Below are 70,656 nucleotides of genomic sequence, written 5' to 3'. Positions count from 1 at the left end.
TCCCCCGGCTCCCGGGTCCTGGTTCCTGATATCACACTCATAAAAGGAACCGGGGCTCCCTGCAGAAACGGCGAATTCTAGGGCCCGGACTTGGAAGACACAGGGGATGGCTAGAGTACCTCGTAGTTCCAGAAAGTAAGGGAATGTTCAGAACACACAGTGAGCCTTCCTGCACTGTTGCCGGGAATGGAGTTTGCTGCAGCCACTGTGAAAAACAGTATGGAGAGTCCTCAAAAAACTAAAAATAGACTTACCATGTGACCCAGCTCCTGGACATATATCTGGAGGGAACTCTAATTCAAAAAGACACCTGCACCCCAGTGCTCACAGCAGCACTGTTTACAGTAGCCAAGACATGGAAGCAACCTAAATGTCCATCGACAGATGACTGAAGCTGTGGTATATTTATGCAATGGAATACTACTCAGTCATGAAAAATGATGAAACAATGCCATTTGCAGCAACATGGATGGACCTGGAGAATGTCATTCTAAGTGAAGTAAGCCAGAAAGAGAAAGAAAAATGCCATATGATATCACTCTTATGTGGAATCTAAAAAAAATTGGTACACATGAACTTATTTACAAAACAGACACAGAGTCACAGGTATAGAAAACACACTTATGGTTACCGAAGGGGAGAGGAGGGGAGGGATAAATTAGGAGTTTGGGATTAGCAGATACAAACCACTGTATATAAAATAGATAAACAACAAGGACATACTGTAGAGCACAGGGAACTATATTCAATAGCTTGTAATAACCTATCAATCATAGAAAAGAATCTGATAAAGAACAGATTTACGTGGGGGGGAGGGTATAGCTCAGGGGTACAGCGTTTGCTTAGCATGCACGAGGTCCTGGGCTCAATCCCCAGTATCTCCATTAAAACAAACAAACAAACAAACAAACAAACAAACAAACCTAATTACTTCCACGTCAAACAAATTTAAAAAATAAAAAAAAGATAAAGCAAAAATACAAAATAAAATACTAAAGAAAAAAGGATAGATTTATATGTATGTCTGTTTAACTGAGTCCCTTTGCTGTACACCGGGTGGGCGTCTAGGGCAGAAAAAGGACATCAGGGAAGAAGTAGTGAAATCCGAATAAAACTGGGGGTCCAGCTTTAAAAAAAAAAGGGAGAAGGAGGGTCTGGACTCATGTGCCTACTTCACTACCGTGTTCCACTCATGGCTCGTTTTTCTTCGGCGTACGTACGTGTGGCTGGACCAAACACAACACAAGAGCCGGCCATCCGGGATGTCTGAGGGCTGAGGAGGTGCTCGGTGCAGCACAGCAGGGGCATTCTCGGTCCCCAAGGCTGTCAGGTCACCCCCAAGGCAACGCTTCGTCAGAGAAAGGGACCCTTCTGGTGTGTGGAGTGGGGTGGCTGTGTCCCCCATCAGGGATCGTTCTGGCTGAATAATCCTACATGTGCACAACTGGATGGTGGGCAACGCGGATGGGAGAAAGGAGAGGAGGAAGAGGGGGGTTTCTCTGGGGCCAAGGGACGGGGACCCCACTAGGAACAGGGTGGGCGAGCAGAAGACACTGGAACGTCCACCACTGGGGCCGCCAGCCACCAGCAGCTACCAAGCTGTTGCAAAGGACTTGTCTCAACTGACAGGGGCTGCAGGTGTGCAACACACATGGGGCTGGCACTCAGCTCGTTTTTTACATTGAGGTACAGTCAGTGACAATGTGTCAGTTTCTGGTGCACAGCATTGTGTTTCAGTCATACAGATACATCCGCAGATTTCTTTTCAAATGCTTTTTCATGATAGGTGACTGCAAGATACTGAATATAGCTCCCTGTGCTGTAAGGAAGAAACCTGTTGTTTATTCATCTTTATATATAGTAGTTAATATTTGCCCGTCTCAACCTCCCAATGTACCCCTTTCCACCCCGTTTCCATCCTGGTAACTTAATAAGTTTGTTTACCAAGCCTGAGAGTCTGTTTCCATTTTGCAGAAAATGCTACTTTCTTTGGATGCAGTGATTAAATTAAAAATATTCCTTAAATGGACTGTATCTTTTTCATGGGGCTGCCACCAAAAAATTGCTTTTTTTTCCCAGCTTCATTGAGATACAGTCCACATAACAGCATTCTATCAATTTAAGGTAGCCAGCGTGAGGATCGGACCCACATCCATCATGAAATAATGACCGTGGTTAAGTTCAGGGACCATCCGTCATCTCATTTAGATACCAAATCAAAGCATTTAAAAAATCAGATCAAACATTTTTTGTGATAAGAACTCAGGATTTAGTCTCTTCGCAACCTTCCTATAAATACACTGCAGCGTTAACAACATCGTATGGTTCATTACATCCCTCGTATTACTCACAATGGGAAGTTTGTAAACTTGGGGGCCACCAGAAAATTTTTAATTACTTTTTTGGTTTGTAGTGTCTTGGATGGTGCTGTTCTAGACCCTGGGAAAGTGGGGTTTCCAAGGAAACTGCAGACAGGGGACCCCAGGCGCCCCAGTGCCGTGCTAGGCAGGGCTGCGTCCACGTGACCACGCCCCGCAGAGGACCCCGGGAGCCCCGTGCCCGCTGAGGACGGCGCACCAGCCCACCCGTTGCCCCCACGAGCACCCACTCCACCTCTGACAGAGAGTGCCAGAGTCTTTCCCAGGTACGATGGTCTGGAACTATTTAATTTAGCTTTTCCAAGGAGTCTAACCCATCAGCCCAAACCAGACGGTCCACGTTTACATTCCTGCGGTCCCTAAGTCTGATCCTTCGGGACGGGGGGTCTCCGCCCATGACTGTGTCTTCCCGGGAGATGGCTGCTCCCAACGGAGCTCAGTCAGGCGGAGAGCCCATTGGGGGGGGGGGTCATTGGAGGATCACAAACGGTGTTCTCCCCGACCAGCCTTGGAGCCCGGATTTCCACCCCTGCACGGTCATCGCAGGCTTTCCGACACAGTGATTACAGGAGGTCCCAAGAAAACATGTCGGTGTCCCCCCGGGGGCACGGGGTAACCAGGCCGACCCACTCTGTGTCTCTGCCCCCAGCACAGCCGCCTGCAGGGGTGGGGAGAAGGGCCCCCCGGGAACAGGAGCCGGGACCACAGGGCGGCCGGCTTCCCATCCCGGGTGAAGCACGTGCCCGGCGTGGTTTTCCGAGTCTGCGGGAAACCTTCATCAACCCCCTCTTTTCCTTTTTCTTTGGTAAATAAATCCTCAAGGCAGAAGCCAGACAGGGGAGACCGTGAGGCACCTGTATCGGCTTCAGACCTTGGTGGAGGGGGGCGGATTTCAGCATCGCTGAGACGGGTACCCCCCGGGCGTGGATGAGAGGTGGGGTCCCTAGAAGACGACTGTGAGGCTGGGATTCAGGGCCACAGCGTTGAGGGAGAGAGGGAGGAAGGGGAGGGAGGAGCTGAGCAATGACGGGTCTCAGGCCACACGGGGACACGATGAACGGGGTGGAGGCTCCTGAGTACAAACCACACTGCAGCGTCCGGCACCGGGGCACGGAATTGTGTGCGTCTGTGTGCTCTGTCCACCCGGAGGGCACTTTCTCCCCAGCTTCCTCCGGAGAACCCTCCTTTGTCCTTCAGAGCTCCGTCAAGGGTTACAGCCCCCGGGAAGCCTCCCGACCCCCTGACGCCAGTCCCACGTGCGTCCCCACCCCCGCGTGTCCGTGGCACAGAGGGGACGCAGCGCGGCCACCAGGTGTTCCCTGGCACCCGGCCCAGACGTCTGCTCCGGCACGGAGCACAGTGTACCGTTATGATCCAATAACCTTGCCGCGTCCCCAGCCGGGAATTCACACGCTGAGCAAGGACGCGCCACATCTGGTAAATGCTCCAGCTCCTGGGGCACGGCAGGCGCTCGGGAAGGGTCTGCGAGTCGAGTGTTCCAGGCTGGTTTGTATCCCACCCAGCACTCACATGCTGAAGCTCTCATCCCAGGACCTCAGGATGTGGCCATGTTTGCAGACGGGGTGTTTAAAGAGGGGAGGGAGGTAAATAAAATGAGGTCAGGTCCCACAGGACTGGGGTCCTTGTAAGAAGAGAAGATGAGGACCCAGACACACACAGAGGGCCGCCCACGGGAGGGCACAGGGAGGAGCCGGCCGTCCACACACCAAGGGGAGAGGGCTCAGGAGACCCCAGCCCTGCTGACACCCTGACCTCAGATCCCAGCCTCCCGGCCTGGGAGACATAAATGTGTGCTGTGCAAGCCGCCCCTCCCCAGCCTGGGGTTACTTTGTTACAGCAGCACGAACAGACTCATACAATGGATGAACCAAACAGCATATAAATCAGATACACAGCAAGGACCTAACTGTACAGCACAGGGAACTATATTCAATAGCTTGTCATAACCTACAATGAAAAAGAATCTGAAAAACCACATATATATATATATATATGCACATAACCGAATCACTGTGCTGTACACCTGAAACTAACACAACACTGTAAATCAACTAGACTTCAATTAAAAAAAGAAACGAAATAGCACATAAATAGAAATCTTAGCTGCGCTGTCCAAGAGGGTAGCCACGAGCCAGGTGGCTGTTTGTTTAAATGAGGTACAATTCAATTACCATTAAAAAACCCAGGCCCTTAGTGAAGCCACGTGTGTCTAAGTGTGTGGTGGCCACACGTGGCTGGTGGCACCCGTGGGGCACAGGCCATGTGTGGAGGGGTCTGTCTGTCCATCCGTCTTGCTCTTGGTGAGGCTGCTTTCTCTGACCCTGGAGGAAGGGAGCCCTGCTTGTCTTGTCTGCACACGTGCTCCGCTCCCTGATCAGCTGTCCCCAGACGGAGGCCCTTGGGTGGTGCAGCCATCGTGAAATGTTTGTCTTGTCCCCGCTGGGACCGTGGACAGCCCCTTTTGCTGTGCCAGGGGGAGCGAGTGTTTCAGGCCCAGGGTCAGGCTGGGCTGGGCTGGAATCCCACCTGGGTTCATCTTAGCTGTGTGGCTATGAGCCCATTGCTAAACATCTCTGGGCGTCTGACATCCTGGGGGAAAATGAGACTCTGGGGATCCGACGATGGCCCCAAAGTTGTGGTCCTAATTCCTGGCGCCTATGGATGGTCCCTCTTGGGTCAAAAAGGATTCTGACGATGTGATTAAGGGTCTGGAGTCGGTGAGATGAGCCTGCATTATTGCGTTGGCCTGATGTCATCGCAAAGGTCCTGATAAGAAGGAGGCGGGGTGAGGGGGGACGGGTCCGCGATGATGTGACTGTGGAAACCGAGGTCAGAGAGCTGAGTGGCCACCAGCCCATGGATGTGGCTGCCTGTAAAAGCAGAAAGAGGCCAGGAAGTCGCCTTCCTTAGAACTTCTGTCAACACCTCGACTTTATTCCCAGAAGGTTCACTTCTGGAACGCTCCGGCGTCCAGAACGGTAAGAGGATAAATGTGTGACGTTTCACGCATCTGTTTGCATCACGGCACCCACGGGAGCAGAGTGTGCTCCAGCAAAGGATGCAGCATCAGGACCCCACCTGGAGACCGGCACCCGGGACCCTCTGGAACACGGCATCATGGTGAGCAATGGCAGTGACTAAATTTGGGTTCATGCGTCTTTTTTCATAGTTCACTTGTGGCTTTGTAACAGCACAGCATCTGTGACCACGTTGTCTCCACTGTCCTGGCTGAGAACTGGACCAGCCTTTCAAACTATGGGGCAAAGAGCTTCCTCTGGAGAAGCTGAAGGTGGGAAGGAGGGGGGTCCCTCAGGGCTGTGGGGATCCAGCCTTGAACCCCCAGACCCCAGGGATAAGATGAGATGACGTCCCACTGACCCAAACACCAGAGCGCTCAGCCCTCCTCCCTAAGTACCAGGAATTCCCTCCAAAATGTGTATGTGTTTTTCTTTTTGATAAAATAACCCCACACGTTTTTGCATGGAATCGTTGCTTGAACAACTCTGCAACAACACCGGAGGCGAACATCCAACATCTCCCCTTTTCCTAACACCGGGGTGTTCATGTTGCTTTGTTTTCCCTTAGAAATGAATATCTCCCTAAAGCTGCAAGCCCAGAGGTCCTCTGGGTAAAAGGCATGTGTGTTCCTCCAGATAACTGCACTGTCATGGAGGATGGGGCGGGTCCACACCCTTGAGTGCACTGCATCACGAGTCAAAAAATACACCCTCATATATACAATAGCCAAGACATGGAAGCAACCTAAATGTCCATTGACAGATGACTGGATAAAGAAGCTGTGGCATATTTATACAATGGAATACTACTCAGCCATGAAAAATGATTAAAAATGCCATTTGCAGCAACACGGATGGACTTGGAGAATGTCATTCTAAGTGGAGTAAGCAAGAAAGAGAAAGAAAAATATGGTATGATATAACTTATATGTGGAATCTAAAAAAGAAAATAAAAAAGAGGACACCAATGAACTCACCTACAGAAGAAACAGACTCACAGACATACTAAACAGTCTTACGGTTACCAGGGAGAAGGGGGTGGGGAAGGATAAATTTGGGAGTTTGAGATTTGAAAATGTTATCCACTATACATAAAGATAGATAAAAAGTGAATTTCTTCTGTAGAGCACAGAGAACTATATTCAATACCTTGGTATAACCTTTAATGAAAAAGAATATGAAAATGAATACATGCATGTATGTGCATGACTGGACAGTGTGCTGTGCACCAGAAACTGGCACGTTGTAACTAACTGTACTTCAGTAAAAAAAAATTTTTTTTAATTTTTTTATATATATACACCCTCGGAACCAGTCAGTGGGACCAGAAGTCGTCATTCTGTGGCTTCCACTAGTGACAAAAGTTGACATCCCAGGTGACTTTGAGGCTGCCGCGGGACCTCCCGTGGTTGCACCGCATTCGCACCCAGGGACGTGGCGCGCTGCAAAAGTGCGGGGCGAAGTTCCCTCCCCTGGGGATGCCGCAGAGAACCGGGGAAATGTAGGCCCCGAGAAACAGGTCACCCGGCTCTGGCAGGAAGTGTCCTCTCTTTATAGCTCCGTGGACTAAATAAAACCGTCAGCGCTGAACGAACAGGCCGAGGGGACTTCTCTATTCCTTGAGAAGAATAATTATTTCCTAAATATAATGCTTGCAGTTAAAAAAAAAAAAAAAACAGCTCTGCAGCCTAGAAACACTTGAAGGGGAAAAAAAGAAAAAGGAATAGATGTCAAAGAAAAACGTAAACCCCCAGACAGATCCTCAAGACCCTCATTCCTTTATTTCACAGTGAGATTTTCGTTTCCCGAGGCCCTCGCCAACCTGCCTGAAGGGAACGCGGGACGCTTACAAGTCAGTCCGTAAAAGCAAGGACAGGGCTTAAGCGCGGTCAGTTCTGCAACACGGCCGCACGCGTGGTTCTCAAAATCCCGGGGCAGTGCACACCCACAACAGACATCCGAGGGTTTAAGGGAAAAACGAAATGAGATTAGGGTCCTAACACCTGAGGACGCGGCCACTGACACATCAAAGACAACAAACAAAGAGGGACGGGAACCTAGAAAAATGCTAGCGCAGGTTTCCAAGTGTTAATGGATAAGGCAAACAGAAGGGCTACGATGAATATGCGCTATTTATTGTTTACGTGTTATGTTGCTGCCTGTGGAGTTACGCACTGCGAAGGTCTCAGCGTGCGGGTGACTGTGAGCGGGGAAGTCATTCCGAAAGTTCTTTTTTTTTTTTTTAAATTGAAGTATAGTCAGTTTACAACGTTGTGACTCTGAAAGTCCTAGTGACAGATGTGGGTGTGTGTGACTCAGATCCACACCTGTGACCGGCGGAGCTGGCGGGGCGGGTGTATCTGGCGTGTGCATGTGTGTGTGCGCGCGCGTGTGTGTGTGTAGTGGGGTGTAATTTTCTGGGTTCACGTAGTATTTCTCGCAGATGAAACCACACACAAGCAAACACATACACCGAAGGATGTGCAAACAGTTCTCTCCCTCAGTCGAGTTGGGAGAAAGTCATGTTTTCAAAGCAAGCGACAGAGGAATGCTGCTTGCAGAAGGGCCCCCAGTTCAACGTACTGACCCTCTCACTGCTTTTGTGATTGTTCATCACAAGCTTCTGTGTTTATTGTTTAACCTTTTCCTCCCAGAAGAGTTTATGCTACACACGCTGTTTTAAGTACCTGCTTTAGGAACCATTCTATTTCGAACCCTCTCTTTCGACTCCTCTCTACTATCTCATTCAGGGGTTTTTTTTTGTTTTTGTTTTTGTATTTTGGGTTTTTTTTTTTTTTGTATCTCATTGTCTTGGAATTTTTTGCTGACAGTCAACAATGTCCAACATCCATGCTGAGTTCATCCCCATGAGACTTGCTCCATTGCTATCAAAACAGTAGAAGATGAGATACTGGGGAAAAGTAACTTAGTTTCTGTCATAATAACATCCATATTTCACAAACATGGTGCTAACATAGTAATGGAGAGTCATGTACCAAAGAAGAAACTAGTAATGAGAGACAGAGAGACACAGTCCTGATGACATCAGTTGAGGTCCTGGATCAAGCCATACCTGAAGCCTGTGCAGGACATTTCATCTACATAAATTTAAGGAAAAGGGTAATGTGATGCTGCACGGTGGTCGGACTGTTGTGAATTGGGAGACTCAAGCATGCATTTCAACTTTTATGAGCGGGGCCAACCCATTCCCCCATCTCCATCCTCCCATGATCATCCCGGGTGACTGGTCAACCTATGGCTTCAAGTGCTGGACTCATGCCCACACCAGCTCTGACTGGGTGTGCTTAGACGTCTAAGGAACCACAGGGAGGTGAATGCGGTTGGAACAGAAGGTTTCGTCTGGTCCAAGACAGAGGGAGAGGAATGTGACCTACATCCAGCCACATCTGGAGGCCCTGGCAGCCTGGCATCCAGATCCCAGCTGGCCACGTAGCTGGATCTACGATGCAGGGAAAAACCCAGCAGCACCTCCCAGGGTTTTGCAAGTATCACATGAAACCATCTAAAACCTACAGGATGTGCTTAGTAAATGCATGGTCCTTGCTCCTAGGCCCTAAAAACAGTCTAACCTAAAAGGTTCACAAAGCCAGTGGAGCCCGGGCTGATCCACACACACGTGTGTCTGCCCCTTCGGCCCGGAAGGCCGCCCGCTGACGCGAAGGATCCTGTGAGCTCCGAGCGCTTGCTGGAGCCCTCGTGGCACCGCCTCCCGGCCCCCGTGTCCCTCTCACCTTACGCTCACACTACTTCGAGCTAAAAGACGCATTTGCGAAATTGGCTTCCACAGCCGTTCCCCAGACTTGGCTCCGGCAGGAAGCTGAGGCTTTTCCAAAAGCCCTGGCCCGAGCCGGGAAGGCGCCCGGCGTGGGGACTCAGGGGCAGGCGGCCGTTGCTTGGAAGGCGGTGCGCGTCCACGTCGGCCACGCGTGCGCCGGCCGGTCCCCGGGGGCACGGGGGGCAGACGCCCCTCTCTGGAAGTCCCCTCTGGGAGAGACTGGGAGCTGGGCATTGACCGCGCGTGGCCCGAAGGTCACGGCTCGCATTTCCTTTTCAGTGACATGTTTGCACGGGGCCACACACAATCTGTGTTGGGTGGGGTGGGGATGCGGGATACAGGCTTCTGGAAACATGGCTTTTCAGCAATGGAGTGACTCAGAAGTCATGGAAAGTATTGAGCGCGTTCCTCCGGACTGCTTTCCTCTGTGCAAGAGCTGTTTCATTCCCGTTTGACCAGCCCAGCGTCGCAGCCTGGCGTCCCCCCTCCATCCACATGCCCGGCAGCCTCCTGCTCCGACCCGCCCCCATCCAGGGTCACATCCACGTCTGTCTCCCATCTCACTCTGCAAACGTGGTCGAGCTGGACACTCGAGAGAGAACAGGGCGTCTTGAGACGGAGAGGTGGGGCTCTCGCTCCTCCTGACCGGCCGACACCTTCGGTCCCGGGGACCCGCCTGCGTGCCCACGTGCTTCAGAAGCAGCTGCAGTGCAGACCCGTGTAAGTCGGCACATCTGTGCAGCGGGGCTCGGAGAAACAGTAGGAACAAAACGCATTGTACGAGGTGGCAGCGTGCTGGCTTGACAAACATTCTCTGCCTCCTTTTTCTCTTTTCTTTTCTTCCTTTTTTTTTTTTTTTTAGGCTGAAAATAGCTTTAGAAGCAAGAATAACATTCCATACCCTATGTTTTTCTTCCAAAGTCACTTATCTTGAATTGTAACGTGTTTACTTCTTCTGCCAAGGAACCGATCTCGTGTTTCAGGGGTACGGGGTTGGGGGGACGTGTCGATCAGCTCACAGAGGGTGAAACCCGGGGACCATACTGTCTGCTCCAACCCAGCCCACGGCTCACACATCTCACCTGAGCAAAAACTAATTGCCCAGCAATCTACTGTCCTTGGCCACCTCTGGGGCAGCCTGTTCCCTTCCTGCTTAAGCGTAAGTTTTAGAAAGTTCTTATCTGATTGACAGTCGGTCTCCTGATAAGTGTCGACGACTTTCTCTCGTTCTAGGTCCCCGACGCTCAGCCTCCGGTCCTCGGATGCTTCTCCACAGACTCAAGGTGCTCCCTTACACCAGCTAACTGTTCTTTGAGAGAAGCCGAGGTTCCCAACACCCCCCCACCTTTGCCCCTTTGGAGAACCCTCCAGTTTGGGAAGGATGCGGGAGCTGCAGAGGGGAGCTTTGCCGGATGATGGTTTACACAATGCAGGATGCAAAGTGCAGTCCACTCACGACACAAAAATGTCCTCAAAGACACAGCACGTTAGGACACTTGGACAAAATAAAGGTTCTCCTTGCTTCAGGAACTGAGAACTTCCAAAATACAGACACCCTCTGGAATTGACTCCCCCCCTTTATGGCTGAATATCAATACTTACAGAGGAATAACTCAAGTTTTTTTTTTTTTTAATTGAAATCTCTGTGGGCAGTGCCTAGAAATATATATTAAGCAGTTAATTTGTAATTTTTCCCCTCCCCCAAAACTTAAAAGAGCAATATTATTCGTAACTCCTAAGGGAGAGGTGAAGACAGACATATAATTTCAAACTTTTGGGGGATGGAAATGCCACGGATGTAGACTTTAGTTCCAGACACGTATGAGCGTGTGTGCAGGTCCGGGGGTAAGAGCTCGGAGATTCTAAGTGATTGATTTTTTTCCTTGTGATCTTAGGAAAGTTACATAACCTTTCACTTTTAGCCTCTTTTTTTTTTCCCCCTCCTGTTCCGTGTAATTGGAATAACAACTATATTATGTTGCTGTCAGGAAGACAAAATGAGATGTAAAGAAGATTGTTTTAATGCTCTGTCTGGTCCTCAGTAACACAGTCTGCAAATATTCGATGTGAGGGTTATTTATAGGAAACCACGGTTCTGTTTTTGTTGTGTTTTTTGGCAGCAGTCCGACGCACTCTGGATTTGTGGCTCGCCTGTGGCAAACGAGGAAGGTGACAGGAGAGATATTTCTACCTCGTCATACTCGTCCCAGCTCTTTGGGATCAGCTTTCTACCTGGATCCGACATCCATCTCCCCGTGGACCCTGGAGAACGGTTCTCAGTGGACGGTGCTGTTCTGAGACACATGAAACGTCCCTTGGTCTCTGTGTGGGGGGCGCCACGATCTGGTGGTTCCCTGGGAGATCTGGTGGATGGACATAAAGAGGGAGAAGGAACTCGTTTCACAGAAAGGAATGGTGTCACGAGTGGCCCGTCTCCAGCCAGAAGCTCCCCGAGTGTCCGTGTGTCCTTCACCACTGACCAGTCGGCACTTCCCAGCTCGGTGACCTTGGGCAAAAAAGCCACCTTGGTTTCTGTACCTGACATGGGGATGCTGGCCCCCGTCCAGAACACCATTTGGGAAAGCCTTTTGTAGATCTCAGAGGTGACTGCGCACGGGAGGGGCTGTGGTTTCATTTTGTCTAAAGGTCTGTGGTTCTACCCTGGCCTTTTTTTTTTTTTTTAATTTGGAGGGAGGGGTGGTGGGGTCGACCTACTGAAAGGGTTACTGATTCACAGCAAGGGCATGAATTCGTGTATTAAGAGGCGTCGACTTCGTACACGCCTGGCAAGGTGAATTCCGGGACCCTGTGTCTCGGTTCTGAGTCTGCGCTCACCCTCTCTGCAGCCTCGGCCGTGACAAGGAAGGCCAGACATTTCACTGGGTCGGTCGCAGGACAAATAATATGCAGAGAGAGAGCTTCCTTCTAATTGATGGGAAGGCTTGCTCTGAGAAACGCCATCCACGCTGATCTGTTGCCACTGAAATGGCGTGTGAGGGAAATAACCCAAAGGGAGGCCAGGGAGGCACCAGTCCTGAGACACCACCAGATGTGAGTGGGGCCTCCCATCCTGAGTGTGTGGCCAGCACAACCAGTGGTGGGGACCGACCCTCCGGCCACATGAAAAAAAAATCCCCTAGATGGTGTCAGTTATGTAATTTCGTAATTTCGGACTCTGCCTTGTAACTGCATTTTCCTGTCCCTCCTGGACAGGCCTCCCTGGTGACCAGTCCTCGCTCACAGCATCCTCCCCACCACGGGCTCACCGGAGATCCAGGCACCTCTTGTCCCTGTACCTAACCCGCTCTCCCTGCGGGGTATGTGTTGGTTACAGTTTCGGACCCTCATTCACCTGCCGCGTGTGGGATGCGTGCGAGGCAGACAAGCAAGTCCCTTTCTCGGACTGGGAGGCGAGAGGGATAGCTTTGGGAGTGTGACTGTGAAGCCCTTTATCGTGTTTCTGCTTAGCCAGTGTCCCTGACACCTGGAGCTCGGTGCTTCTGAAATGTACCAGAAGTGGGTGCCCAGTCTGCTTAGAACTGAGTCGACCAAATCCTAGGCTTTGGTTCTTGAGCCGGTGGGGGAGGGACAGGGGCTGGGGGGCTGGGCTGGGGAGATGGGGGGCTGGGGCGATGCGGGGGCCGGGGCAGGCCCTCTGGAGACAGGCGTGACATCTCCAGGAGTCTTTACCGAGCCAGCTCCACAGAATGCCTTGAGAATGCATTTCCAACGGGGTGGCTGTGGGGGGGGTGCATCCTGGATTCTGTCTTTATTTCCTCAAATTAGTATTTGTTCTCTTCAAAGTGGGTCTCCCTCCTCTTCCTCCTCGTGGTCACATGCTGGACCCCAGAGGCCGCAGGACCACTCACTGCCTCAGCACCGGTTTTCACCACATGGGAAAACCCACACAGGCACACCAACCCCAATCACCCCAAATCAGACAGCCTCCTGGGTCCCCTTGGGTTTTCCGAAGATTCCTGGGGACTCGAGAAGTCCTCCTTTTCTGTTGCCTTAACCCTCGAGTGGCTGGAAACGGTTGCTGGGAGAGGAACAAGCGGACACGGTTGGCACTCAGCAGGGCCGGGGAGAGCTGAGGTCAGCTCGCACGCGAGGGCCGGGACCCGAGCCTCCCCTGACTGCCCTGATTGCCCCAGGAAGCCGGCCCGGCTCTCTGCAGACGCATAAATTGGCAGCCTATTTAAGCTCGGTGTTTTTCCTCACGGGTTCCTTCTGCACAGGAACGTTCAGAGGGAGGCGGTTTTCTCGCTAACAAGACATTTATTTAAGTCACAAACTTGCTGGGCACACCGGGGGGAGGGCACGAATTTCCCACTTTCCCTGTTCTCCGAGGTAGGGGCTAGGGGACCAGGCAGCAACGCCCCTCCCCCAGTGTCTGCACCCCTTGGGGTGGGGGTGCCTGGAACGCGAAGAGGGCGCACCAGTCTTTCGACCTGTTTTCCGCTGTTGCTCAGAGGTGTCCCTCTGCGGTGGATGGCGCTCGGCACCCCCCCCCCCCCAAAACCCGCGCCGCGCTCTCCCCTGCACAGGGCGGTGCAGGTCCGCCCGGGGACCTCGGCGTAGGGTCCCCGCGCCCGCGGGCAAAGGGCCGGAGACCTGCAGCGCGCGGCACGCACCGGGTCCCCGGGAGCTCGGTCCCACTCGGCCCCCGGGGCCGCTGCGCAGGTGACAGCCGAAGGCGGGAGAGCCTCGTGTCCTCGGACCCGAGGCGCCGGGCGGGACCGGCCAGGAGGGGCCCGCAGGCCGGCGCCCGGCCCCCCTGCACGCCCACCCGCCGCCGCCCGCCGCCGCCCGCGAGCGGGGTGGCGAGTCCAGGGAGCAGCGCCCACCCGGGGACGGTCCCGCGCCCGGATCCCGCGCCCTCCGCGAAGTTGTGGCTCCCCTGCCCGCCCCGCAGGGCGGCAGCCGGAGTGCACTTACCCGCTCGCCCCGCTCCGTCCCTGAAGGTCAAGGCCGGGTGGCGGCGGCGGGCGCGCTGCGGGGCCCGGGGCGGGGGGCGCCGCCGGGCCGCCCGGCCCCCATGCCCGGCGCCCGCGCGCCCTCAGCGCGGCGGGCCGCGGGGGCCGAGGTCCTCAGATGCCGTGGTCGCAGTCCACATCGCGGCAGATGTACCAGAGGATCACGTAGAGGATGAGGAGGATGGCGAAGATGAAGAGGGCCACCAGGATCGCCTTGGTCACCGGCGAGATGAGCGACTGCATGGCCCCGGCGGGGCGCGCGGGCGGGCGGGGGGCGCGCGGGGGCGCGGGGCGCGGCGCTCACGACCCCCGAGCGCGCCCGGAGCCCCGCGCCGGCCCCGCGCCGCATCCGCAGTGCTCCGTGCCGGGGACGGGCGCCCGCCGCTCGGCCGCGGCTGCTCCGGGCGGCTGCGCGCGGGGTCCGACCGCCCGGCCCCGCTCCGGGGGGCCCCCCGCTCCTGGCGCTCACCGGGCCCGGCGGCCGCGGGGCTTGGCGGGCGGCGCGGGGGGCGCGGGCGGCGGGCGGGCGGGGGCGGCGGCCATGGGCGAGGACGCGGACGCGGACGGAGGCGAGGAGGCGGCGCGCCCGGCAAGTCCCCGCAAACTTGGGCGGCGGCGAGACGGCGGGCGCGCGGTGACAGGTGGAAGCCCGGCCCCGCGGGGCGCCGCGCGCAGCCGTCCGCGGGCGGCGGGGGGCGCGGGAGGGAGGCGCGGGGGCGCGCGCGGGGAGGGCCGGCGGCGCGGGTGGGCGGGTGTGGGGTGGGGGGGGCGGCCGCCGCAAGACCCGGGCAGGGGGAGCCGCCGCGTCGCCCCCCGCGGCCCCGCTCGCTCCCCTCCGCCTCTGCGCCCCCGGTGCTCCCGCTCGGTCTCAGCCTTGGGGGTCTCCTCCCTCTCCTCCTGCCCTCCTGCCCTCCCTCTTTCCGGAGCCCCCACCCTCCCCTCTACTCCCCCGCTGGTGCGCCGAGCTGTGATTACAGAGGAATGAGAGACCGGGGCGCTCGGAGGGGGCTGCTGATGGAGAGTGGCCGCCCGTTCCTCCTCTTCCCCGCAGTCTGATTGAACTGGGGAAGGGGCTTCGGGTTGCATGCAACTGACAGCCAGCCCGGGCAGGAAGGGGTGCGAGGGGGATGGGGCAGAGGCAGGGGGAAGGTCCAGACCAGAGCGCCCGAGACAGGGCTTACATAAGGGGAGGGGGCGAGGTTCCGGGATGAAGTGATGAGGGGCGCAGTGGTGGTGGGCCCTGCAGAACAGGGATCCAGGCTTCTGCCCTGCAAGGCAGGAAGCGCCCCCTCCCCAGATACGTGTGTCCTCCTGGGCTGGGCCCCGTGGCTGAGGGACCAGATCCTGTGACACACTGCACACACCGCACACACACCCCGCTTTCCTGCGGGCCAGGCTGTGCTTAGGCTGATGCAGGGCCATGGAAAGGAGGTCGTGTCCCCCCCTCCCCCTACCGCAGCTGAGCTTTGTGAAGATGCGCTGTCAGGGATGGAGTGAGGTGGGGGTGCAGGACAGGGGTACCCAGGCCTAGACCGGAACTGCACCGCAGGCCAGAACCAGAGCAGCACCCCTCCCAGAGGACAGGGCGTTCAGGCCCCGCACGCTCTGATTCCGGTCTCCACCACGTGCGGCCCCCAACACACCAGTGACCCGGAGCGGTCCAGCGTGCCTGATAGAAGTCCTGTTGTGTGCACACAAGGGACTGCTGGACAGAGGAAGGCGCCTGCGCATGCAGGACCCTGACCTTGATTTCCCAGTGCTCCAGAAGGCACAAGTTGGGATGGGGGACGGTGGACAGTCTTTGTCTGAGCTCATTGCAGGCACAGCATCCCTGACACAGGACACACGACCTGACCCCTCAGGAAGCAGCATCTCCTCCGAGGGCAGCTGAGTTAAGGATGCGAGCAGGACAGGTGCTGTGATCGTAGCGGGTTGCTCTGGCCTGGCGTGGACCGGAGGGGCACTCATTCCCGAGGGGCAGCATGGAGGGCACCCACTTCCCCTGGGGCCAGAGAAGGAGCCCACATCACTGGTGCCCGGCAACCGGGAAGGAGGCTGCACTGGCCTTTGTTTGGGTCTGCGGTCTGAGAAAGGTGGAGGGGTGGAAGGGAGGTCCTTGCAGGTGAGATGACTCTGCAGTCCGGGGGCTTCCCCAGGCCACCTGGGGGAGGATGCCAAGTACCTGTACACACCAGAGCCATCTGAGAGGCAGCAATACTGTGCAATTTTCCCCCAGGGCTGCAGCCCTCATTCTGCAATTCTGGAATGAAGCTACATAGTCAGCCTTTAGGTCTTCACTGGCCAAAAAATAAAAAAGAAGGGTAACTGAATGCATAAGCCTGCTTGTCCACCATCATACACACACAGAGTTCCTATTTCTTGGGGGAGGGTTCCCCAAAGAGAGGAGCAGATTTCTGACATTCTCCATTAAACTTAATTTTGTCTGCAAAATCTATCCGAGCCCCCCCCCCCCAGAACGAGGACCATGCAGGTGTGAGGGGCTAGGAGGTGTGCGACGAAAGGTACCCAATTCCTGGCTCCCCAGACGAGCTCTGGTTTTGACGGTGAGAGAGTGAAGTCAGTTCAGGGAGCATCTTGGAGATCACCGTGGTGAGGTTTTGGCCACCATCTGTTAACGTCCTGTGTGCGTGTGTTTTAATTGAGTTGAATTCCCAGAGGAGGCCTGGGACGAAGGTAGAACGGTGGAGAGTTCTTAGGTTGGACGGTATCCCTGCCCCGCAAAAGTCATACCGGGTCCTGGCTGTGCGCACCGTCAGGTCCAGGCTGCTCCTGGCTCTGCGCTGCGCTAGTTACGTTCTGTGCTCAGTCCCTGTTCCCCACAGCCCTGCCCTCACGGGGAGGCTATTACCAGCCATCTTTCTCCTTGTAGAATTGGTTTTTTTGCTTTTTTGGTTGGGTTTTTTTTTTTTTTTTGATTTCTATTCACTCCTTTTCTTCCTCCTTGTCCCGAAATTACATCGAAAACCAAGTCCTGGAGGAAGGTGGCTTTCAGTGCATGTGGTCTCCCTGCAGTGACCTGTTTTGGGAGCAGATAGATGGTGGGTTCCAAACTGAAAAGTCAGGAGCTGCTAAAACGTCTCATCTTTCTGGATATGGCTCCATGTTCCGACCCTTAATCGCAGCCTAGGGACGTTGATGGGTTATCTGTTGGTCCCATTAGGGTCTCACTTTTTCCCCATCTGTGTAACGTTTGTGTAAAAACAAAACAAAAAAATCTTTCCTTGCTCCTGAGTGTGTGAAGCAAACTGAACACCCAGCCCAGACCCTGCAGGGAACCTTGAACTTTAGAAAAAGTCGGCAGAGATAAACGGACATGCCTTCATCCCAGTGTCAATGACAGTGTTTTTCAAACTGCGGGTCGTGACCAGCTAGAGGGTCCTGAGGCGGCTGGAGTGGATGCGATGAGAATTTTTTAAAAAATCCGGTGGATTGTAACATACCGGAAGGCACTGTGTTTTGCTTCCTTCTTCTGATTTGTGTATATTTTTAAAAATAATTTTTAAATTTTATTGAAGTGTAGTTGATTTGCAGTGTTAGTTTCAGGTGTACAGCAAAGTGATTCCGTTTTATATACATATAAACATATATATATATATATATATTCTTTTTCAGATTCTTTTCCATGATATGTTATTACCAGATATGGAATATAGTTCCCTGTGCTGTACAGTAGGTGCCTCTTTATTTATTTTCGATTTGTATATATATATTTTAAGGGCCTGACGTTTAATTTTCAGCTTTGTCGTTTTCATTTTTCATGTGTGCATCAGTGCCCACGATGCTCACACATTGGGTATCTGACTCCAAGGAATCTCTGTTCTACACACTGTTGGCCTAAGGCTGTGGGTAACTGACCTTTTTTTTTTTTTTTTTTCCTTCAAGCTGTTGGCACTTTAAAGCTTTTCCTGTTTTACCTCGAACTGGTGTTGCCTCTTTTAGGGTTTGGTGTCTTGGCTGGCTCCAAGGGTGAGTCTGTGCAGTCCTCTGCTGAAGTCCTGGGGGCGCCCTTTTATACATTTTTTAAAAATTCATCTTGTGTGGCTGTGTTCTACACATGTTCCTATTAGGTGGGAAATTAGACTTGCTTCTTTAATAATTTTCCTTAAAAAAGGAAACAAGGAGAAAACAGCGTCCTGTGTGGACGTGCTGGTTGCACGTGCGATGTGGGCTGTTACCGTCCAAGGTGTTGGAGGATCCACGCCCCGTGAGAGGGAGGCTTTGAAAGGTGCAGAATGTACGGGCTGGGGACAGTGGATGGAGAGGAAAGAAGAAATGTTCTTGATAAAAAAAAAAAAAATCACCAAAGGAATGTCTTGAAGCGACAGGTGAGCCCACTGGGTTGGTTTTCATTTTAAGTGGCGGTAGCATTTGGGAACGAACTCGTGAGCGAGGAGACCCGTCCATGGGCTTGGGGCAGGTGGACAGGACCAGGGAAGGCCCCCCAGTGACCCAGGGCTCCCTCTGATGAAGAGGAGCAGGGAAGGAATCCGCTGCTTTCTGACTGTCTAACGCCCTGTCTTGTTCGAGCAGGAGCTGGCGGCGGTCCAGCCAGAGACAGGTGTGGACCCTGGGGCAAGCGTCTCTCTCTAGGTCCGCTTGTCAAAGAGCGGCATGTGTGTTTTCCTGAACAGACTGTCAGTCTTCGGGGGTAATCCTAGAGCAAGCTGGGCGCGGTCCAGCGTTTTATATAGACGATGGAACATCTTTCCGGAGAGCTTTTGGACGCTGTCTTCCTCTGGCTTGACTCTATCATCTGGATTAATCCAATAATAATTACTCCCTCCTTGGCGTCACTTTGAACGTGCAAACACGTATTTTCATCCTAAGAAGCTTGCCCTGATGGTCCCTCCTGTGCCCACCTCCTATGAGGGCCACCGACCTTGCGGCTCCGTCTCCCGGGACCGCAGCTCGTGTCAGCCAGCGCCCAGCATCGCTGGAACGTGGTTGGGTGTCCCGTCCTGGGATTCCAAACTCCGCATTCATCAGACTCGGTTTATAAACCGGTCACTTTGCTCTCTGACTCTGTGGCCAGTTCTGTGGGTGTTTAAGTGCGTCTCGGGATGAGGGTAGCTGTGTTGAAATTATACAGGTTTTTGTGATTTTTTTTTTTTAAGTTAGGTGGCATCTACGTGTTGACGTAGGTGAAAACCGACTTGCTGGTTTAGGCCAAACATAAAATAAAGCGAACGCGAAAACCCGAGGAAAGCCAACGAATGAGCTAACGCAGGGGGCAGAAACTCGCCTTCAAGGCTCCGAGGCCATTTCTCCTTCTCCGTCCCGGTTTCCTGTTCTCCTCTACTGTCTAAGCTTTCTTATCGTCAGCCTATGACTCTCAGTAACTTGTGCAAATCCTTTCAAGGTTCCTGTTGGGGGCAGCCCAGTGTAAAACGGCTGAGGTGTCAGATAGATGCTCTTGGTGCAGTTAAACTCACATTTTCGGTGCATCCCATCTTCATCTGTGAACAGAAGCGCCCATACGAGTAAGACTTTCCTGGAAAGGAAGTCTTTGAGAATGGGGATCGCTTCACAAGGAAACATCGCCAACCCGCCTGGCATAGCTGCTTTGTTCCCAAAAAAATATGTGTTAAGCTCAGTGCACTGCAAAGGTACGACTGCAATCATAAGGTAAAAATTCTGGTTTGGACCAGGGTGCTTTTTAAAAAAAGTTCATTGTAGCAACTGCAGGTCGGGGACACGACCACATGAACTGCAGGAGAAGGGACATTGGGCGTTTGGATGGTTGGGTTTATGGTCTTCATTTCAAAGATGTTACCCAGGTGCATGTCTGAGGCATCCGTGTTGCATTCACCAGGAGACTGTGGGCAGAACGGAGAATCTGTTTCCATCATTTGCACGTGGATCCGGTGCCGTCTCAGTTACCTTTTGAAACCCTCCTTACCTACGAGGTGTCGAGAACAGACTTCAGTCTGTGTTTTATAGGGTTGCCTTTTAGGTAGCGGGAGGGGTCCTTGCTTCCCACAGAGTGGACGCTTGATGAAAATTGGTGGTCTGTGTCTGAGTCACGGCAGGAAGGGGAGGGGATCCTGATGTCTGGAGCGAGGGGACCCATTCCTTTCTAAATGGATACATGGGGTGGATTTCCAGCAGACTGGAAATCCGGGGGAAAGCCTGCCAAAGGGGAGAGCATTGAAGACTTTTAGGAAAATACCCCCTTTTGTGACGAGCTCACCATGCCTCCGTTTCCAAAGAGACAAGGAAACCCAGGTGGGCAAAGGGGACCTTCGGGTTTCGTCAACTGGATGCTTAACAAGCTATTTTGTATTCTTTTTAAATTAATTTCTTAAAAATTTTTGTTGAAGTGCAGTCAGTTACCTCGTGTCCATCTCCGGTGCACAGCACGATGTCCCAGTCATGCACATACATACATACATTCATTTTCAGATTCTTTTTTCATTAAAGGTTATTACAAGGTGTTGCATATAGTTCCCTGTGCTAGACAGAAGAAATTTGTTTTTTTTAAATCTATTTTTATATATAGTGGTTAACATTTGCAAATCGCAAAACTCCCAAATGTATCCCTTCCCCCCTCCTACCATTTCGTATTCTTTGTTAAAAAGTCTCCAACGTGCTCCAGATCCTTAACCCTCAGACTGACTGTGGGGTAAGGTGGGAGCTGTCCCAGAGGAGACGTGGAACTGGGGGTCTGCGGGGCACAGACAGACAGCCCAGCTTAGTCAGTTAACGCTTTCATGGTGTCTCGTGTATGTGAAACATGTTACATAAAGCCCATCCTTTTGAAGGACAAATTATTCTGACCCTTTCTCAAAGGAGGTAGGGGCAGAGAGACAGACTCCCCGCGGGGGCTGAACCCCGCCTTCCTCGGGGTCGTTCAGTGTCAACAGAAAATGTTGTTCTCTTTCTAAAAAGGTGTGAGATGGGAGGTCAAACAGAAGTGCGATTTTTGAAATCTCCCATGTCTTCAACACAAATCCTGTATTTCCAAGGATAAAGGCAGATCTGGGTGCCCGTTGGGGGCATCAGAAGATTCCTGATCCCGCAGCATCTCCAGTTCTCCGTTATCTAACCCGTCAGCTTCACCCTCTGACCTTTGCACGATGCCTGCGCGCTGCTAGGGTCTCGGTGTGGTGCGTTGGTGACAGCACGGCTAGGTTTCCTTCGGGGGTGGGGGACATCCCGGGAGGATGTTGGTGAGGCCTTGTCACGGGCGTGTGTGTGTGTGTGTGTGTGTGTGTGTGTGTGTGTGTGTCTGAGGACCCGGGACAGCCGGTGGTTTGGGGCTTTCCCTCAGATGACAGACGTGATGGGGAACGGGTCGCAGGCACAGGCTGAGCCTGCGTTCGCTTTGGGCTTATCCGATCGCGCCACCTACCGGCCCTGCCGGGGCGAGTGCTGCCTGCCGGGTCGGCTGCCCCAGGCCCCCACGGCAGCGGCGGGCGCACCCGTGCACCTGCCCGTGGGACGTTCTGCTCTGTGTCACCTGCTGTCCTTCTGGTCTGGGGAGAGTGCAGAACAGGATGAACCCATCCTTTTAGGGTTTTAGAGGTTGCTCTCCCTGGGAGGGTTTCTCATTGAAGCTTCTGTAATAAACTTTTTTTTTATGTCTCTTTTCTTAATGGAAGTCTAGTCAGTTTACAATGTTGCGTCAATTTCTGGTGCACAGAATCATGCTTCAGTCATCCATATACGTACACATATTCATTTTCCATATCCTTTTTCGTGGTAGATGAATCTTTCCATATCTTTTACTACAAGATATGGATTATAGCTCCCTGTGCTATGCAGTAGAAACTTGTTCCTTTTTCTTTTCTTTTTTTTTTTTTTGTGCGGTGGGGGGGTGATAATTAAGTTTGTTATTTATTTTTAGAGGAGGGACTGGGGATTGAACCCAGGACCCTACCCCTGATCGAGTCTCTCCCCTCTGGATATGTGGACACTGGCCTCCATCCTTCACTTTTTCTTTTTTTCATTTCATTGAAACTTTTTTTTTTTTCAGGAAGGTAAATCTCTCCATGATAATGACTTTAAATATTTAATTAGTCCATGTGCCGTGCAAACAGGAGAATCAGAAGCAGCGTGGAAAGGAAAGGAGATTGTTCATCTGGTTATGTTTCTCATAAAAATGTTCCCAGGGGCAGAAGCCTATCTCTTTTATATTAAACATATAAAGAACCCTCTTGACTTCTCATTAGCCCCTTAAAAAAAATATCACGGTGATTTCCACGATATTAAAAAGGCAGAATTTTAAGAGACATCGAGTGTCGAGGAGCAGACAGAGAACGGTGCCTTCGCTTGCCTCTGGCCACGATGGCTGGCTGTTGATCGAATTTTGTTTTTAAATTATTCAAATCATACATTCATGGTAAAATTCATATTCAGCACTGACTTGAGGGCACTTGAATGTTCCAGCCGGTTTTGTCTACCGGTGAAGAATGCAATTAGACAGGGCACCTCACTCCCCGAGGGGGGTGGCTGGAAAACAGAAGGTCACCTCCCAGAACTTCCTCATTTCATTAGTTTGGAATTTAATTTTGACGCTAACCTGCCAAGGATTCAAAGGTATGGAGAACCTTGGGTGAAAGGCCACACACCCATTTAAATGATTTAAAGATCTCCTCCCCTCTTGACCCTCTTAACTTTCTTCTTCCCTTTGGTCCTTATTCTCTGGGACTCTGCCCTGCAAGGCAGGTCCTGTGGTGTTTCACCAAAGGAGAGAAGTGCTTCCTCATCTGGATTTTAGATCTTCTTCTTTTTCTTTTTTTTTTTCCTGATAGCTACCTGCTGGGAACAATTTCAGATCTGCTCCCAGAACATTAGTGAATTCATCTCATCTGTGTTGCTTGTGGTGAGTAAATTAATAAATATGGATGGATAGAGACAGCCGCATAGATGTGTGGATAGAGTGATAAATAGATAGGTAGCTGGATGTAGATAGTATATAGATAATAAATAAGTAGATAGATAGATGGATAGACAGAAAGATAGATGGATAGGTGGAAGGATGGAAGGAAGGAGCGAGACAAGTTATGGAGAGCTATACAACAGATGGATGGGTGGGTGGGTGGATGGATGGATGGATGGGTGGATGGATGGATGGACGGATGGATGGGTGGATGGATAGACAGATAGATGGCTGCATGGATGGATGGGTGGGTGGATGGATGGATGGACGGATGGATGGTTGGATGGGTGGGTGGATGGTTGGATGGGTGGATGGATGGATGGATGGATAAATAGATGATAGATGCATGGATGGGTGGAAGGATGGAAGGACGGAGGGAGGGAAGTTATGGAGAGCTACACAACAGATGGATGGATAGATAAATAGACAATCAATAGATGGATAGATAGAAAGACACATGGGTGGAGGCAGGGAAAGAGAGAAGAGAGGAAAGGACAGATGGACACAGGGCAGACGCAGTAGTCACCCACGAAGACGCCTCAACCAAGAGTCAACTGCCCACGAGCCAAGACCGGACCAGCCCCTTGGTTGGTGAAGGCTCCCTGAACCCTCTACAACTTATGGGGCTGGTGCATTTGCACTCAGAGAAGAGGAATGATACATGACATTCATAATGAACCATCTGAGGAGCAGGCTTTTTAGATAGATTTTTACTGAATCCTCCCCAGACCCAGCGAGATGGCCACAGACACGTTCATGGTCAGAGGCATGAGAAGTTCCAGAGGTTAAGCAGAGTTGTTCAAAATCATCGGATCGGTGTCCAGGGCCCACGGGGAGGGGTCGTAGCTGGTCCAATCATCGACCTTTCTGAAGACGCTGAGCCGAGGAATCTGAGCACCGCCAGAGACCGGGGAGGGGACAGGACGCACTTACTCGTGGGTTCCGTCCAGCTGGGGCTCTCCACCATGTAGTCTGTGTTCCTTATAAAATCCTTACTGGTCAAGATGCCATTGGATTGTTTGCAAAAGACATGACGGCCTACTAAAAATGGCATGCATTAAACTAAATTTACGGCGGTTTCGATGGTAAGAAAATTGACCCCTGATAACATTAAAACCTTCACTGTATATTAGAAATGCATGGAATAGCTTATAAATGATTAAGCTTTTTTTTTTTTTAACTTGGGTCAGTGCCTAAAATATGAGTCAGATATATCCCTGGGTAAATTTGAGCTTTAAATGCCTGCAGAGTTGGTTTTTTTTTTTTTTCTGGGTGGATACAACTTTCCGAAACATCCATAAAATTTTTCCGTCATAGCATCTTCCTTCGCATCATGACCCCATGAAAACAGAACAAAGACTTTTCAAAATTGTGTTTTCCTTCCACCATCCCAGGGCAACAGAAGGCACAAGTATGTTAGGCCACGTTTATTTACAAAGTTCTGCTGCAGGATGTTTTAAATCCCTGCAGTAGGGTCTAATACACACACACACACACACACACACACACACACACACACACACATGCACACAAAACTCGAGAGGAATGGAAATTTGATAAACTGGGTTGGATTTGACCGTACAGCCCACGACGTGCCCACTTTTAGAGACAAACTTTTTTTTTGGCTTTGATCATCTATTTAAGCTTTTTTTTTTGTACTTACGAAAAAAAAAAGCCAAACAGCTCCACACTTCTCTTTGAAATAAGGAAGGCCATCAGAACTCTGATGTGGATTCCACCCTTGTGACTCAAAACCACACGGGGAGCCCCGTTTTATAGGAACCACGCTTCCTCCCAGTTGCTTCTGCCGAGGTTGGTGGCTCCAGAGGGCGGAGGTTAGGCTCCCCGGAAGCGACAGCTGGTTGGGAAGGAAACAAAGCACCGCGCCCTGGGCGCCCCGCTCCACGTGCCCCGCCCCGGGGGGTGGGGTGGGGGGGACATCTGCTTCTGCACACGACACACACGCAGCTGCGGAGCATGTGACGGGGCGATTACAAGGCGGGCTGGGCTCTGACGCCTCGGTGAGCCTTGCAGACCTGAGAGCGACTTTGCAGATTTGCGTCGCCTCGGCCACAGTCGCTCCCGGCCCTGCCTGGGTGGTGGAATCGGCTGGGGGGCTTTAGAAACACCGACGCCGGCCCCAGCCGCCCCACCGCTCTGCTCTGAGACTCTGCTCTGCTGGGGGGTCCTGGGGGCAGCCTCTTCACCAAACGCCCGGGACTGCGATGGGTTTAAACTCGGGACTGAGACTCCTGACTCTGCTCAGTGTCGTAAACCAACTGGCATCTGGGCTGAACGGCCCTGCAGGACAGTAAAGACGAAATATTGCCTAACAACGGGGTAAAGGCAACTCTTCTGTCATGACTCAGCCCCCACCTCCAGGCGCCTGGGTCCAGAGGGCTCGTGGAGGCAGACAAGCACCTCTGGGAGAGGAGGGGCCTCAAGCACGAGTCGGGGAGAGGCAAAGGGGGACGGGGGAAGTGGGGCGCCTTCACTTCCTGCCTCTGCTGAAACAAGGACCCACACCCAAAACGACGCACACCTGTTATGTGACATTCCTGGAGCTCAGACGTCTGAGATGGGCGTCGCTGGGTTAAAAGTGACGGGTTGCCAGGCTCACGACCTGTGCAGAATTGCCTCGGGTGAATCCATTCCTTCCTTCGTCCAGTTTCCAGAGGCCGTCTGCATCCTTGGCTGGTGGCCCCTTCCTCCATCTGCGCGTCTTTGGGGACCAGTCTTCAGCCCACATGAGATCTGAATCATTCATGGCATCTGGGAGCCTGGAAATAGGGTCTTCCCTGTGTGGGCCAAGTTGCAGGTCCAGGAAGGTGATGACTGCCGAGGGCACCGGGTTAGCAGAATTGAGGGGGTCTATGCACGAGGGTGATGGGGAGATTTGGGGAGAGGCACTGGGAAATGTCAGCAGAGAAAAGTCTCCATCTACATATGAAGGGCATGCTTTATATGCGGATCCCTCTGTGACAACAGGATTACATCACGCCAAAGCAAATTACAGGAATGGAGAGTTTCAGCCTCAGGATAGTGGCCGCGAGAAATACCACCGGTTTCCTTCAAGGGCAAACTGGAGTGTGTCTTCTCCTTCTACTGTGTTTTCTGTTTGTTTGGTTGGTTTTCGGGTTTCCTTGGTTGTCAGTAATGAGCAGCCCGCTTTCCTGATGGGAAAGCGAACATTGCACACCGATGCTCGGGGAAGATGTTCGCAAAGGGACCACAGTAAAACAAAAAGCACCCTGAGAGCCGAAGCCAAGAGCAGACAGATGGGCAGCTGTGGGGCAGGAGGGGGCTCTTGGGGAACAGGTTGGGGGTGGGGGGCACCATGAGAGTGGAATGCAAGGATGGTACCTGGGGACAGTCAGGGGGACATTTCCAGGACTGGGGAATGCCTGTGGCCTCCGTCTGCTTGCTTCCCCCGACCCCACCACACACTTCCTCTTTTCGTCCCCTTGTGGCCCCGCCAGCTACTTGTGAGCCCGCCGCTCCAGACTCCCTTCCTCTTTGATCCACAAGTGCCGGCTGCTTCTTCAACTGTCAGCTCAGCTTCCGACTGGTCCCCATCTGGGCTCCGGCAAGACCCCCAGGTCTCCACTAGGGTAGCATCCAGAGCGTCTGCCCCACCCCCCATATCACTGCTGGTAACACAGAGACACTTTCATAGTTTGTTCAAAGATTTGGTTCCCAGATGTCTCCCCCATTGGATTCAGTGGGTGTCTGGCTGAGTTTCGCTGATGTGTGAGAAGGCGGGATGGAGAGAGGAAGGGATGGGATGATGGAGGAAAGGAGCCAAGTGTGGAGGGAGAAGGGAGAGAGGAGAAGAGAAAGACGGGGGGGGGAGAGATGGATGGATGAATCTGAGCAGATGGATGGGTGGATGGATGGATAGATGGGTGGATGGATGGATGGATCGATGGATGTTTGGATGGATGGATGGGTGGGTGGATGACTGAGTGGGTCGCTGGATGGATGGAGGGATGGATGAGTCTAAGTGGGTGATTGGGTGGGTGGATGGATGGATGGCTATTTGAGTGGATGGATGGGTGGATCTATGGGCAGATAAGCAGACAGAGAGACAAGGCAGGTTTATTAAAATGCCAGCTAAGATTTCCCTCTTTGGCTCAGAAAGGTAGAATTGCATCCCCAACGCCGTGTCATTTCATCGGGCTGGGCCTCCCTTTCCTCCTTTGTCAACTGGCAGCTTCCAGGTTCCTCCTTCTCTGTGACGTGTGGCTCCTCAGTGTCCCGCGGGGCAGCCTGAGCCTCTCTGGAGGACCCCTTCCAGCCCACCAGCCCCTGCCTCCTTGGGCCACACTTGAAACTCCAGAACGGGTCACATTCCTCTGTCGGGAGCCCCCACCCCGCAGATTCTTTCCTTCACCCTTTACATCCCATCCCCTCCCGTCCTTCCTGCCAGGGAGCCGCCCCTGCGGGCGGGCGGCAGCCACCTTCTGACACAGGGAGCTTTGTTCAGGGCTTTGCTGACGAGGCCCCGGCTCCTGAGTGGGAACCCGCCGGGCACAGCCCACTGCAGGACATTTTTTTTCAAAAGTCATTCAAATTCCTGGTCTTTGGTATCCTGTCTGCAAACAGGATCATACACTTCCTCCTCCTCACTGGGGCACGCGCCTTCTTGCCCTGTCCCTGCCAAACTGAGCTGGGGTGGGGTGGGAACTGCCTACGTGGCCCACAGGGTGGCGGGAGACATGCCCCTACTCCAAAGAGGGGTCCATTCCCCAAAGCTTTATAACGAATTGTCTCTGCAGATCGACCTGGTCGAGGTGCACAGCCTGAGAGGGCAGACGATCTTGGAATAATAAGGTTTGGTGATAGAGTCTGGACCGCCCCCCACCCCCGAAGGAAGAGTCGGCGGCACCTCAGTCATCCGGTGCAGACCTGGGGCGTCTGCACACAGGCCAGCTGAGGGGGGCCGGGGCCGGCGCCGCCCTAGACAGCCCCACCAGAGTCACCTGCCAGCTGGTCCACGGCTGACACTACCCGTGTGGCCGTGGCTTGCAAAGCTGGCTCCTAGCAAAGCCGGGAGAATTTGTGCATGGCGAGGACAAGGCAAACCAAACACGAAGGCCCTTTCTTCTTTCCATATAAACGGCTCCTCACACGCTGGACAGAGGGGTAAAGACGGGGTGGTGGACAAAGACAGACTCGCCCCCAGCACGGGGGCCACCTGGGGCGAGACGCACACACACCATGTGTCTTGCCCCTAGTCACTCTCCTTTCTGCGTCTGTGCTGTGATTTTTAACATACCCATTGCCACGGCAAGTAGCTTTGCAAACACCGATTTGCTGCCTGACGGAAAACGGTTCAGTTCCAACCCTACTCTTAAAAAATAAAAAACCTACAACAGAGCAGCCGATTGCCCTAATCTTCAGCACCTCCCTCTCTGCGGTTAAAGAAGCCAGATGTAGTGGCCGTCTCCATGGGGAGGGGAAAACAAACCGGCCGAAGTGAGATGAGTCAGCCCGGGCAGCGGAGCCCGGCGGGGCGGGGTGGGGGGAGCGGTGGGGACAGGCCGGGCGTGGCCCCCTGCTGCTCCGGTAAAGTCACTGCCCCACGACTCCGTTTGTCTTCCAGCTGGTAGTGGAGCAAACAGACGAGGCCCTTTGTCCCGACCCGAGCAGAAGGCTGCTCTTTCTATACCAATAAATGCATCCCTTCCACACCACGGTCAGAGGTGGAAAGGAAAGAAGGAACTAGGGTGCTCCCTGAGAAGCATTTACTTAAGTTATGATTAAAAATTCTTTTTATTGAGGTGGACTTGATGTACAATATTATTTAAGTTTCAGGTGTGCAACATAGTGATTCACAATTTTTAAAAGCTATGTGCCATTTATAATTATTATAAGATATGGGCTGTGTTCCCCATGTGGTACAATGTGTCCTTGTAGCTTATGTATTTTATACATAGTAGTTTGTACCTCTGACTCCCCTTCCCCTATCTTACCCCTCCCCCTTCCCTCTCCCCACTGCTCTGGTCTCTGAGTCTGCTTCTGTTTTGTTATATTCACTAGTTTGTTGCATTTTTAAAAATTCCACATCTAAGTAATATCATACAGTGTTTGTCTTTCTCTGTCTGACTTATTTCACTTATCACAATTTCCTCCAAGTCCTTTCATGGTGCTGCAAATGGCATGATTTCACTCTTTTTCATGGCTGAGTAGTATTCCGTTGTATAAATACACCACATCTTCTTTATCCAGTCACCTGTCGATGGACATTTAGGCTGTCTCCATGTGTTGGCTGTTGTAAATAGTGCCGCTATGAACACTGGGGTGCAGGTGTCTTTTCGAATTAGAGTTTTTCTGGGTATGTGCCCAGGAGTGGGACTGCTGGATCATATGGTGAGTCTATTTTTAGTTATTTAAGAAATCTCCATACTGTTCCTCTTAGTGGCTGCACCAATTTACATTCCCACCAACAGCACGGGAGGGTTCTTTTTTCTCCACATCTTCCCCAACATTTGTTATTTGTGATCTTCTTCATGACAGCCAGAATGTCATACTATTTTCATATATTGTCATGACATATAGCTCTTTGGATTGTCTTTTCAACCACGTAAACATGTGCAAACCACTCTGTCCGGCTTACGGGCTCCACCCGATTAAGTGGTGGGCTGGGCTTTGACTTGCTGGCCCCAGTTTGCTGACCCTCAGTGTAGTTAAGAAGTTCATGGCAAATGAACTTTAATATAAAACAGAAACAGATGCACAGACATAGAATACAGACTTGTGGTTGCTGGGAGGAGGCGGATTGGAAGGGACAGACTGGGAGTTTGAGATTTGCAGATACTGACATGTATATATAGAATAGATGAACAAGTTTATAGTGTACAGCACAGGGAAATATATACAAGATCTTGTGGTAACTCGTGGGGAAAAAGAATGTGAAAATGAATACATGTATGTTTGTGTGTGACTGAAGCACTGTGCTGCGCACCAGAAATTGACACAGCATTGTAACCGACTTTCTCTCAATTAAAACAAAAAAAGAAGTTCGTGGTTAACTGCAAAGCTCTAGGGGTCACCGATGCATTCGTTCATTCCTTCAGAGGTATGGCTTTTGGAGCCTGCTTGGTGGCTGTCACTGATCAGAGCCCTTGAGATACGGGAAAAGGGTGACAAGCGTTGAGGACGAACAGTGCATCCAAGCTATTACAAGAAAGGAAGTTATTTTCTTCTACCCATCCTGGTTTCTCCAGCGAGGGTCCTCATAAGTGAGAACGGCCAGGACAGAGTGAAGACGTTAAAAACAAGACGGGTTCAAAGTGGAGTCACTCCTGCTAAACCCCATGTCAGCAAACGGAGGCTTGACTTAATGACAGTTTTGGCCTCTCCTGGAAGTGGAATCTTAAACCAGGTCCTCAGGAGTCAGCCAGTCTGCAACAGAGAGGGAATGTGGCTCTAAGCACCTGCCATCCCCTGAGGGTAGAGAACTTGTCACCACCAACCTGCTTTCTGCTGGCGCAACCATCCTGGTCCCCGCTCCCTTCTGCCTACAGAAATCTTTTATTTTTGTCCAGCTCCTCAGAACTCCTTTCTGTCTGCTCAGTGGCACGCTGCCGGATTTTTGAATCACCAGCTAAATTCAACAAGACCTTTACCATTTGCCTGGCTGAATTTTGTTTTTATTGTTGTGTATATTTATTTATTTATTTATTGAGGTCTAGTCAGTTTACAGTGTTGTGTCCATTTCTGGTGCACAGCAGCATGTTTCAGTCATACATAGACACACAGATATTCCTTTCCGTATTCTTTTTAACCACAGGTGACTACAAGATATGGAACGTAGTGCTGTACAGTAGGACCTTGTTGTTTAACTATTTTATATATAGTAGTTGGTATCTGCAAATCTTGAACTCCCAGTTTATCCCTCCCTACCCTCTTTCTCTCTGTTAACCGTAAGTTTGTTTTCTATGTCTGTTTCTGTTCTGTAAATAAGTTTGTCTGTTTTTAGATGCCAAATATAAGTGATATCATATGGCATTTTTCTTTCTCTGTCTGACTGACTTCACTTAGGATGAGGATCTCCAGGTCCATCCACGTTGCTGCAAATGGCATTATTTAATAATTTTTTATGGGTGAGTAGTATTCCATTGTATAAATATACCGATTTTATTTTTTAACATGAGAGGGACACACACAGATGTAGTAGTAACATCAAAGGTCACTGATCACATCAGCATCCCAAATATACTTATGATAAAAAAAAAAAGTCTGAAATATTGCGAGAATCACCAGCCTGTGACACAGAGACATTAAGTGAGCGAATGCTGCTGGGAAAATCGTGCAAGTTTGCCATAGACTTTCCATTTGTTAAAAAACAAAACAAAACTGTATCTTAGAAGTCCTTAAAAAAAAGCTGTAAAAAAAAAAGCTAAAAAAAAGCTATATCTTATAGAATAAAACGAAGTCTGTCTACAGTTGCAAATGGAAAGAAAAAAGTTCATTATGTTTGGTTTCCTTTGTCCTCATCATAAATAAACAAAATCTAGAATTCTCCCACCTCCTCAGCTCTGCGAGGGTTTTCTCTCCGGGTGTGGTTACAGACCAGTATCATCCTTATGGGATCCCACCGGTTACATAACTGGTGACACCAAACGCCTTCCAGATGCTGAATGACTCCGTGTTTTTCGAAATCTGATTCATCGTCAGAAAATGAAGCTTACAGTACATGGGTGTGGTTTTCCTGTCCACTGAGTACAAGTCGCCTCTGCTTAACTTGAATGTTTAAACTCATCAGTTGGTGGAAACTTAGTGAAACTTCACAGGTATGTTCTCAGCCGGGGGAGTGTTGAGGTGACAAATGGAATTTCAATACAAATAAGACTGGCAGCTTGAGTGTTCACCGTGTGTATGATTATTAACGCATGTTTCCTGACGGGCTGTCTGTTGAAAACATTAAAAGAGCAGATTCCCCTGTCCTGGAGGTGAGGAACCTCCTATTTTATCTATCTATCTATCTATCTATCTATCTATCTATCTATCTATCTATCTATCTAATCTATCCATTCATCCATCCATCCATCCTGTCTACCCATCCATCCATCCATCCATCCTTCCACCCCCGCATCCAGCCCTGCATTCAGCCATCCATCCGTCCATCCTTCTGTCCACCCACCCACCCACCCACCCATCATTCTGTGCAGGTGCAGTTAAGCTCTGGGCTTCTTTCTGGGACCATTGTTCAGAAAATGGGGGCATTATCCTGTCCTGAGGGTGGAGTCTGTGGCCCTCGGACGTCAAAAAATCACCACTTGGACACTCACAAATGCCCAGTTGGAGGGTCTGTGGTCATAACCAGTCTTAACCATCTTGAGCTCAAACTGGACACAACTGACCCCAAGTCCCTGAAAAACAACTCAGACAAACATCTTACTGTTTGGGCGCCATGTTAGGGAGATGCGCAAGTTTTGTTTTGTTTTGTTTTGTTTTGTTTTGTTTTGTTTTGTTTGTAGCTAAAATGAAAGCGATCAGTGAAGGCAGGTTACAAGTTCACTGTTTGTTAGGCAAGGCACAGTGTAATGCACGTCTGTGCCGAGTGCCCTCGGTTTCACGTGCAGAGCCAGAGGCCTGTTCCCCAGTGTGATCCGTCCCACTCTGGGTCTGGCTTACGACCCACGTGCGTGTTCCGTGGTATCCGGATACAACTCACGATGCTTTTTTCAATTAATTTAATCTTCATCCTGGAAGTTAGAGCTTCTTGAGGCCAAAGCATCTGTGTGATGTTGTGGAGATTTTTACTTTGGAGCCAAGGAAGGTAATACTTAAAAAAAAAAAAAAGTCATCTTAATGAATTAGAGAACTCTTCCAAAGGCCTTTATGTGTGGACATAAATACAAAGCCTCCAGGCCTGGCTTTCAGAGGGTGACGGTGCTTATTTATTATGGCTGATGATGGGCACCCAGACCCTTCCTGATACCACGCACTCCAGAAGCTTCTGGAATATTAAAGGCAGTGAAAAGAGGGAGGTGTCCCAATTGGCAGAGACTGAAGATTGGCCAGGTAGGGTCTTTCTTTTAAAAGTCATTGGGGTGAACTGGAAATTTCCTCAGGAAGTGTCATTCGATGTTAATGCTGGCACGAAGCACATGTTTCTTTCATCTATGCTTTATTCATTTGGCTTACCTCAAGGTGCCAAAATGGCTGCAGCAGCTCCGGCATCCCCTTGCTCCCCAAGAAGAGCCCTGGAGGTCCTCCTGTTTAGGACGGCCCAGGGTCCATACTCTCCATCAGCACCCCCCGCCCCACAAGACTGTGGCCTGGGGAGAGGGCAAGTAGTCATTGGCAGAGTTAAGGGTGAAAGGGGAGGGGTAGGAAAAAATGAAGAGGGGAGGGTGCTGGGAGGCGGGGCCCTCTCTGGCTGGGCATTCAACCCAGGTTAACTATAAGAAAGAACACCTCATAGGCAGATTTTGTTTGTTTGTTTTCCTCTGAAAATCATCACATTATCTTCATGCTCGTAAACCACAATCATGTCTTGGGGATTCTGCTGGCCCAGGATAAGAACCACCTTCTCCCTGCCTCCAGCTGTGTCTGCTCACACTGCTGGCCTTGTAAGGTAAGCTGTCTGTGGGCCCCTGGGGTGCGAGTTCAGGCACCTGGGGCCAGGCATGTCCCTGTGTATGGCAGCAGAAGGACACGTGCAGGGAGGGCCTGGGGGAGGAGCCCTGAGTCACCCTAGGGAAGAAGGGCCTGATGGGGAAGGAGCTGGCCCCGAGAAGCATAGGGTTTGGAGGGTGGAGTGCCAGAATGTGACTCAGGGATATTTCTCAGTCTGACACGGTGTTCCCGTACCCTGGAGGGACAGACAGAATTTTAAGCTACTGTCTTAATTAAAAAGAAAAAATCGGAAACCTGGGGCAGGAAAGTGCACCCATATTGTAGCTGTGGCTTGGGGCTGTCACCTCCCCTGCCCCCCTCCCCCGCCCCCAACCAGGGCTCCAGCCTCTCCGGATGGGGGTTGGCAAGACATATCCTGTCCCTCCCCACCCCTGGCTTTGCCGGGAGACACTTCGGGAACGCGGAGACTCCTCCAAGAGAGGTCCTTGGTCAGGCTGGAAAGTCACGGCTGGTGCATTGCACCCCAAAACTCCACTGGTGCCCTGGGGCCTTGTTGGGGACCCCAGGCTGCTGCATCCAGGCAGGGGGTCCACACCTAACAGGGAAGGGAGGAGGGGCTTCACCCTCACCTCAGGAGAGGCGGCCCTGGGGATCCCGTTAAAGAGACGTGGATGGAGGTGGGGGTGCCCCCACAGTTTCCCAGCAGGGACGGAGTTTCGTTTTCCTTCTCCTCCGGGTAGAGATCACCCCTGGGGGCGCAGGCCCCTCTTCCGCTCCGTCAGCCCAGCAGCTCCCGAGCTCCCGCCCCCTAGTGCTCCCCGGGACCGCGGGCGGGGCCCGCTCGGGCCGGGGCGGGGCGGGGCGACCGCGCCGCAACCCCACCCCTCCCCGCCGCCGGCCCCTTCCCGGGCTGGGGGAGTCCCTCCCGCCGCCAGCCGCCCGCGCGCGCCGCTCCCGGGACGGTCCCTGCGCGGCGCGGGGCGCACCATGGCTCGCTGGGCTGTCTGCGCGCTGCTGCTGGTCGGCCTGCTCGGCACCCTGCTGCCCGCTCGCGGTGAGTGCGCGCCGGGGGCGCGGCGCGGGCTGGGGGACCCGCTTGGAGCCCGCGCCGGGACTCCAGGGAAGGGCCAGACCGGGGGAAGGGAGGGGGCGAAACTTGTGGGGCCCTCCTTGTTGAGGGGGACGTTCTTTGGGGTCACACTGCGTGGGGGACGCACTTTGGCGGTCGCACTGGGGGTGTACCTTAGGGAGCGCACTGTGTGGGGAACGCAGCTTGGGGGGCGCATTGCGGGGGGACGTACTTCGGGGCGCACTACTTTGGGGGCGCACAGTGTGTGGCTGGGAGGCGCGTGGAGGGGCCCCCCTCCCCGCTGGCCGGACGCGCCGCGCCCGCGGGCGGCCACCGCCCCTCTGCCTTCCCCAGGTCCCTCGCTGCCCGCCTTTGGACTCACTCCAGAGGCCGAAAGTCAGCGTTTGTCTTCAGATCCACAAACTCTTAGAGTTCGAGGCACTTGGGCGAGCGGAGGCACTCGACGCCCCCCACTTCCCGCGGGATCCCCCTTCGCTCCCGGGGCGCGCCCCCGCGCCCCTGCAGCTGCCCCGCCCTCCCACCCCCACCCCCACCCCCCCCCCCCGGCCAGCGCTGGCCCGGCCCTGCGACCCCCCAATCCAGAGCCGCCTCCCGGAGCCACGCCCTGCGGCCTGGGCCTAAATTTGGACTCGTCCCGGGAGCCCGAAGCCGGGCGGGGGAAGGGGGGGCGGGGGGAGTCAAAATACTTGGCGCCGTGGGCACGGTCCTCACCGCTCTGCGTGTCCTGGCCGCGCGGCTCGGCGCAGAGCGACTCCGGCCAGAGACGCGCGCTCTCCCCGGTCGCCGCGCTTGCCCTGTGTGTCCGAGCGCAGGACTCAGACAATCACGGAGCAAAGTGTCAGGGGGCGGGCAGGACGCCAGGGCCCCCACGCTCGCCGCCGAAGCTGGCTTCCTCCCCGCCGTCACCCGCATTTTTCTCCTTCTCCTTTTAAAATGGAAGTCGAGGTCTTAACTTTCCTGCAGTCTCTCTCTGAAATGCTGGGGTCCTGCTGGGCGTGGCTTAAAAAAAAACTCGCTTTCTCCAATTAAGGATCGGTTTTTCCTTGTTGACATGGTTGCTTCTGAGTGGACAGGCACACAGGCCGGCGTCCTTTTAGGACTGAGGAGGGGGGGATGGAGGTGGGCACATTTTAGGACCCAGACACAGGACAGAGAGGGCCTGGTCTGCACCTGGAAATTTCCAGCTCAGCGCTAGAGGCTGGATTTTGAATTCTGCCCCACCCCACCCTGACTCCCCCATTTTTGCTCTCGAGCGGATTTGCACATTGATGTGTGCACTTTTTCGATGTGTCCCATGCATTCTAGAAGTTGTGCGTTCTGGTGGAGAATCAGAAAAAAAAAAAAAAATCCAGCCTGACCCCCGGGGACCTCTTGGAAGAGTTTAGAGTTTGCTGGGTAGGGAGGGCCAGGAACGGGTCCCTGCTTTCCTTCACCAAATCCCACCTGACTGTCCCACCACGAACGTTCCACGGGGTCTTGTTTCTGCTGTGTGTTTGAGTGACATCTACCCACAAGAATTTTCCGTGCATCTCTCGGGCTATGCCTTCATTCCTGTTTCATGAGTTAAGTCCTCACGGAGCCCTCGCAGTGCGCTGGGTTCCAGGCAAATGGGGCAGAAGGGCTTCTGGTCGCCCAGAAAAGTACCATCCGCCTGGGGTGGGGGCGGGGAGAGAAACATCTCATGGGACAGCTAGGTTGTCGGACCACAAAGACGGTGACAGTCACACAGTTCAAGGACTCAGCCGCCAAGAACACCATCTTGGCCAGTGTGAGCACTTGGCTGGGTTTGAAGCTCTCGTGGGTGACCATTTTTGACAATTTTAATGTACAGGCTATATTTTGGGGGCACCCCGGCAAGCCATATGATAATTTTTAGAAAAACCCACAGTACCCATAACCCGAAATTGCCTGATTTCTAGGCATGTTGTTCCCGGCCACTCCAAGATGGGGGAGTTTGACGTTTTAGTGGCAGTGGGGTGGCAGAGGCACAGAGCAGTGGAGGAGGGAGGGGAGGGGAGGGGATCCCGACTCGCCCCCCAAAAGCAGAGAGTGCGCAGAGCTTTCCTACAAGTTGGCCTCCTGCCCCACCCCCTCTCCCCTGCCGGATCCTTCTGGGGTCCGGGGCAGGGACAGGCTGTTCCTGAGAGATACAAATGGGGTTTTTATCAGGGGAGAAGCTGAGGACACACTTCCCTTTAGAAATAGGGTTTGCTTTGGTTTCCGTTCTGGCTACAAAAGTCCATTGAGTCAAGGACAGCTCTTCACTTCAGGGCTGAGAGCCCTGGCGTTCTTTCAGAGTCCTCGGGAACACTGGGACCAGGTTTCTCCGGACATTTCCGTGGGTTGTAGAGAAGGAAAGAAGCCACTTCAACTTTAAATAGAGCACAGTTCCCCAGGGGACACTTGGCAAAGTCTGGAGACATTTTTTTGGTTGTCACAACTCAGGGAGGGGGGCATCTCCTGGCACGTGGTGGGTGGAGACCAGGGACGCAGCTGCACACCCCACAGTGCACAGGACACCCCCCATCAGAGAGTCATCCGGCCCCAGATGTTAGGTTGCGAAACCCCGGTGTTTATAAGTAGTAAGAATGCTAGGTTGTTGGCTGCTGGGTGTTTTGATTCTGTTTTCTTCCTCCAGTTAGAAAAAACCCCATTCCAGACCCTAAAACGGCTGGTACCAGGGGGACCTCGGGGAGAAATGCGTGGGATATGGGTCCCCAGCCTCACAACTCTCCCGGAGGCGGTCTGCACGCACTGTTTGAAACCCGGAAACGCCGACGGAAGCAGACTCGGGTGGTTTGGGGGTTCCCTGGCACCCCCACACCCAAGCAAGTGTCGGCTTGATTTCTCCAGCCTCCCACCCCTCTGCCCCGTGGCCGCCAGGTCTCTGCCCACCGGGCAGAGGAAGTGAGTTTCATTATCCGGCCTGCATGTTGGCTCAGATAAAGGATAATTGCCTGTTATTTCCCTCAGTGCTTTGCTGGTTTCTGAATTCTCAGCTGACGATGTTTCCACACTTTTTTTTTTTTTTTTTTTTTTTTTTTTTGCGCATGGGGATATTAAAATACTTGATTTTGGCAGGGGAGGGAGAAGCACTTTTCTTCCTCTGGATAATGTGCTAGTTGGCAGCCTCTTGCTGAAAAAAAAAAAAGAATGCAGTTAAAAAAAGAAAAAGACAAATGAACATAAATACAAAACAGAAACAGACTCACAGACATAGAATAGACTTGTGGTTGCCTGTGGGTAGCAGGGTGGGAAGGAACAGACTGGGAGTTTGAGATTTGCAAATACGGACAGGTATGTATAGGATAGATAAACAAGATTATACTGTAGAGCACAGGGAAATGTATACAAGATCTTGTAGCTCATGGTGGAAAAAAAAATGTGACCATGAATATATGTATATTCATGTATAATTGAATGCTCTACACTGGACATTGGCTCAACATTGTAAACTGACCATAACTCAATAAAATAAAATAAAATAAACATGTTTCTTCTAAAACTAAAAAAAAAAAAAAAAAGAATGCATTTAGTAGAGGAGTTCAGCCCATGCAGAGTGTAAGCGTCAGGCTGGGATTTCACGGAGGGTACCTGGCACTTTTTTCCAGCTCATGTTTTCCCCCAGAGGAGACTGACCACCGCCCACGTGGAGCGTGTGTGGTGTTTGTTCCTGCTGAGATTTTCCAATGACAGTGGCTGCTTTTAGGGGGAAGAAAAAGCACATGCCATGTGCGACTTACAGACAGGGTTAGAGGTGAGGCTGTTGCTGTCTTTGGTGGGGGAGGACTCCAAGCCGCTCAGCACCCTGGAACCCTTCGGACGCCCAGACGTCCGAGGGGCACCGTACAAGGAGACGTGGGAGAGACTCACCTCCCTGAGTCCCCGTGTGGCTTCTTGTCACACCTGGGTGCCCGTCCCACATAAAGCAACAGAGAGCACTCTTTGATCTCCTTTCCCAATTCTTGTGATTGATAACAGAGTGTGTGCTTACAGGTCTCCAGAAGTCCTCTTGGGAGGGTACAATATACTGGGAAATAGTTTTTACGGACAAGAGGGGCTTTTTTTTTCTAACCCTCGGGAGATGACACGTACTTGAAAAATGAACTGCCCGCGAGCGTTGTAATCATTCACGTGGATTTAATGATGCACGTCACAGCAGCCCCTTTGTGGCCATGCGGCTGGCCCGAGAGTCTTAAGTGGGACGGGGAACGTTACAGTTCAACACAAAGGTCGGCCCAGAAAAGCCTCTGCACCAGGGGAAAGAGAAGTAATGTCCAGTCACACTCACAACCTTACAGTACAAAGACCCCCCCCCACACACACACGCACACACAGAGACACATCGCGGTCAACATCCGTGAATATTTCGCTATATTTGCATCCTCCTGGGAGAATCGCCAGGCTGTGTGGGATGCACAGATTGCTGGTCTTGCGGAATGCCGCCATATTGCGTCTCATTTTGGCTTTGTCCTCACATGGGGAGCTGGTTGACCACCCAACACTTACTTTCTTTTTTTTTAAGTTTGTGCTAATCTCTTGAGTGAAAGAGGTTAACTAACCAGAATTCGTTGTTTGCATTTACCTAATTCATCCTCAAAGCACAGCTCGGAGAGATGCCTTGGCTCCAGACCACTGCAATAAAGCGAGTCACGTGAATGGTTTTGGTTTCCTGGTGCATGTGAAAGTTACGCAGCCTCTTAGGTGTGCAACAGCATTATCTCTTAAAAAAAAAAAAGCATGAAAAAAAAACCCAACGTACAGATCTTAATTTAAAAAATACGCTTTATTGCTCAAAAAATGCAAACCATCCTCTGAGCCGTCAGCGAGTTGTCATGGTAACATCACAGATTACTCATCGCTAGTCATCCAAAGAAGTGTAATCCTAGTGAAAAAGTTTGCCGTAGCGGGAGAGTTACCCACATGTGACACAGAGGCACAAAGTGTGCTGGTGCTGCTGGGAAAATGGCGCCGACACTGCTGGATGCAGGGTTGCCCCAAACCCGCAGTCTGTCAAAAACGCGGTAAAGTGGAATGCAATTCGACGGGGTCTGCCTGCGCCTTTCGCATCTGTGTCTGCAGCTGGCCACACAGGGCCACAGCAGCTCCTGGCTTTGAATTTCCTGTTCTGCCTACCGTTCTGACACCAGTTTCGGGAGCGAGCCCGTGGGTGTGGCTCAGCTTTGTGTTAAAAGGACTCGGTGAGCAACCTCATTGCTCATATTATTTAAAAAAAAAAAAAATCCCCTGAACAGGAAACCAGAAACTTCCGTTTTTGTTTCTGCAGAGTTAGATGCATGCAGTATTTTTTTTTTCTAGTTAGACACCCGTTGGTGGGCTGTGAGTTTAGTGAGTGTCCAGCAGTGTCGAAAAGAAGGACATAAAACAGATGAGAGAAGAAAAACACCCAGCCATTCTGCGCAGGCTTTGGTGACGTCGCCTCTGTCTGGGTGGCCTGGGCCGCGATGGAAAATGTCTTTGTTCCCGCGGACGGCAGGCAGGACGGATCAAACTCCGTGGCCGGTCTGGACCCCTTTCACATTGCTCTGCTTTCTCCAGATAGCATCTCACCATTTTTTTTTGAGAAGGGCCATCAGGTTGCTGAGGATCAGCCACTTTTGAAAGCGCAAAAAGTCATGGCTTCCAAGTGTACTTTTGACGGGGGAAAAAAAAAAGTGCCCACGTTCGGTCCTCAGTGGAAATGACGGTATTTGGCAACACTATGTGCCTCACCCCCGTGGAAGAGACACAGGGCGACGCTTACATATTGGACACAGAGTAACACTGTGTAGCAGGAAGGGCACTGGGTGTGCACGAATGTGTGAGCGAGCGGGAGGTGGGTGCACAGCTGGGTGTGTGCGAGGTCCCGCGCCGGTCGCTGCTGGACCGGGGAGGGCAGGGCCCCTCCGTGCTGAGGAATTGACTTAAGGACTCGTGAACTGGCTGCAGGGAGGTAGCCCTTGACGGATGTGATGGATGGTTGATGGGTGGGTGGATGACAGACAGGTAGATGGACAGGTGGATACTGATAGATTGATTGACAGATAACAGTGATGGATGCGGATCGGTAAATAGATTACCTACGTACATAGCTAGACAGAAGACGGAGAGACAGGGAGCTGCGGGAGCCCATCGCAAGCGGTTTCCAGTTGGAGGGGGCATCCTTTCTCATTGCTTTGAAACTGCCAGCACCCTCACCTCGTCACAAGCACATCACGAGGCATTGAGTTATCATCCCCGCGTTGTGACAGGCTCAGGAGCTGCCTTGGTGTTGGGGAAGGAATCAGGGAGGGGAAGATGGGCCTCTGCTGGGGTGTAGATCACACCCTGTGTCCTGCTGCAGCAGAGAAAGCGTCCCGGTCCCCCTCTGGAAGGGTGCCGCTGGGTTCCCACCCCCGACTCTCTCTCCAGGTGGGGCTTACCCAGGTTACTGCTCAGACACCGGGTCCATCTGGTTGGACCCCTGGCTGTATTCTCAGCTCCTCGTGATTTTTCTCCCTGGTGTTCATCTCCTCCTTTACCCTTACCTTTTGTGATATGACCATGGGCCCAGCCCCCTCCTCCAACGGAAGTCGCCCTTCACTCCTGCCAGCTCCCTCTCCCACCTCTGATGTTAGCAAGTCCTGCTGATTTCACTTCTAAATCTGTCTCCACCCCTGCCCCATTCTCCATTTCTGCTCTTTTTGAGAACCTCCCCCCTCCCCCAGCCCCACTCCTCATATCTTTCCAGGATGAATACAAGAAGCCCTTAACTAGTTTATTCCCTGGACCCTCGGGGACTTTGAGGAGGCCTGGGGACCCCCTCATGGAATAATGTACTTTTTAATGCATAAGATAGGATTGCCAAGGAAACTGATGACATGAAACCAACTATCCAGTGTGCAGGTGAAGAAGGCTCTGGCCTCAGCCAGGGCTGTTGGCAGACCCTGGACCAAGACACCAGAAATGAGACAGAAGGAAGAAACCGTGTTAAGGAGAATTGAGGAAGTGAAAATCCATAGCTGGGTTCTGCAAAGCAGGCCACACACTGGCATCACATGGGTGAGCTTCAACACCCTGGTAGATCCCAGCCCCCAAAGTTTCTGATATAACTGGCCTGGGGTACAGCTGCCATTGGGACTGAAAATAAAATCTCCCTGGGTGTGTAGCCAAGAGTTGAGAACCAACATCTAGAGGCCATGCTTCTCAAACTGTGATGTGCGTAGGCATTGCCCACGGAAATGCTTTAGTCTGGCTGGGAGGGATGCCAAGGGCTTCCTGGAGGAGGCAGCATCTCATCAGGGCTTTGAGGCATGAATAGGAGTTTTCCTGGTACAGAAAGAAGAGATTGGCGTTTACCGCCAAGTAGAGGATTCGAGTCAAGGCCTGAGGACGGCCAAGGTGTTTACACTGTGTGACCCCCCTCCCCCAAATCTTTCACAAGATGTTGGGGGTGATTGTAAATTTTCAAGGAATGCACAGTGACATCTGTGACACACCACAGGCACTACTATGAGTAAGTCGTTTGTCCTTAAGTACCATCCATCCTTAGTATTCTCAGACTCTCTATTTGCGAATCTGCCTACTTGCTGCCATTTATTTTTAATTCTCAAATCACTACTCTCTCAGTTCAGGAATTTGTGCAGGGCAGAGAAAAAAAAAAAACTGAGTCACATTTCCGGTCTCAGACTGTGAACAAGTGTCTGTGTAGTGTCATGTTTTTGTGTTTTTGTGCTTTCTGCTTGTGATTTTGCTGTGTAACCCACCCACCCACTCACCCCTGCCATGTAGTGCTGAAGTGCTGTCTGTTGCCTCTAAGCACAAGAAGGCTGCCAGGTGCCTTAGGGAGAAAATAATGCATGTGAGACGAATTTCGTTTAGGCAGGAGTGATACTGCTGCGGGCATGGACAATACAGGTTATGTAACATTAAATGATGCAGGAACACGCATAACACCAGGTTATGTGTTATTCATTAGCTAATGACAGTGAGACCTGAGGGTGCAGCCGCTAAACTGTCTTTCCTCAGGAGTCATGACTGAATACTTGCTGATTCAGAATATCCGGTGATTTTATCAAAGGAAACCACCAAATACAACGTGACTCCGCAGTGATTAATAAGCGGAACCGTTAACTCCAGTTTGGGGGCTTTGGGCCAGAACCTGGAGATGCAGGGGGATCCATGAGCTGATAAAAATTTGGGTCATTTGGGGCCAGCGTGAAGGGGCAGGACAGGGACCAGTGTGAAGAGAGGTGGCTGGAGATGAAACTGGAAATGGAGGTGGGGCTTCGAGTCACGTCCTGGAGATGGTATTTCGGGGAGCAATGCCTCGGTTTCTTCCCTGAGGGAGGCTGGATCCCCTGGGGTCCTGGAACTCCCTCCCTACAGCAGTGGGCTCAGGGGACCCTGGCTGCCATTCCCCGTGTCCCAGCCCACCATGCAAGGCTCAGAGTGGGTCCTCAGAAAGGGGACCTCAGCCCAGAAGGGTGGGCGGTCACCTGTGAGATTGTTACAAATGCAGGTTCACAGGCCTGGCCCCAACCCGCTGAATCTGTCTTTGGACGCAGGGTCCAGAAATGTGGGCTCCCCGAATTCTAAAAACCGCTGGTCCTCGGAACCCAGAGCCCAGCTCACAGCTTGAGCGGGTTGTCCGGGGTCTTCTAAAATTTGGCACGGCTGGGAGGGCTGTCCCCCGGAGTTACAGCACACGAGAAAACATGCCCCTCCTGGAGACTAAACGTCTGCCAGGAGGAACGTTCAGTCGCGCACCTCGAGAAAGGTCACGGCAGTGCCTGGCGCCGGTCATGCCAGCTGCAGGAAATCCAGGCCGTCTCAGACAGGGAGGAATCAAATCAAATCAAATCAAACAGCGCTTCCCATCACCTGATCCCGCGGGGGCCCCTCCCTGCTCACCTGGGGGAGTTGTGGGTTCCATGGAATTACCCGCAGACAAGCCCCCACAAGCCCAGAGTCGTGGTTTTCAGGAGCGGGCCATGCGATGGGTTTCTTTTTTCCAGAAAAAGACACCTGTGCCGGGCGTCCCCCAGAGGCTGAATGTGAAGCACACGCGTGGTCACTGAGTCCCTCCTAATGTGCTTGTGGGTCTTCTGCAACCTCTGTTTCTAGTGAGGGTGGGGGAAACGGCGGGAGGGAGTGGAGAACGCTCAAGGTCAGCGTCTGGCCAGGACCAGGGCGTGGCTGTCGCGGGTGGACTCAGGGCGTGGGGGACCCTGATGCTGCCTTTGACGGTGGGGGGGACGGGGTCGGAGGTTACGGGGTGTCTGTTTCTCACCCCCCGCAAAAGGGAGAGTTGTGGAGATCAGCTGGATTGTCCAGCGAGCCCCAGGAACAGACGAGGCCCTGGGGAAATTCATCCGGGGCTGCTGTTAGCCTTGCGGGATTATTATGGGATTCCTGCCTTATTCGTGTGAACGTCTGGAAGGCGGGGGAATCCTCTGCCTGCCTAATGTTTATTTCAAGTCTAATTTTGTGTCTGGAGGGTACTTCTATTTTTACTTACACCTGTATTTTTTTATGTAATTGGTAGTTTTTGTGGGTAAATGATGAATTACATAATTCATAATTTCTAAAACTTATTATTATATTGTATTTACATTCTAATTTTATTTCTAGAATTTATTCTTGTTTTATATATATGTATGTTCACGTGTATAATAGTTTCTGTGTATAAATTGCAAATTACATAATTTATAATTTATTATAAAAATGTATAGTCTATTTGAGTTTTGACTATATTTTATTCCTATTTTATTTATACATGTATTCATTTATATAATTGATAGTTTCTTTGTATCAATTATAATTTGTGTAAATTATAAATTACATAATTTAATTTATTATACAAATTTAGTGTAATATTTTCCTAGAATTTCTATTCTATTTATACATATATTCATTTATATAATTGATAGTCTATGCATAACTTATAAATGGTGTAATTCGTAATTTATTTATTTTTTATAAAAATTTATATTCTCTATTCAAATTTTGTTTGTATAACTTATTTCTATATTATTTTATTATATTTATTATATATAATATATATTATTCATTATATAATCAATAGGTTCTGCTTATAATTTATAATTTATATAATTTACAATTTATTTATTATTATAAAATTTATATTTTCTTTCTTATTTTCTTTGTATGATTTATTTCTATTTTATGTCCATATATTTACGTAATTTATAAACTGTGTCTAAAGTGTGAATGATTTAATTTGTAATTTCTGTGATTATATTTCCGTTTTATTTCTCTCCTAATTTTGTTTCTATGGCTTATTTCTATATGTTTCTGTATATTTACTTACGTGATTTCTCAGTTCTGTGCATCATAAATTACGTTGTTTGTAATTTCTATAATTATTATTGTCACTACATTTTCTTTCTGTTCTAAATTTGTGTCTATAACTTATTTCCATTTTATTTGTAGTTATTTATGCATTCGGTAAGTTCAGGTATAAATGATGTAACTTCCAATTTCCGTTAAGTCATTATTGTCAGCATTTCTAGCCTCATTTTTGTTTCTACGTCCCAGTGCGGTCCTGGTAGAGTTTCGGAGAAACCCGACGGCCTTCTCTTGGTCTGAATTTGTCATTTGCTTAGTTTGTGGCTGTCAAACCACCCGTTTGCGGAGCTCGGGGGCAGCGGCGCTCGCGCCCCGGGGAGGCGCCACACGCCCGGGGTGGCCTCGGAGGCGTCCGGTGTCGGGAGGACCAGCCGAGGGAAACAGGAAAGACTGAAGCCAAGGGAGGGCGCGGGCGGGGATGGCTCTGCGGGGTCCCCGGCTGTGCCCCGCACGCCTGCGGGTTCCGGGGGGCCGGGAGGGGTGGGGAGCCTGTGCAGGCTTCCCCCATGGGCTGGACTGGGCTGGGCTGCTTCACCAAGAAGCTCAGTGCCTTGGATGTGCGGCCCGGACGCCCGGCTCCTGCCCCGCGTGCAGGCTCTGCGCCCAGGCACACAGGCTCTGATGTGTGTCAGGGCCCCGCGGGGGTCAGCAGAGGACATGGAGGTGGGCCGTGACCCCTCGAAGCGGGTGGGGCCTGTAGGAGGGCAGGTCGTGCAGGGAGACGCGGCGGCCTCGCAGTGAGGGTGCGATCCAGGCGGGCGGCGGTGAGGAACCAGACCTGCGGGGCCGCGGGGACAGCCCCGGGCCGGCTGCACGCAGGGTGGTGAAGCAGACAGACAGGCAGACGCGTGCACACGCGGTGCTCCCGGGCACATGCAGACGGGCATACACGCAGCACTCGTGTTCAGTGCGTATTTGCACGCGCAGACACCCGTGAGCGCACATGTGCGCCCCACGTGTACCAGCCCCCGTGGACACCCGTGCCCACAGGGACGCGTGGGCGCACGTGCAGACGTGCAGTGCCCCCCCATGCAGTGTGCGTGCCCACGGATGCACGTGCACGCGGACACATCCCCACAAACACGCCTATCCATGCGCGTGCGGACCCAGACGCGCGCACAAGCGTAAGCACACGTTACGCGTAAAGATCTGCCTTTTACGTTCACGTTTGTCGCTGTTGGTTTTTAGCGGTCCAAACAGCCTTCTCTGCTGTTCTTTACATTTATTTTTTTAATTTTAAATTTTTTAAAAATGGAGGTCCTGCGGATGGAACGCAGGCCTTTACGCACGCTAAGCACACCTTTTTTGTTTGTTTTTTTGGCCACTGAGTTATATCCTCACCCCTTCCGCTGTTCTTCCGAAGGCCCCGCGCCCCATTTCCCCCTAAACACGGCATCGTGCACTCCTGGAATCTCTTCGGGGCGACTTGCCCCGATGTCCGGGGCGTGCTCCTTGGATTTCGGGGTAACCATGATGGCAAGCAAGGCGAGCGTCTGAGACAGGCGCCTTCGGGCGAATCACCCCCGTGGGTTTCTGTGTGAACCCATAGGCCCGCGAGCGTGCGCGTGTCCGCTGGGGTCTTCGGGCGCATACAAGTCCCTCCCAAGCCGCACCCCACCTCGGGAGCACCTGCCGCCTCTCGCCTGCTGCGGGAAGTGCAGAAACCGCGTCTGTTTTGTTGGGCACCTGTGTGGGTGCAGAGACCGGCACGTCCGGGCTCTGAGGCGGTGGAACCGCCCCGGTGTGGATGCTGCCGACCGCTCAGAGCAGGCTGTCCCCAGAGCTGAGGGTTCTGCCACCTTCCTCCCGAGTTTTTTGTTTTTTTTTTTTTTTAAAGTTTGGGGCACATTTCATTGTTCATATAGTTTTTTTTTTTTTAATTGAAGTAGAGTTGGTTTGCAGTGTGTGTTAGTTTCAGGCGTACAGCACAGTGATTCCGTTATATGTGGGCATAAATATATTTATTTTTTCAGATTCTTTTCCATCAAAAGTTGCTACAAGGTGCTGAATGTAGTTCCCTGGGCTGCAGAGAAGTTCCTCATTGTTTATCTATGTTATATTTAGTAATGTGTATCTGTTAATCCCAAACTCCCAATTTATCCCTCCCCCTCTTTTACCCTTTGGTAACCGTAAGTGTGTTTTCTGCTTGTGATTCTGTCTCTGTTTTGTAAATAAATTCATTTGGATCATTTTAAAATTTGTTTTATTTATTGATTGATTGATTTTTTTAACGGAGGAGCTGGGGTTTGGGCCCAGGACCTCCTGCATGGTAAGCAAGCGCTCTACCACTAACCTGTGCCTCACCCTGTATTATATTTTTTTAGATTCCACACATAGGTGATGTCACATAATATTTGTCTTTCTCTGACTTACTTAGTGTGATGGAACGCAGGTTTGCAGAACGCATCCACGTTGCTGCAAATGGCATTATTTCATTCTTTTTTTGTCTGCTTGCCTGTTTTTAATACACACACGTAAAAACACACAGAGAAACACACTCCCCAAACTGCCCCTAGACACACCTCCACACACGTGCCCACACACAAACTACACACATGCACGTGCGAACCACCCTTCCCACACACAAAGAGCACACACAAACACACATAAAGTTCCATGCCCCCAAACGGCACCCGGACCCATCTACCCGTGTGTGTTCACACACAGAACACGCGCCCCAGCTACACAAATACACACCTGCAAACCACACACATAGCTCCACGCAAAACCTCACACATACACCCCAAACCACACAGTAAGCAGACACATGCTGTGTCTCGCACGCGAGTGCACACCCACACACACCCACCACAGACACATGAACGTTCCCTCCCGCACACACACGCAGTCACACACACACACAGACTCGGGAGAGAGTTCCGTCGTAACGGGGTAAACACAGTGGAATAAAGGCAGTTTCTCCTCCTCTGGGATCCCAGGAGATTAAAAACAAATTTTTTTTTAACCTTTTTCTGGGTTGTCGAGTGTTTGTACAGAAGTATGTTTCGGTTGGGTAATTATAGAAAGCTTGTTTATTCAAGGATTTTCCCTGTGTTTTTTTTTTTTCCCCCATCATGTATTGGAAATGGTTACTATCTTGTGTCAAAAGACCCACTTTTTTGGAATAATGTATGTGCAGAGTTATCATGGTTTGACACTATTTTAACTGCTGCTAAACTCTAAGGTTATCAATAGTCTAAAAAAAATAATAAATGAACATCTTCTTGCCTGGAGGTCTGAAAGTGAAACATTTCACGTGAGAAATCACAACACGTTTTACGTTGTGAAAGGCGCTGAATCCCGCAAGCATCTGAAAATCCCAAATCTTGCCCTTTCTAATGGCTTTCTTAATTTCCCATTTTACCTTTCTTTGACTTATTTCTAATGGGACTCTTTCCCTTTTAGGCCAAGATTTTGACTTATCGGACGCCCTTGACGGTGAGTCGTATTAAACGCGTTTTACAAACGCGTTTTACAAAGGACCCCAGGAAACACAGCTTCCTGGGGTCCCTCGAGTCCCGTGGGATGAGAAAATTCAAGATGCCCTTGATGGGATAAACACATTTTATTTGGTGGGATAATTTCCGCACCCTGTGGTGATTAGCAGTGCCAGACAGGGTTGCCTGGCGCCCGGGGAAGGGGCTGGGGCGGACCCCCATGGGCACGCGGGTGGGCGGGGGGTGAGGGGCTGCACCCCTGGGCTTGCGGCCGCGTCACCCCCGTCTCGGCCTGTGCCTTCACGTGGCCGTGTCCCTCTGCGTCGGTGCCTCCAGCTTCCCCAGTTTCCTCCTGAGCAGGGGGTCGACCCTCAGGGTCTGCGCTCATCCACTGCTGCAAAGAGCCTGTTTCTGAGTACGGCCGCGTTCTGAGGCTCCCCGTGGTTGTGAATTTGGGGGTAGAGTCTTCAGCCTGGGACACCTTTGTAATTCCTGGGGTCCAGTGCAGAGGCTTGAATTAAAACCATGGGGGCAGCAGAAGCCAGCCGCAGAGGTAGCTTTCTTCTTGATGGTGGAAGCTTTCTTCTCGCCCAGTGGGGAGAGAAGCAGGCCCAGGGGGTATCTTTGGTTCTTATGACCTCAGCCTGCTCACCTTTGGCCCCCAGAGGGCCAGCCTGGATGAGGGTCCCCAGAAGGAAAAGTGCGTTCCTCGTTATAAACGCGCACAGCCTTGCAACCAGGGGTCCCGTGTGCGTCCTTCCCGCCCGCACGCCCCGTCCTTGTGTGCGACCACTGTTCTGTGGGCTCAGAACTTCATGCGCGGCCCATTCGACGTCACAGGGCGGGGGAAGCGGTTCTGAGAGCTGTCTCTGCGTCCCAGCTGCAAGTCTGCTGACTGAAATGTCTTTTCTCTTTAGACAGTGGCACGAAATCCACTTCTGCCCCCAAAAAGCCCAGCGCCGGTAAGCAGCCAATGCACCTGGCATTCCAGAGAGAGTTGAGACACCGCGGCCGGGCGCCCCAGTCCCCCCAAGGGCCAGACGACGTGTAGACAGACGGCTGGAAGACAAGCTGTTCCATGGCTTTGGCTAGAGTTGCCGAATGTTTGGTCTCGAATGGCTGTGACAAGGGTCACATGGGAGAGATGCTTTTGTGGTCCGTGGGAAGTGTCTCTGGATATTTTCAGTCTGACTGTCTGTTACTCGTTTCCTTCCTTCCTTCCTTCCTTCCTTTCTCTTTCTTTCTTTTCTTTCTTTCTTTCGCAGGAAGGAGGTAATTAGGTTTATTTATTTGTTTTAATGGCGGTGCTGGGGATTGAACCCAGGACCTCACCATGCTAACTATGCACTCAGCCACTGAGCTGTGCCCTCCCCCACCTTTTGCAGGATTTGGCGGCCACTTGGTAGGGGCTGATGATTAAGACAGGCAGTCAACAGAAAAGAATTATCTGCAGAAAGGAGTTGAGAGTTCAGCTCTGTTCGTGCAGAGTGATTGATGGACACACCCCTGTCGTTATTTCACTTTTGTTAGGTTCTTGTGTTCTCTTCGTGGGAGAGAAGATTGTTGTGGAAACGGTCAGGGGTTTGGATTTTCTGTTGATACTTTGGTCAGATGGATATTCAGGGACGTGTTTAGGGACGCCGGGATGCGGTGCGCCCTCTGCCTGTTGAGAGAGTCGTTTCCATTCTTGGCTCACCCAGAACTTCAGTCTTAACGACCTGTTTTTCTTCCTTCAGGTGATGACTTCAGTTTAGAAGATGCCATTGGAGGACACAGTAAGTAAGGCTTCTTTTAAATCTCCTTTAGGTCTAATTTCCTCATTTATCATTTCAAAGAGGCTGATCTCTTTTAAATCATAAGCTGAACTCTTTTTTTTAACGAGGAAAACTTAAGGAATAGGTGCATTGTTGATTGCTGTTGAGTTTTCTTGGTTTTAATCAATACGCCTACTTTTATTTGAAAGCTCTTAGAGCTCTGAGGTGGCGTGAGGCGAACTGAACTCCCTGGCCCAAGGCTGGCCTCCTGGGCCTGTGACCTGTGCGGTCACCCAGGGCCCCACACTCAGAAGGGCTGCCATGGTTGGTTGGCCACTCTGTGGCCACCATAGTGAATTTTTTAATGCATTTTGAGCAAGGGACTCTGCATTGTCATTTTGCACTGCCCCCACCCCCCAGTTCTGTAGCTGGCCCAGACATCTGCTTTATTTTCTGTTGGAAATACACCAAGTTAAGTACGGTGCCTGGAGGATGATGGAGAGAAATCCATAGATGGCGGTGTGTACGGGTGTCCCCGCCGTGACAAAGCACTTGCCCCGCCGTGACAAAGGACACGCTTCGATTTCTAACTGTTCAGTAAATCACCTCTATACAAATGGGTGTTATGTTTACTTGACTGCAAAATGCTCATAATTGCAACTCTCATCCTTTACAGATGACCCAACGCCACGCAGTCCACCCAAGCCAAAACCTAATCCAAACCCCAGCCACCCTGGCTCCTCCGGTAAGACCTCAAGCCCTGCGGGTCCTTGCGTGTTTTCCAGACCAGTGATTTCCAGGTCAGCTGAGAGGAGGTCATGTCAGATTTAGCCTGATCTTACTGTGAACTCCTGGTGCCAGGTAATTCCAATTTTCCAGGAGTGGAAAACAGTTTTGAAGAAGACATTTTTGGTTTGGATGTGATTTTTTTTTTTTTCGTTTGCTGGTTTTACTTCCATGGTTTTAAGGGAACCTTTAAAAAATTGAATGTAAGATTTTAAATATGTAGACTCGATGTGGAGAGAAATATCTGCTTGTGGTTTTACTTTAAATAAGTTTTTTTTTTCTTTTCTTTCCTCCTTTCCTCCTTCCTTCCTCCCTCCCTTCCTTCCTTCCTTTCTTAATTTCTTAATTTCTTAAGCTTTTGGCTTTTTTGTGACACATGACAATATCCTCAGAGGAATTGCACTAACATGCTTTCTGAATTGAATGTCTCTTGAAACTTCAGACTTTGAGGGGGCTTGTTTGTTCATTTATATGTTTGTTTAACTTTTAACCCAGAAAAATAGAAATACTGTCCATCTTCTACTGCAGTGAACTTTTTGATGGTTATTCTCGCTAGTGTTTTATATGTTAATTAATTTATGTATTTTTTTAAGCTTTTTTTTTTTGGTGGGGGGAGGTAATTAAATTAAGTTTATCTTTTTTTTTTGATGGAGGTACTAGGGATTGAACCCAGGACCCTGTGCCTGCTAAGCATGCACTTTTCTAGTGAGCTATACCCTGCCCCCTGTATATTAATTTAAATGAAACAGATGTTAAGTAAAACTGCGCATCTTTTATTCATAGTGTGTCATAACATTACCTTTTGCTTATTAGTCTTCTGTAAACATTTTCTTGTATTATTTAATAGTTATTACGATACAACTTTTCTTAGCAGTCCTAGTCTATCGTAACTCATCCCTGATTTTGACAGTGTTCTGTTTCTTTGGAAGAGCTTGATCACGTAGGTTGTGTAAACTGTTCTACCCGTCTTGTCCCAGTTTCATGTCTTTATGTCTGAAATTTGCAAGAAACTTTCGAATGTCGCTTGCCCACATCTTGTTCTTTTTTTGTGTATTGCTTGTCATTCGTTCTTTCTTGTAATTTATGATATCCGTCATTTGCTTTCTGCAGTGTAAGCCTTCTCCATTTGTGGCTGGATGTTCACTGTTTTCCCTCATTTACGATGAAAACATTTTCCCTCTTTGAGTGTTTCCAACAGTATTTTTTGACAAGCAAGAGTTTACTTTTTTTTTTTTTTTCTCTTCCCAGTGTTTTTAATGCTTCTGTGACTTCTCTGCTTTTTCGGGTCTGTTTATTTCTTTCTTTCTTTCCTTTGAGTTCAGATCCATTTTATTTCTCTCCTGCCCCTGGGAAAAATAACACCTTCCTTTTATTTTCCTTTGAATTGTTTACCCGTAGAAGTTGACGCGTGGAGTGCTGCTGAGTTTTTTGTTTTTTCCCCTTGGGATTCAATTTTCTGTGGGCCTCTTTCTCCTTATTGTTTCTTTAAATGCATTTCTAAGTGGTTTTCTTCCCTGTTTGTGTCCATTATAGGAATACATTTTGTGTCTTTTTTTTTTTTGGCATTCTTTTTTTTTTTTCCATTTTTCAGTTTTACTAGGTAGAGTTGTTACAATTTGACTGCGCATATACAATATATTGCACGTAAATACATGTATAGAATATACTGACTTTTTTTAGTTAACATCTGTATTCTGATTATAGTTTCTAAGAACAGTTTAGAGCTTTAGCTTTTTAAACTTATATAGTTATCAAAAGAACAAAGCCAACCCCAAAATAAGAATCAACAGAACGCAGTAATGTAATCATAAAGGACAGTCAGATGTGCTTTGTGTCCATTCTTTGTCATTTATCTACTGCTGGTGGCAATGCAGTTTGGTGCAGCCACTGCAGAAAACAGTATGGAGATGCCTCAAAAGACTAGGAATAGACTCACTGTATGACCCAGGAATCCCACTCCTGGACATATATCCAGAAGGAACCCTACTTCAGGATGACACCTGCACCCCACTGTTCATAGCAGCAGTATTTACAATAGCCAACACATGGAAACAGCCTAAATGTCCATCAACAGGTGACTGGATAAAGAAGAGGTGGTGTATTTATACAATGGAATACTACTCAGCCATAAAAACTGACAACGTAACACCATTTGCAGCAATATTTCTGTAATACAGAAGAGAGTGTTGGACATTTTCCTTAACTAGCCACTTAATGATGAACTCATTATCTTTTTGAGTGGGAGGTAATTAGATTTATTTATTTATGTATTTATTCAGTTTTAAATTTTTATGTAATTATTTTTTCATGGAAGTGCCGGGGATTGAAGCCAGGACCTCGTGCATGCTCATCACATGCTCTACCGCTGAGCTATGCCCTCCCCACCGAACTCATTAACTTTTAATCATTTTCTCCTCACTTCTTAGCTTTTCCAAGAGGACTGTCATAGTATCGGCAAATGATTTAAAACCAGTTTTCCCCTTTCTTATGTCTATATTTTCTCTTTACAGTTGACTTGTATTTGTATCATTTTGCCTTGGCTGGAGAACTCAGGACCACATTCAATAGGAGAAGACAGAGCAGTCAATCCTGACTTTAAGATAAAAACTCAAAGAGATTCATTTTTACACAAAAGAAATTGCCCTAAAAATATAAATATTCATATTACACATCTGTTCTAGTTGACTTTTATTTCCTAAACAGGAAATAAATATTCAATTTCATCAGGTGCTTGGGGTCATCCAAGGAGATGGGTCATTTTTTTTTCTTTGAACCTATGAATATGACAAGATATATAGAAGGATGTCTTTATATAGAATGCATCCTTACGTTCATGGGAAAAATTCTACTTGGTCAAGATAAGTTTTATTAAACTGATGGACTGAATCTGTGTATCAGCTAGCTATTGCTGCCTAACAAGCATCTCCAAACCCAGTGGCTTAAAATTTTAAAAATCATTACTTCTGATAAATCTTGGCCAAGTGTGGCTGACCTTGGCTTGGCTCTAGGTCATCTGGGGTTGACTTGTCTGGGGTTGTGTCAGCTGGGATGACAGGATTCTTTTTAATGTGTCTGTCACCCCCTTACACCAGCCCTGTGTAAGCCCATTCTCCAGGGGAGAAACATCAACCCTACAGATGTTATGTTTTAAATAAGTATTAAAAATACTGATTTGTCTCCCTTTTACTACCCTCAGACTGCCAAAATCAGTCTTCTGGCTGAGTATGAACCCTTCTCCCCACAATGGGAAGAGTGACAGCTTAGGGCCAGCAGTGCAATGAATCTACACTAGAGAGATGGTAATTGAGTGTGGTTTTATCTAGATACATCCAGAAGATTGATATGTCCTTTCCTTTTCTTTTTGTGTCATCTTTTTCAGGTTTAGTTAGCAGAGGTTTCGAGTAAGACTTAATTTTAGGACTTTTGGCATAGGATGGGCATTCATGGCAATTGCCTCTTTGAGATATGTTCTCCGTAAAGTAGTACCTTTGTTGGGTCCCCTGTCCCCCAGTCTGCTTTTGATTCTACTGTGTTTTCCTTCACTCTAAGACATCAAGAGCTTCCTGAAAGTTCTAATGTGACAGATGACACTGTGTTTTTCTTTCTAGGTGGCTTCTCGGATTCTGACCTCATCGAGGGGAATTCAGGTGGAGGTAGGGTGACATGACCTCTTCTTCTGTCTCTTATGTTCCTCCATCCCCGATTACCCACCTTCTCTACAGAATCGTGGCAGCAGGTAGAGTCTTAGCTCTCAGGGATCTCACAGCCAGCTGCTTGGACATCTTCGTGGAGGTCTGCCCTTTGCAGACACGTCAAGGTTGCAGACGATAGACCCGGGGGTGGGGAGGTAGTCAGGTTTATTTATTTATTTATTTATTTATTTATTTATTTATTAATATCTATCTATCTATCTTTTTAAATAGAGGTACTGTGAATTGAACCCAGGACCTCGTGCATACTAGGCACACGCTCTACCACTGAGCTATACCCTCCCCACCTCTTGTAACACATTTAGGTTATGCTCGTTTCTTTCTTCCCTTCCTTCTTTCCTTCCTTCCTTCTTTCCTTCCTTCTTTCCTTCTTTCCTTCCTTCCTTCCTTCTTCTTTTTCTTTTCGTTCCTTTTCTTTTTTTCTTTTTTCTTTTCTTTCTTTCTCTCTTTCTTTCTCTCTCTCTTTCTTTCTTTCTTTCTTTTCTTCCTGTAAATAGAAAAATCACATTTTTATTAGCTAACTACCTGATATCTCTCAACACTTTTTTTAAAATTTTAGTTGCTGTACAATGTAGTATAAGTTTCAGGTGTGCATCATAGTGATTCACAGTTTTCAAAGGTTATACTCTATTTGTAATTATTGCAGAGTGTTGGTTGTATTCCGTTTGCTGTGCAAGGTAGCGTGGAAGGTTATTTATTTCACACAGAGCAGTTTTTACCTCTTACTCCCCTCCCCCACCTCGTCCTTCCCCCCATCCCTCCCTCCACTGGTCACAACTAGTCTGTTCTCTGTATCTTGGAGTCTGCTTCTGTTTTGTCATTCACTAGTTTCTGTATTTTTTAGGTCTCATCCCAGTTTCTTGTACATGTCTTTACACTTGGATATTGGATGCCCTCCATTCTGGTTCCCTTAGGGTGGTTTCCGAGAAGTGGGACTTCTGAAGGGAATTCCAACTTTTACATCCCTTCACGATGGCTAAGTTATTTTCCAGAACAGCTGTGATCATTGACAGCCCTACTGGTCGTAGGAGGACCAAGGAAGATATGGTTAGGATCATTCCTTGTTGGTGTGCATTAAATGTTACCAGAAATATTTTCCCTTTGACTCCTTGATTGATGAATTGAGACTGATTGACCTTAATGGATAGTCCAGTCCCCAAAAGATTCGAATACTCTTTACAGCATTTGAGGACTTACTGTGAGGTGATCTGGGGACATCTCGCTGGTCATCTACTGGAAATGTCCCTGCATTCCCTCTTGAGTTCACAGACCTTGCAGAGTGTAAACTCCTTTCACTCTGTTCCTTGAAGTCGTGTCTTTCAATGGCTGTCCGTCTACCTTCTAAATTGGTTTTCCATTTAAAATCATGAATGTGTGCTGGTCAAAACCTCCCCGCTTTGAACAGTGTAACAGGCAGTGTTCTAGTTTGATGCCTGTGTAAGGTGCACTTATCCATTGACTGTAACAGGCTGTGCTCTGGGTCTACAGCTGTGTAACATGCAGTCCCCCACTTTGAGTGTAGCAGGCAGCCCTCTTGCTCCTGAGCTGTGTAACATGCAGTGCCTGTGTGAGTGTAACATCAAGACACACAGAGAGGGAGTCTCTGATTTTAAACAGAAATAAAATCACTCACAGGTTTATAGTCCACTGGGTGAATGACTCACTGTGTAGTAATCATTGTACCCACATCAGCTTAAAACCAACTCTATATTGGCATTAAATGCAGGAAAAATGGGGGTGGTGAGCTGGCAACTCTTAGCCTTGGGGGAAACACGGATGAAGAAAATAACCCCAGGTGATGGGTCCACGGTTAACACCTCACCAGTGACCACCACTCATGAGACTGGGAGTCAACAGGAATGTCTTTGAGATCAGCCCGTCACCATGGGAGGGTCTCAGGTGGGCTCTGGGACCCCTGCTGGGATTCCCCTGGCACACTTTCACGACTCACTGGGTCTCCTGGAGCCCAGCATGGGGGTGGAGGTTGAGTCAGATGCCAAGCCTGGTTTCCAGGTCCATGGGAGCGAGATGGGAGATACCTTCCACAGAGCGAGGATGTCCCCACTCAGCGGTGGAAAAGGACACCTTGAGATGAAATGGCTTTATCAGTCCCATGGTCCTTTCTGTTAAGGTGCCTTCATGAACCAAGGTCCCAGGGGCTGTTCCTGGCTTTGACTCTTCCGTGCCCAAACATCTTCCCGATGCAATCTGTCCTCAAGCCTGCTTCCTCTCTTGCAGGAGGCGGCGGTGGTGGGGCCGGTGGCGGTGGCGGTGACGGTGGAAACCAGAGGCACGACGGGGAGGAGCAGGGTATGTACACCTCGTTTCTGACGTCTTGGAGGTCTTGTTGTTACTCTCGGGGGACTGGGGGAGCAGCGGTCACGACCTAACGTTGAGCATTTGCAGTGTCACCCTAGGGACTCTGACATGAAGCCTAGTTCTCTGAGACGCGTGTCCCAAAACGCAGGCAGGTAGATACGGCGGGTTCGGTTCCAACCCACCGCAAACAAAGCGACTATTCCGATAGAACGAGTCCCACGCACATTTTGGTTCCCCAGTGCTTAGAAAAGGGATGTTCGCACTAGACAGTGTGGTCTGTGAAGTGTGTGGTGACAATGATGCCTGTAAAAACAGTGTCCGCACTTTATGGCTAAAAAATGAGCCTTCAGCGAGTCCAAGATCGCTGATCATAGATACCATCCCAAGTATAATTGTAATGAAAAACCTTGAAATATGGGAAGACGTACCAAAATGTGGCCCAGATGCATGAAGGGAGCCACTGGTGTTGGGAAGATAGCGCCCACAGACATGCTGGAGGTGGGGTGGCTACAAAGCTTCAATTTGTAAAAAGTGCGAATCTGCAAAGCGCGGTAAAGTGAGGTTCGCCCGTGCTGGTTGCCCGCCCACCTCTGACACTCCCAGAGCTGGGTGCCAACGGGACCTGCTTTTGAAGTTCAGTCTCCCTCCCCACGGACCCTGAGCAAGAATGCCATCAATATGACCCAAGGAAACAACCGCTGGCTTCTCTAGAGATGCAGAGAAAGACATTTATCATGTGGAGTTGGCTCACGTAGTTGTGGAGGCTAGGAGTGCCACGGTCAGCTGCCCGCATGCTGGGGACTCAGGAAAGCCTCGGGTGCAGTTCAGTTTCCACGCAAAGCACCAAGAAGCAGGACAACCAATGGTGCGAGTCCCAGATCCCAAGAACCAGGAGCGTCCGTGTCGAAGGGCAGGGGAAGATGGATGTCCCAGCTCCAGCAGAGAGCACACTGTCCCTTTTTGATCTGCTCAGATCCCCGGTGGACTGGAGGCTGCCTGTCCACATTGGAGACGGCAGCCCGCTTCACTCAGAGTGTTGGAATGTTCATCTTTTCAGGAGAGACTTACCAGGACACAGCCAGAAACAGTGCTGTCCCAGCTACCTGGGCATCTCTTGGCCAGCCAAGCTCATGCGTGCAATTAACCATCACACCATCCTTCCTTTTTATTCATAGAGCAGGATGTCTCATGCACCTGCCACACCAGGAAAGAGGTGTAGACGTGGGGCAGGGGCAGGTGGATGGAAACCCCATCTTAATAAATCACATGAACATAATGAGGAAGTCGGTGGCTTTGGTTCTTTAGGGCGGGTGTGGAGACGGGGGAATCCAGCTGTGCGGGGTCACAGGGTGTCGAATGGTCCCAGCTGGGCACCTTCCACGGTGGGATGTGTGAGTTGCCTCATGGGGACGGTCGGACACCGGTGCTGGTCACAGGGATGGGGAAGACGTAGGGTTCGTTGTCCCACTGGAAACCAGTTAATTCCGATACCAGATGTGGCTGTCGGGGGAAAGGCTCAGGAGTGGGGTTCCCTCCGTGGTTATCCGGTGGCCCTGCATCTTAGCAGTCAACCCCATCTCTTCCTGCGGGCAGGTTGCCGCCCACCTGCCCCGTGGTCTCTCTGTGAGTGCTAAGTGTTCCCCCGTCCTGCTGCCCTGTGCTTCTTCCTACAGGCGAGTCCCAGGGGGTGGTCCCTGGGATCATCGGGGCTGTCGTGGTCGCCGTGGCTGGAGCCATTTCCAGCTTCATTGCCTACCAGAAAAAGAAGTTGTGCTTCAAAGAGAACGGTAAGCCTGTCACCACTCGTTTCTTTTCTGCGGTGTGTTGCTCACTTGAAAACGGTGTTTTCTCTTAAAAATGCCAAAAGCAGAACTCTGGTTGGCGGGAAACCCGTGTCACGTGGCTGACGGTTCCTAAAATCACTAGAATACTGGGATCTGACTTTGCAGCTTCGATGCCAGTGCTTCCTGTGTTTGGCCATGTGAGCTTGTGCAAGTTACTAACGACTCCACTTTGGGGGGGTTTCTATAAAGCGGGGCAGGTGACGGTCTGTACGCTATGGGGTTTTCGTGGCGATCAATCAGGTCGTGTGGGAAAGTCTTGACACGTTGCCTGGCAGAGAGCGAGTGTTGGAGAAACGTTAGCTCTTTTGGTTTAGTCATCATTGTCTACATTGGTCATCACTGGGGCAAGAGTGAGGGCCTTGGTGCCGCCATATTGTTTTCTCCACCCAAGAGAATGAAAATTGAAGCACTGGGCAACCGATGCCCTTTCTGCTAGAACCCGGTGCCGACAGGTCCCCGCGAAGCTTGGACGGGATGGATAGTGTATAGGGCAACGTGTATAGGCAGTGCCAGTTACCAGCACAGTGATGGGAAGGCCATCGTTGGGAGTTCGGGGGACCTTGGACTGAAATCCTGTGCTACGTGTTTGTCCTGATGACGTCAGTGGGTTCTCATAGCTAACGTTCGTGCGTCTGCACAAAGCTCTGTCTAGGTCTCGCCTTCACTCTCGCAGAACCACTGAAGGGTGGGCTGTGACGTGGTTTGTGGGGGCCCCGTGGACAGCTCCGCCTCCTTGGAGGAGCCTTGTGGTGTCTGAACTTCCATCCTACCTAGGATCTTAAGTCCTTATTCATCCTTGGCTGTTGAGCCGTTGACGTCCTCGGTCTTTAGGACCTCTTCCCGAGGGTTCTTGGGAAATTCCCAGAAGACCTCAGTCGATGCTGATGGAGGCCGGGTTACACCCTAGGGATGGAGTTTGCCCTTCATCTTCCATCAGTCCCTATTTTTAGGTCCACAAACACTATTCAGAGCCCGAAATGGAAAGTCCTGCACAGCATTAGGATTCAGACCTAAAACAAGCCGCTGTTTTTACAGATGTGTCTTCTTGCAGTGGACGGGAAGGGGGCCTGCTTGCGTCTTATTTCCCACCTGTGAGTGGGTGCCCTCCATCGGGAAAGCATGGCTGGCTGAATGCTGAGTGCCCAGCGAGGTCCAAATGGACAGGTGGCCGAGTTCCAGCTTATAAAAGATCTACAGTTGGAACCAGAAGGGGAACACACAACACTTTTTCCCTCTTGATTCTCCTAGAACCAGGAGGGGAGGGGCGTAAGGCATGCTCGCTAGGGACGGGAGCATGGGAAACCCTTGCCGAAAGGTTTTCTGAAGATCTGTAGGTGAACCCCAGTTGAGTTCTGGAGTTGCAAATCATTTCTGTTCCCTTGTGAATGGGGTGGAGGGATCTCTGGGGTAGGGGTATGTCAAGACACAGCAACTTGGGGAGGCACCCCAGAGTCTTCATAGACCTGATGTGACACAGTGTTTGCAAACGGGATTCAGAAATTGGGGAACTCAAACATTCTGTGTCCCCCCCACCTTCCCCCTCTGGCTCTCGGTCTTGGGTTCAGGTATCCTGTCCATTGCACGGGGTAGGGGTGGCCGTGAAGACGGAGAGCTCCCCTCCCCAAGCAGAAATCGTCGAGTTTAATAATTTTCAAAAACAAAAGCAAAGCATCCTTCCAGAAGCACTGGCTCAGGGCAGACTAGAATTCAAGTCACACAGCAGAGAGGTTGGCTAAATTTATTTCCCTGGAATATGTCCTGCAAAAATCGGGTGCGACTCTACGTTTTGATTGGCTTTGTGGCTTTCCTGTGGCTCGCCATCCTGAGCTGATGTCAACGTGCAAAGGAAAAGGTGGGGGAGGGTTGCAAATTATCATGAGGGAAGCAGACTGGATTTCTTATTTCAGTAATTAGGCACTTCTGTCTCCAGCCGTAAGGTATCCAGCGTCAACACAAAGAAAATTAGGCGCTATTCTCATAAAAAACAAAACAAAACGGGTGGGGCAGGGGATCGCTAACACAGACCAGTGAGCATCTTTCTATGTGACTAGACATTGCAGTTTTCAGACCTGCCTTAGAAAATGAATCGTTTATTGTCCATTGCGTGTTTTTGTGAACAGAGGCGGCACTGACATGTTGAATCCAGGTATCAGATGCGCCGAAGATCCCCGATCTTTTGGGGACCCCACGAAGGACTCTTTTTTATAAGTTTTATGCACCTGATACCTTCATTCAAAATTTCAGTGCTATGTCTGTTCATTTTAAGACGTGTAAACACCCACGGAACTGTGAGCTTGGCGGTTTCGCAAGAAGGGTGTGGTTACATCCTCAGAGAAATCGCGGTTTGGCGTTATTCCCTGAGAGTGGCGGTTCGCGTGACTCTCCGGGGCCTGGCTGTGCTGAGTTCTCCGTGGCATCTGTTGAATTTGCGTCCAGGTCCGTCTCGAGCAGGTGGGGGAAGTGGGTGTGTTGTCCCAACGCACAGATACATGGAGCAAATACGTCAGTCTTGATAGAAACTTGTTTAAGAGCGCCTCCGCGTCACATTTTGAGCGAACGTAGAAAAGAAACATCCAGGGCCCACGAAATTCCGTGGATCTGTCTTTTGCTCCTGAAGGTCTGACATTGTCGTCGGAGCGCTTAATCTGGTTTTCGTCCAAGTGATGCGTGCTGGCCTCTGAAAGCTGAGTCTGGGGTGCCTGGTGGTGTGTGTCTTTGGGTTTTCGTGTGCTGGCTTCAAGTGGTTGGTCTAAGCAACCGATGGTGCTGAGTCTGACCTGCTAGGGCAGCTCCGTGTATAGTAGTTGTCCCTTGGCGTGGACGATGGCTGATTTTTGTGGCGCACAGCACATTCGACAGCTGCTTCCATTGTCCTTGGTGGAATCGGATTCTTGAGGCTTCGGTGAAATGTCATGTCGTTTTGTCCCTCCCTCCCTCTTTCCTTCCTTGCTCCCTCCTTCCCTCTTCCCTCTTTTATATCTGTCTATCTAGTTTTCCACTCATCCATCCATCCATCCACCCACCCATCCATCCATCCATCATACCATCATATCTATCCATTATCTATCCGTTTATCCATCTATCTGCCAATCTTTATCTTTCTATCCATCCATCCATTTACTCATCTACCTATGTTTTTATCTATCAATGTATCTATCTATACAGGCATAAAATTCATCCATCTATCCTATCACTTATCTATGTATCTTCCCACTTCTCTATCATCTATCACTCATTTCTCTCTCCCCTCCCCCTTCCCTTCCTTCTCTATCTATCCATCTATCCACCCATTCGTGTATCTATCCATCCTATCTATATATATCTATCTATCCATCCATCCATCTATGTATCTGTGTATCTATGTATCTATCTATCTACCTACCTTCCTACCTATCCATCCATTCATGTATCTATCCATCTAATCTATCCATCCACCCACCCACCCACCCATCTAATCTATCCATCCATCCACCCATCCACCCATCCACCCATCATATCTACCATCTAGATGTCTATCCATCCATCCGTCCATGTATTCATGTATCTGTCTATGTAATCAGCTATCAGTGTATCTATCCATCCGTTATATCTGTCCATCCACCTGTCTGATCTATCATTTATCTATGTGTCTACCCATTTCTCTATCATCTGTCTCTCATCTCTCCCTCCCTTTCCTCCCCTCCCCCTCCTCATTTTTGCTGTCCACTCTGAGTCCACCCGCTGCTGCTCGCTGCTCTGTCAGCCTCTCTCCTTAACCCCTATGCTCAGAAGAGGTCTTTCTGTCTTTCTTTTCTTTTTTTGCAATGGGAAGATAATTCGATTTATTTATTTATTCTTAGAGGAGGGACTGGGGATCGAACCCAGGACCTCATGCATGCAAAGCACGTGCTCTACCACTTGAGCTACACTCTCCCCGCGGAGGACGTCTTTCTGACAGCTCGCTGCTGCCTGGGGCATGGGCACGCACCTGCAAACAGACCTCTCAGAACTTTACTTCTGTTTTCTTTCTTTCTTTTTATTTTTTTCTCCCTTTTTCCACCTTCCGTTTCAGATGAGTCGAAGATGTAGGGAGCAGAAGACCCCAGGCGGGCCTCCGGGTCGTCCTCTCTGATCCGTGTTTGTCTACAAGGACGCGGAGTGCAGAGCACACCTTGCCCCTGTGTCCGCGTCCTGTCTCGGGCAGTTGCCGCAGTGATGTATTTTCCCCCAGCCTGGATTCCATCCCCCCAATTCTTCATGTTTGCTCCCTTTCGGATGTGCAGAAGCTTATGATCTTATATTTTGAGGCACAGGGAGCTTCAGAAAAAGGAAGAGAGATGCAGAGATTCTGTTGCAAAGGGAAATCTGAAAGGAAGCAATGATGAGGTTTAGGGGCGTGTTCCCACGGACTAACCAGGTTTCTCACCCTCCGGTCCCTCCTTGCCAGTGGGTCCTCCAGGAGGATGGACGGCAGGGGCGGCCGCCTTCCTCCCTGCCCTGTCTTGGGTCGTAGGGTTTCATCTTTCCCCCCGATGGTGCAGTTTTTAACAGTCTGCTTCCATCGCCCCTGGATTTATGTGGTCCATTTCCAAGAATTAACTCTCTCTCTCTGTCTGACTATTTTTTTCCAAATATGTAAACTTCCTGGTTCTCAGCAGGAAAAAAAAATCTGCACATTTAGGAATAACCTAAAAAAACTTCAGGTTCTTAAAATTCTAAGGTCAGCAGAGCAGGGTGAGTGATGGGGTCTTGTGGACACTGAGAATTTTTGCATCCTTATGTATATCCCTGTATGTGTGGAAATCATGACTTTTTTCCCCCCTTTGTCACATCAGACCAGCTCCTTTTTGGGTGTAAACATTACTCTCTTATTCAGACCTTGGCTGAGGGTCAAGGTGAATGGGTGGCGGTCTTATGGGGGCTGAGTTGCAGGTTTGGGGGTTCGCATCTGGAGCTGGGTTGACAACCCTGCAATGGGGACTCTAAATGCTCCTCCCGGGTCTGGGCACCCTCCACTGGGCTGTTCTCGCTCCGGGTCACATTTGGCTCCAGCTAAACATGGTCTCAACAAGGCAGAATCCCGGCTTCTTGGAGACCCCCCGCCCCGGAGGACAGAGCCGCACTGTCATCACGGCCGGCGGTGCCCTTGCCCCGTTCCTGTGTGTGCCGACTTCGCTGGGTCCTCTCCTGACCCACGAGGCACCCACCCTCAGGCTCTCCCCAGATGCCCGGCGGTTGTGACAGCAACGTCGAAATACAGTGTGCCCACCCCATCCCTCCTCTCCAGCCCGAAATGTTTATTCCGATAGTGGGGAACTGGACATACTTTTTGCTTGCTGGAAATCACGTTTGGCCCCAAACGGATTTTGTTCTTGGCACACTTTGCTGTTTACACAGGCATTTTTTTTCCCCCGTTTCCTTAAACACTGCCAGATGTGATGTAGGCTTTCCACAATGCCATTAGAGTGTTTTTGCTGCGTTTCTTTCTGTCTTTTCTTTTCTTCTTCTTTTGTTTTTCCTTTTAAATTGTGCTGGGGAGGGGTGGCTTATCTTGTGAAATGAAAGCATATTTAGGATTTCTTGCCATAACCGTTCGCTCTAATATGTATCTGTGTTGATTACCTGCCCGGGCAGCAGAAGACAGGATATGTGTGGCTACCGTCCTGCAGGATTTTCATAGGTCCCTTTGAATTCTCTTCTCTTTCCTTCCTTCCTTCCTTCCCTCCCTTCCTTCCTTTCCTTCCTTCCTTCCTTCCTTCCTTCCTTCCTTCCTTCCTTCCTTCCTTCCTTCCTTTCCTTCCTTCCTTCGTTTCCTTCCTTCCTTCGTTTCCTTCCTTCGTTTCCTTCCTTCCTTCCTTCCTTCCTTTCCTTCCTTCCTTTCCTCCCTTCCTTCCTTCCTTCCTTCCTTCCTTCCTTCCTTCCTTCCTTCCTTCCTTCCTATCCTTCATTCCTTCCTTCCTTCCTTTTTCTTTCTTCCTCTCTCTCCCTTTCTTTCTCTCTCTTTTTGTCTTTCTTTGTCCTTTTCTTTTTTGAACTGTAGGATTTTGGTCTCTAACTGGGGTCTCCTCTCGTGGTCGGGGGGGAGGGCGGCACCTTACCAAAATCCAGTTCCCAGAGAGGGTGACACATGTCTCTGGGACCCGGATGGAAAGTAGGGCCAGCTGTTGACAAGTTACCCGACCCCGGGACGAGGCCACTGTGCTCTGGGAGCCGGGGACGCGGTTGTCACGGGTCCCGGGAGCTCGTCTGGCTCCTTTCATGCCACGTGTGCTTCCTACGCCTTCACGACCGCGCAGCAAAGAAATAAACATGTTTGGACCTGGAACCTGTCGTGCGTTTTGAATTCTGCTGCCCCGCGCGGGTGCTCGGAGAACCTTCGGGGGCGGGGTTTTGTTCAGCCTGATGCCTGCTGGAGAGATTGTGGGATAAAACTTTGGAAATAAAAAAAACAGATGGAAAGAACACTGCAGGAAGATGGCAGGGCGCCATGAGGCGTGCCCTCCGGCAGCATGAGCAGGGTGGGCCCTTGCTTTTGGGGCGGACGGCAGGGTAGGCCGGTGGGGGCTGAGTCTGCCTGAGAACCATGATCAGGGTGTGGTGCCTTTGTGCTCACCCCCTTGTGGCGTTTGTTCTTCCTTGCAGCCGACCAGGGCGAGGTCAACATGGAAAACCACCAGAGCACCAACGCTGAGCCACCTGGTGAGAAGGGACACTGAGTGTCACCTCCCCCCCCCCCCAGCGTTTCTGTTCAACGTCCTCCCACCGCGGTCCTGCCCGCCTTTCTCAAATCCGGTTTTGTGGTCCTTCATGCCTCGTAGCTTTCAAGGGGGTGCGTTTGGGAGGCGAGATATAAACATCCCTGGGCCTCAGGCTTCGGAGGGGACCCAAGTCATCTTAAAGTTCTCTTTAAATCCTGGGGACAATGATCATCCAGGTGGTGCCCTGTGGCTGCGTGGTCAGAATGTGCAGCCTCTGAGAGGCAAGTTCTGGTCACTTTGACAAGACCCCCCCCCCCAACCAGGTGGGAACTCGGGCCGAGAGGAGGTAGTTTAAATGACGGAAACTTTTCGGGGCCACTCTTGAAAATGTCAGGAAAACACAACGACGGCTGTATATGCCTGTGTGTTTCTGTCTTTTATTTTTGTGCGTCTGTGGAGACTCACTCCTGTGCCCAAAGGAGGCAGCATTTATCGAATAAGACACCTGTGGAATGGAGATGAGTTTTTAATGTTAAAATATTTTGAACGCTAAAGAGACAGGCGTTCAGAAAGTTGGGGTCTCGCTCACAGCTGCTTCTAATAAAGAAAAGATGTGTAAAATGAGCGATCTTTTTTTTTTATATTCATAGTGTTTTTAATTCTTTTTTTTTTCCTTTTTCTTTTGGTAGGGGAGGTAACTAGATTGATTTATTTATTTGTTTTTAGAAGAGACACTGGGGTGGAACCAGGACCTCGTGTGTGCTAAACACGCGCTCTACCCCTGAGCTACACCCTCCCCCCTAAAAATGAGCTGTCATTTTTAAGCACCCCAAATGCAAAACAGCCCTCTAAAACATAAATGAACTGATCAGAAAACCTTAGCCCCTAATCGTTGCAAATTAACCAACGCCGCGGGCCCTCATTTAGAACATTATTTGTTCTGAAATTTGCTATTTTATAGGCATTTCTTACCTTTTCAGAAAAGTCACCGGCAGAGAATGCACTCTCCATTTCCTCTCTACGTTCCCTGAAGTTATCTGTTTGCTTCTAGCCACGATGGATGGCATCGTAGTATGAAATTTCTTGAATTTTTTCCCTGGCCGATTAGATCTAGTTTTTTGCTTCCTGCCGGCAAGCAGTTTTGAGCTCAGGCCCTCGGGCGGAAGTAGGGTTGGAAGCTGCGTTCGTGCACGTGTGGGGGGAGCCGGGGTGCCTGTCAACTGTGTCCTTGCGTCTCTGTCCTCTGCAGTTCAACAGACTCTTCTGGAGAAATAGAAGACTGGCAGCCACGTGGCCCCGCAGTCCCAGCAGGGCCACAGGCCCGCCTGCGGGGCCGCTCTGAAGACGGCTGCCCCGCCGGGAGCAGGCCGCGTCTCACCGGTGCCTTCGCTCAAGTCGGATTCCTTGTTGTCACCTTGAGATGCGTCCTGCCTGTCGCCGCCGAGCTGGCTCGATGATACTGACTTAGGACTAGTTTCGCATCCAGACGGGACTGACCCCCACCTTGTCCATGGCCCTGAGGGGTTTCCTGTGTGACGTGGAAGGCTGACTGTCCCCCAGTCCCCGTCATTCGAATATCGATCCCGCTGAACTTCCCGGAACAGAAGCTCTGGGCCGTTTAACAAATTGCCTATATGTTGAGTGTGTGTGAGCCTTCCCTAACGTCGACTTGACCCTTTTATAGAGGGAGATAAGCCTTTGGTTAGTTTCCTCAAAAATCCTTTCATTTGCTAGGATTTTTTTTTTCACATCAGACTAATAAAAAGAAATTGGAAACCAAGTACTTTTCACTTATGTGTGTTACCACCTGGGTGACTTGTGAAGAAGGCCGTGACACTAACGGAATGGAGCCCATGGTCCCTCCTCTGGGGCTGTAAGACCGATGTTCACCCTAAGTGCAGGCTCTTTATTTCTGGGGTTTTCTTAATCTGCCCGTTCCCTTTCATTTGTTTTGTCACTTTGGGAACAAGTCTTTCTTAGCATCCAGATACTCCCCTGCAGCAGATACTCCTCTGCATCCAGATACTCCCCTGCATCACACTCCTCTGCATCCAGATACTCCCCTGCACCAGATACTCCTTGCACCAGATACTCCCCTGCACCAGAGACTCCCCTGCATCTTCCATGCAGATGAATGCTACGAATTTGTACTGTCTTTAAAAAATCTTTATCAGCGTCAATGTGAGAGCTCGGTTGACCGTTCTGAGACAGAGAACCTCCTTCTATACTTCCTGACAGATGCTCAAGAACTGAAATCACAGTTTTCTCCAGGCAACCCCCGATGCCTTCACCACCTTCGGGGGCACGGCCCCCATTTAGGATGGTGCACCCGTCGCAAAGCTTCCAAAGTGCATGCTGCTGTGTGAAAGTTCGGAAAGGGGTCTGCTTGGGTTTGGAGGTCCATCATGTCCAGCGTAGAAGCCCTGATGTGGTGGATGGGGGGGGGGACGGCGTCCGTGGAAACACGAGGTCATCCTGCGTTTCCAGCGGCACAGACGTGCTCACGTGAGGCTCTTGGGACGGTTGTCCAGAGAGGCGGCGGTGTCCTGGGAATGCTTCGTCTCGTCCCGGAGAAGGGGCTGACGAGCTGTAGCGGGTCTCACGTCAGTCGCTCCCTGTTCAGGAGGTGCGGTGCTATCACACCTGTGTGGGCTGCCGCCTTCCCCAGTCAGCTGCCTTTGGGGCAGGGCTGATATCGGGGCATCGCTCATGAGTCCTGAGTCTTTCCCACTTGGAAGCTCAGTAGTTGGAGGGGGTGGGTAGCTGAGCTGCCCCCTCCGCTCCTGAGAGCTCACCCTGTCCACACCCACATCTTTTCACCGGCCCCTCCTCCCCTCACTTGTCTAAAAGTACGTGGAGCTGCCATCTCAGGGGACCGGCATATGGTGCCTAAAGCTATTCTATCTTTGGCATTCTGATAACTTTTTGAGTATATGAAACAGTTCCAAAAAAAAAAAAAAAAAGAGAGAGACTGGCTATTTATCACATCTATTCATTGCTTCATTCAACAAATACCTTGATTAGATGCTCCCGTCACCACGGCCCCGGGTGTGTGTACAGTGGTGGACACGGCGTCCTGGACCCTACAGGATGTAACACAAATACACTGCGTCCATCAATGGATGGGGGCATCCAGCTGTCAAGGGCTGAGGGCTGGATGAGCCCACGTGCCTGGGTCCCACGGCTAACTTCCGCCGAACACCTGGTCACAAGGGTAGCAGACGGTGTCCGCATTTGCCCCAAATGAATCCTCAAGCGTTGCCTTCAGGGTCAGATTCTGCACACAGACTTGCTCTCCAATAAGAAAAATAAACGCATTAAGCCTTTTTGTAGCTCTGTGAGTAACACTGATGTTTTTATAAGCATCGTGGTCATACTAGAAGCATAAATGTCTCATGAAAGGAGAGAACAGTGAAAGACGAGTATTTTTTTAAGCATATGAAATTATGATTTGTTCATAAATAAATCTATCCATGTAAGAAATATATCAACTAGGTTTCTTTTTTTTTTTTAAACGTTGGGTGGAGGTACCTTGCGTAAACTCAATTTAATTTCACATCGACCTTAAAATCCACAGGACTTGATCAAAGGTGGATCTTTTGAAAAACTGAGTTGAAGTGACTCAGCTAGCCGAACTGTTAAATTGTTGGCAAAACAACGAGTTTCTACTGTCCGGCACAGGGAACTATATTCAATACCTTGTAATAACCGATAATAAAAAGGAATACGAAAAGGAATATGTACGTATATGTGGATAACTGAGTCAGCTGGCTGTACACCTGAAACTAACACAACATTGTCAATCAACTCTACTTCAATTGAAAGAAAAAAGGAAAGAATCTTGCCCCTGTCTGACACTGGCCCCCGCTGGCATTATCCTCGTTAAAGGACGCTGTCTCGGTCCTCCCCTGATTAAAAGTACAACGTTGCCCCCCTCCGCACCACCTGCAGAACAGAGCTGTCTGTGGAGCACAGAGAAGGGCCAAAATCAAGCCCCTACTGTCATTTAATCCTCACAGGACGCAGCCCAAAGCGTGACTCAGGAGCTGAGACATGCCCGCCCAGAGGGCCCTCCTCCCCTCCCCTTCCCTCCAGCAAATCTGCACCTCCCCCTTCAAGGCCTGACTCACACGCGATGTGGGGCCCCCGAAGCACGGACACTGACTTGAGTTATCGCCCTTTTATGACACTTTCAGGTGTTTTCTGCTTGTCACAGTTCTGTCTTCGTTTTGATGGGAACCTTGAGTCTTGTGGCCACAGCTGGTGTCCCTTCTGGACACCCTGGCTCACGGCCGCCAGGCATCAGAGACAGTGACCCCACAGATAGGAGGTGGTTTGTATACGGCCCTCTCTGTGCCTCAGTTGCGGGCGGCATTAGTCTGATGGCTCCTAGAATACATAATGCAGACGGGGTGGCTTCAACAGCAGGCATTGCCTCTCCTTTTCCTGGAGGCTGGGATCTGAGGTCAGGGTGTGAGCAGGGCTGGTGTCTCCTGAGCCCTCTCCCCTTGGTGTATAGGCGGCCGTCTCCTCCCTGTGTCTTCATGTGGTGTAGGAGGTCTCTAGGGTCTCTTGTTATAAGGACGCCAATCCCATCATGGTGTCCCCACCCTCATGGCCTCCCCTGACCCTACTCACCTGCCAAAGTCGTTCCCTCCAGACACCATCCCATTGCAGGTCAGGGCTTCCACGTATGAATTGTGGATGGCGGGGCAGTAACACGCAGTCCACACCAATTGTCAGTGTGCGCAGCACTCCCGACAGTTGACCCCGCCATGGCCCTGGGTTCCTCCTCCCTTCCCGGTGTCTTTGCCCTCCTGTCCTCCCTCAGTCGCCACTGCTCATCGTCTTCTCCTGTTTCTTTCCCACACAGCCTTTAAAACTAGCTTTGGGGCTCCACCGTCTCCAGACACCTTTACAGTAAGGGCTGGGTGTCCCCTTCCCCCGCCTCTGTATGCGTTGTCTACACATGACAATGACCTGATTCCAATGCCCAGCGTCCCCTCCTC

At 50.6% G+C, this 70,656-nt stretch overlaps 1 protein-coding gene and 2 non-coding genes across 4 annotated transcripts; 1 reads left to right on the top strand and 2 right to left on the bottom strand.

Annotated features, from left to right (window-relative positions):
• The first annotated feature begins 34,580 nt into the window (after positions 1-34,580).
• CD99 (CD99 molecule (Xg blood group)) lies at positions 34,581-67,427 on the top strand. 2 transcript variants are annotated; one of them, XM_064483422.1, is made up of 10 exons: positions 34,581-34,734; positions 48,526-48,558; positions 49,475-49,519; positions 50,294-50,332; positions 50,988-51,056; positions 54,706-54,750; positions 57,046-57,117; positions 58,800-58,913; positions 65,592-65,648; positions 66,897-67,427. In XM_064483422.1, exons 1-10 carry the CDS (start codon positions 34,668-34,670, stop codon positions 66,920-66,922), a joined length of 567 nt encoding a protein of 188 aa, XP_064339492.1. In that variant the 5' UTR covers positions 34,581-34,667; the 3' UTR covers positions 66,923-67,427. The 2 variants fall into 2 exon arrangements, with proteins under 2 accessions (XP_064339492.1, XP_064339493.1); XM_064483423.1 differs by lacking the exons at positions 65,592-65,648; positions 66,897-67,427 and adding an exon at positions 63,022-65,274.
• On the bottom strand, positions 55,018-55,090 carry TRNAT-AGU (transfer RNA threonine (anticodon AGU)). Its single transcript has one exon. It is a non-coding gene; the product is annotated as a tRNA-Thr (tRNA).
• On the bottom strand, positions 62,810-62,885 carry TRNAA-UGC (transfer RNA alanine (anticodon UGC)). Its single transcript has one exon. It is a non-coding gene; the product is annotated as a tRNA-Ala (tRNA).
• Positions 67,428-70,656: the final 3,229 nt, after the last annotated feature.

The sequence above is a fragment of the Camelus dromedarius genome, chromosome Y, assembly GCF_036321535.1.
Source record: "Camelus dromedarius isolate mCamDro1 chromosome Y, mCamDro1.pat, whole genome shotgun sequence".
Lineage (NCBI taxonomy): Eukaryota > Metazoa > Chordata > Mammalia > Artiodactyla > Camelidae > Camelus > Camelus dromedarius.
The sequence above is the reverse complement of the archived record's forward strand: the minus strand, read 5'-3'. Positions and strand labels throughout refer to the sequence as shown.

What these genes read in the sequence shown, in the direction of transcription:
- CD99 (XM_064483422.1), top strand. Translation starts at nt 34,668, where the DNA reads ATGGCTCGCTGGGCTGTCTGCGCGCTGCTGCTGGTCGGCCTGCTCGGC. An exon ending in CACCCTGCTGCCCGCTCGCG is followed by an intron (nt 34,735 to 48,525) that starts GTGAGTGCGCGC and finishes TTTCCCTTTTAG; the next exon opens with GCCAAGATTTTGACTTATCG. An exon ending in AGATGCCATTGGAGGACACA is followed by an intron (nt 50,333 to 50,987) that starts GTAAGTAAGGCT and finishes CATCCTTTACAG; the next exon opens with ATGACCCAACGCCACGCAGT.